Raw genomic sequence first — 61,265 nt, 5'->3', positions numbered from 1 at the left:
GTGCCACCTGCACTCTGTGACGCTGCCAGGGATACTGGCAGCCTCAGCAAGTTTGTGGATTTGATGCATCAGGCAGTGAGCTGCCATTGACCCACATGGAAAGGACAAACCTGAAAGGAGGCATTATGACTGACACAGGCAACTTGGATTAAACCTGTATGAAGGGTAAAAAATAAAAAATAAAAAAATCAAGCTCGGATTTTTGCTTATACTTCCTCCACCCTCCCCAGCAGAGCTCTCATTATTAAAGAGTTGAGAACAGTGTCAGATCTCACGCAGAGAGGAGAGCCAGCACAGCACAAGGAGGAGAGTCAGTGCTAAATCGATTTTATGGACATATGCTTTCAAATGAAGTCAAAACGTCCCCAGTGTTGCAGTCTTTCTGCAGCTCCCAAGGCTCTCACAGCTTCTGGGGGTTGTTGGCAGTTGTCTAAGGACATCTTTTAAAGGGTAACTTGAAAACTACTGCAGCCTGGATCTGTCACAAACAACCGGTCACTGTCAAACATGGGACACTGCTCTGCTGGGGGATGGAGCAACAGGAGGAGTTTTACAGTCCCCTTCCCTCCCATGCAGTCAGCTCCTGGCCACAGAAAGCATACAGTGGTGCATAAATTGGGCTGTGGGGTGGGGGAGTTACCACTAAGTGAAATCTCTACAGAGAGGCATCCTGCCCACCACCAGGTAACAGGTATCAAGAGTTATTTGTCCCTGGTCTCACCAGCAGAGCAGTTTGCCTACCAGCTGCTGAGGATGTCTGGGGGACACAGCAGAAACTGCGAGGCCTGCAGAGCAGGGCTGCTGCCCAGCGAGCCTCATGTGCTCCTCCCTGGCCTGCTCGGCCATCAATGGCAGCAGGGCTGGGGAGTGGCACTGGCGCACCTCAGCTTCTCAACAAGGCCTGCCCTGCACCTCAGCAGGGCCTGCCCTGCTCATCCTGGGTTACCATGATGCTCCTGTGAGGCAGGCTCTGCCCGAAGTTGTTCAGTAAGGGGGTTTTTGGTAATGGTTTCATGTTACAGGGCTTCTTTTTATATCCCCTGCTGCCTCTTTCAGGCCCTATCCACCCGCTCCTTGCAACTATTAATAAAGTGTCCCTTCCTCCAGCTGTGAGAGCAGGCTTTGCAGCCTGTTTTTAAGCTATTGTTGCACTTTTAACAATTAAGACTTCACAGCTTACACTTCATTATTTTCTTTCCTTGAATCTAAAGTGCATTTTTAAAGGAGCCATGTCAGCTGACATCTAGTCTTAAAAATAGGCATTCAAAAAGCTAAAACCTATAGGCATGCTTCCAGGACTTTTTTTTTTTTTTTTAATTCAACACCAGTACTTCTTTTAAATGCACTTTATTCTGCAACACAAACAGTACTGCTCTGTACTAGCAAGAAAGAATGTGAGGGAAAAAGGTAAGTCTAAGCCAGCTGTCCTGACAGCACCCATGCTCATGCTGCCCTTGTAAAAAACCTGTCCTCTTGTTACCCTGCAGTGGCCTGATTCACCTGCTCGATGGACAGAAAGATGGAATACATAGAGTATGTATTAGAATACATATTTTATATCTGTCATATCTATTCCCATGCAGCCAGCACTCGTCTTGCCACCATTGCAAGACCACACAAAACTTAGATAAAGCCATGGAACCAGGGGGAGGTAACAGCAAAGAAGTCACTTTGCTGCTGCCCACAGCCTGCTCCACAGCAGGGTACGTGCTCAGGGCTCCCACATCGCCATGCCCAAATCTGCTGGCCTCAGTTCTGCAAAACGAAGGCCAGGCATTGAAATTATGGAGAGTGAATGAGGATTTTCATTGCCTCCTTTTTTTCCTTCAATTTTTTCCTTCCCATATTGACACACCACAGACAGCCAAGTTTTAGAAACACATGCTCTGTGCTCCTTTAAAGCCACCCTTCTCTAAAATTTCTTAGTTTTAAAAAAATGGAGGCACTCAAAATAAACAATCATTTTGAAAATCTTGGCCTATATCCCAGTAGGGAGTGAATCTAGTCACGTACACAACCACCTTCAAGCTACACAAAAATGAAGCATTAAAACAGTAAAACCACGACAGACAATATGGAAACAAAAAGTTCAGTATGATGAAGTAGCTAAGATCATGTAGCTCTCGCTTATCTACTTCAATCATAATTGTTCATTACTTGGTTTGTTAGTCCCTGTTACAAACCAGAACCCCAGCAACTTGAACAGCAAACCAAAACACAGTTCCTATGCCACTGAGTTTAAAATATGTGCAGTCAGAGGCAATATTCTGTGTTACATTTTACCTGAGCTGCTTCCTTGTCCTTACTGAATCCCTGGAGCGTAGAAATCCCAGATTTCTTTCACTGACTGCTGCCATTTCTGTCTTTCTCAAGTGACTTCACCTTCCGGAGGAGTTGTTACCTTTGCAGTTCTGGCATCATTTTTGTTCTAATGCGAATGTAAAGCTGTACACAAAAGATATATACTCAATTAGTATTCTTCTTTTCTTTAAGTGTACTTGTTCACAAAACCAAAAAGCATGGCCAGAAGTAGCAGGAAGCATCAGTCCTTGAACAATAAAACTGCTGAAAGAAAAAGTTTTACAAGCAAGCTCTGGTCCACAGAACACAATGTAAAAGCTGTTAGATTAATCTATTCTCATTGTCTAGGGTGGAAAAAGGAAGGAGAAAAAAAAAGAAAAAAATTCCTTGGATGCTATTATCGTAAGAGATGGTGAAAAAAGATGGGAATTTAATCCTACATAATACTTTGGTATTCAAACATTTTTTTCATAAACTGGAAATAAGTAAATTTTTCAGATTTAAAAAAGTAAAGCTTTGAGAGTATTTTGGGAAGAAAATGCATTTTTTACTATCCATTAATTGAAAAATTTTGTTTCTATTTACTGGGTTCTTTCTGTATTGCAGGCCAGTTCTCATGAGGGACTGTCTGCATTCCTCATCCTCTTCTAGGGGATAATGACAGCCATAATGTAACAAGATGCTCAAAGAGAACTAAGGCTCTGCTACTTAGTGGCAAAATACCAGTTGGCAAGCAAGCTCAGACCAGCAAGGAGACTGGGAGCAGCAAGCACAAACTATACATTGTCTAAGAAAATACACCACAAACTGGAAATGCAGAATTGACACAAAAACTAAACAGCCCCAAAACAGAAGGCTCCGTTTTCTTTTCTCAAAACAACAAAAACAAAAGCCCACAATGTTGAAAAATTAAGACAACTTTTTCCTTCTTTTTCATAACATATTAATTTTTCCAGAAGTTGCATTATAACGTCATTTTGATGGCAGATTCCTGTCCTGACTAGAGCTCTTTGATTTATATACTATAAAAGACAATACTATTATCAAAATCACCCTTTAATATGAGGCATAAAGAAGGTTAGGGCACCGTAGCGGAAAAGATCTAGTAATACTTTCTTCAGATAACTGAATACCTTATTCAGGAGACTCTGCAGTAGGGAAAAATATGGAGCTTGGGCTCCTGAACACAGTTATCACAATGCTGCTGCAATGCAGGGAAACAGAGGAGTTTGCTAATTAATGTACAGAACTGGCCAACAGGTCTCCTAACTTCTTCGCCAAACTCTGTCACTGACTCACTGCAGCTTTGCAGAAGTCATTTTGACTGTCTTTGAAAGGTGTAATAGGATATCTGCTCCCTTGAACAAGATGTGTAACTTATGTCTGCATAATACTTCAGATCCTTGTTAGAGTCAGAAATGGCCAAGGGAAATGGAAAGTGGAAGCATATATAACAAACGCATATTTGATCCCATTCTTTAACCCTCTGTTTTATTAAATAGCATGCCCTTCCTCCTGCAACTGTATTGAGTGACTCTTGCTGCACACTGTAGCAGTTCCATCACATTTGACTTGCTATTCTCCAGCATATTTTAACATTATTTCAGTTGTAAAGCGATGTTTTTAAATACAAAGACAAAACAAACTCATTAGGGAAGCTTTCAAAATAAATATTCCTCTTGGGTTTTCTTGTTGTTTTTCTTCAGAGGGACCAGATTGCTGCACGCCCCCACTCAGCACAGGAACTGAAGTGATGGACATGAGAGGAGCCAGCTTACACCACTGAAATGCCCACAGTTGTTTCAAACAATCTGCAGGCCTGTTGAGGCTCAGGGCTGCTCTGTTTTTCAGTCAGATGAAAATGCTGCATGAAGCTGGGCAGGAAACAAGCTAGATGTGCTCCAGCTTTGCATTTTGTATTAGGGAAAACTAAGTGAGCAGGCATGAATGGGTATAACTAGCATCCTGTTCCCTAGCATCACCCCAAAAATCATGGTTATGGCGGTGGAACAGCCCTTCCTTTCACTCAACACTTCCCCACAGCATTTGCAGGCAGCATGCTCCTCTGTCACAAACAGCAGAAAAAGGAAAATTTCATTCAACTTGCCAATGGCATATGCACCATGCAAACTTGTTCCCTTATGTACTTGCTCCTCCTAACAAACGGAAATTTTTAATTTTCCTGTATGACAGGCAGGGAGCTTCATGAGCCCAAAGCACAGATGGCATGCTTGTCTTCATGATACGGTTGAAATCTGGGAGAGCCCAGTTGGAAGAGCCAACAGTGTCCCTTCTGAAGCACAAACTGTGTTGTCCGTGGGCAAAAGGCAGGCAGACAGGGTCTCTGATTGCCAGTGTACAAAAGGAGCCTGCATGCATGAGAGCCCTTATCACTGGCAGACTCCAGGACTTGCAAAGTCAGAGCAACGAAGCCCAAAATACATATATGCAGAAGGAGCAACAAACTTTCCATCCTGATGAAAGCACAATGAGGAAAATCTTTCCGACAGATTCACAGCTGGTTTCAATCCACAGCCTAAGCATATCTAATGGGCTGCGTTTATCAGAGAAGCTCTCATAGGGTTCTGGCTGCTACCGAGGGCAGTTTGCCACCGTGCAGACCCCTCAACAAAAGTCAGAGAGGACACTGTGTACTCGCAACATTAACTGAGGCATGGGGTAATAGAGACCATCTGCTACAAATTCTGGCCCCTCTTGCACCTTTATTAATCCACCCCAACTCCTAAGATCTTGCTGAAGTTAATGTAACTGCCCTGTTAGAGTACCAGGAAAACGCAAAACATACCTTTCAAGAATCTTATGTCTTTTTGCATCACTCTCAGAGGTAAATTCTACTCATGTGAACATAGAGTATCACATGGTCCCAAAAGCTCTGGGGTGAAGCCCTGGCTTCTCTGGAGACAGACAAGTTTTTTAGCTAGGAGAGGTTAAGCGAAGCTACCAGTGTTCAGCTAAACCAAGACCTTTACAGCACATACTATTTATGAAAAGAAAAAAGTTCAAAACCCCACACCCATTTATGAAAATCTGCACATTAGGGACTTGCTGAGCAGTTATGGTGTGCATGTCATGTAGTAAGTAAAAAGTACTTCAAATATACAAAGCTTTATTTTTCACCCCAGTGGCTTACAGATTTGTCCCAGGACAATAGAAGTTTACAGGGAAGGGAGAGATGTCTGTGATTAAGGTTTTCAGCTCTTCTTCCTACAGATACCCCGTGGATATTGCTGTATTCTCCAGAATCTGAGCTTCCACTTAAAAAACAATGAAGTTTCTAGCCCATCTGGGTTTGCGGAAGCAGAATGTAAACAGATGTACTGTTGTCTTATTTTAGAAGCTGTAGCAAGCCAGACTGAAACAATAGCACTAAGAAATGTCAACTGCTCCCATTCATCTCAGTTGGGTGGGGTGTTAACTTTGAAGCCTAATTGTGACCACTTTAAAGCCAACCTTTTAACTAGTTCACTGCTGTTGCCACACCAGAAACTCTGAAGTAATAAACTTACCAGCCTCTGGATTTGTATGCATCACTCCAAGCTCTCCCACTCACTTGAAAAGGACACCGCATTACAATCGAGCTAGCTTGAATATTCTTGCACTTAAGAAGGTAGCTGAATTGTTTGCTACTGTCTTTCAAAATTAGGGTTAAAAGAAAGTCAAGGGTGAAAGGTTGGCTTCATTGTTGATGCTCTCAAAAGTGCAACACATGGGATTTCATGTTTTTTGCTTTGAACAGGGTGCATGGATGGCCCTTCATTTCAATAAACTGACAAACCACTACCTACAAAACTCCTGAGAATAATTACTATTGAAATTACACAGCTTTATCAATCATGATTAAAAATAAACTAATGACAGTGGTAACATGTATTTGTAACAACAGAAGGGGGGGGGGGGGAGAGAGGAGGCGAGGGAGGATCTTCATTTCTAAGAACCTGTAGCTGACATTACCTTAAATCTAAGGTGCATCAGGCCTGATTCTGAGCACACAGAGAAACTGCCCTTCTGAAGATGTTTTACACCCAATTTCCAGGAAAAAAGTTGAAGCATTCTGTGTCAATAGTCACTTTTAAGCCAGCACATGAATTTTCCTCTGGGACTAACAACTGAAGACTAGCAGCTCTCCAGGCACATTTCTGCAAACTTGATTTCAGGTGCTCATAGGATCTCATAGTTGAAAATAATCAGGGTGAGTTACTCCAGCTCATGTTTCTGAGCATCCAAAAGCCCAGCGGCACGAAGCTGGACTCCAGGTCCCAGAAGCAGTGGCTCTCTAGTTGGCCAAGCCTGGTGAGGTCCCCTGCAGCTACATGCCAGCTCTGCTCAGCTAGCCCTCGCGCCCACCTCTGCTACAGAACCTTTCACAGTGACCCATGTCTGCCAGAGCTCGTGGGCTGCACAAGCAATACATGGTCCCTGTAAAGGCTTAGCAACTCTTCCCAACTCCTCCTTCTTCAGTTACATCTACATGGGGCACTGAGGAACATGGTTTAGTGATGGGACTGGGTAGGCCAGGTTGATGGTTGGACTTGATGACCTCAAAGGCCTTTCCAACCTAGAATATTCTATGACTCTACATTGATGATCCAGCCACAAGCCTCTTTTTGTCATTTTCTTCCTGACATCACACATGTTAAGGTTGAGAAGTCAACACTAACATCACAGCTGCACTACTCTGGCCATCATTAGTGCACCCGCACTAGGTACCTTAACCAAATAATGCTGGGATGTCACAAGAAGCCCTGAACATGGTTATAGCCACCAGCTCACCGGGACTTAAACAGGAAGGGGAATATCTCCCAAGTTAGCTACATGGCAGAGATAAGGGAATAGTATCACCCAACAGTTTAAATGAATAGTATCATCAGCAAAAGACCTTAAACAAGCACCTAGGATGGGAGTAACACCTCTAGTTCAGGAAGTGGCAAATAGAAGAAAGCAAACTAGAAGGATCAGCTATATTTGCATATATAGCATATATTTACATATAGCATATACCCATGCTATATTCACAGAAGACAAATCCTTGATCATACAATTCTCATGCCTGAATAAAGCTGTCTTTATTGAGGAAGGTCTTGAATTGGTATAAGAATGCCTACGTGTGGTAGAGAATAGGGTTATTCTGGTAGAAAGGGGAAACTTTCCTGTCTACACAATGCCTAGGTGTTTGTGAAAACAAAGCCCTAATTCATGCCATTCAGGTTCTTTTGCCTGCTACAACAGACAATGCTCTGATACTGTTATTAGCAAGTTATGAATGCACAATCCTTCCATGTGTAACTTCTACTGCAAGCTGGGCGTTTAGGGTGCTTGGAGTTTGTCCTGACTAATAAAAACACCAAATGCAAAATTCTCTGTTATCAAACATTAACATTTCCTGAATCTCAGTCTTTAAACCACAACAGAATATTTGTAAAATACTCATGATAGAAAAAATGAAAGAAACCTAAAAGCCTGCAGACACTGACTTCATATGAGAAAGGCCTGGTAAGAGAGAGAGACATTCATTTTCATTGACTTCAATCAACTGCAGCAGGATGATCAGTTCTCTGTAGAGGTGTTGAATATGATCGCATGTACTTTCACAGAAGTGTCTGAGTGCTGTTGAACACATTTTTTGCAAACGCTTAGAGGTACAGAACAAAGGTGGCTGAAAACAGACTTGGTAAGTTTACAGTTTTACTTTATCACTGCATTAAATTCCCATTCAACATCAGTCAGGCACCACACACTTGTTACAGAAAGAATAAACAGCCTCATAAAAATTAGACTCTCCACACTTTGCTTTGCTTCACACCCCTCCTCAGCTGCTGGCACAGGAAACACCCGCAGCTGGCTGTGCAGAAGCCCATGCCGGCAGTGCCCCGCTCCAGAGCTACGCTGCCGGCACGAGCAGGCGGCGGGCAGGAATGCTGACACTGGCATGGCTGCCACCGCGTTTACTTAGCACTCATTTCTCTCAGTCTGCTTCAGACCAGAAATGCAGGCAATGAAAACCTATTCAACCTCGGAGAACCTCGGCCACTGCAGGGAGCGGAGTGGGGTCTCTGCAGGTACATGAAAGAGGCATTGAGAAGACGCTCCCATTCAAAGGAGGCAGAGAGCAAGCCCCCAGCTGTCTCTGGTTACCTTTTATTGGCATGAAAGGGGGAAGGCAGGAGGGGAAGGTTTCAGGACAAGCGAAAAACAAGCTTTCTAAGATTCACTGTTCAGCCTCGAAACAAAAGCTCATCGAGTTTAAGCTAACGGAGCTTAGATCCATTTCTTTCCATTTAGTAATTTATTATAGTGAAGAGAATGAAAAAGCTGTTTCAGGTAATGGATTAAACATTACCCTGAAACAGAAGCAGAGTGGAAAAAATATGCTTTATGAATCCAGCAAGTTTCTCAGGCAAATAAACAGCAATCATCAAACATGAGAAAGTGTAGTATATTAGTAGGTATCCAAGGATCATTGCATGAAAACATTTACATCGGGATGATAGCTGGACAAAACAGCTGTCACAGAAGCCTTATTAAGTAGAGGGTATAATCTGTAAACACTCGCCAAACAAATTAAACTGAGGCCTATTGAGACAGGACAGAAATGCCTGGCTGCTGGGCAAGGCAGGTGCGAGAGTGGCCCTGGTGGGAGCATCACTCCCTGAAAAGCCCCCAGCAGTCAGGGAGGAGGCACATGGCCAGCAGACACCCCAGGCCCTCTCAGCCCATGCGAGCAGGCAGCCCTCAACATCCCAACTTTGCTACCAGCCCAAACAAAACCAAGTTTTGTAAGCCTTGTTTAACCTGGCAGACTCTCCCCCAGGCTTGGTGGATGCCCGGTGGGGTCAGTCCATGCCATACTTCAGGAGAGAAGATCAAAGCTTCTCCACAAGCATTAGAAAACCCAGTGCCCCTGTGCAACCTTGGGCAATTCACCTTCAGCCAGCCCTGTAGGAGACCAGGGTGCAGCACAGGGACCCCAGGGCAGCTCCGGGCACCTGATGCAAAGCATAAAACAGCAGCACTAATGCTGGGTTAGCATGCACACTGAGTCCCAGCTCTTCCCCTTAAACAGGGACCATACCGTGTTCCAGCTTTGAAGGATCTCTAAAGCAACGTGAAAACCTCAGATGCTGCAGAGGAGCAGACCCACAAGTATAGATCTAGAGTGCCTGCTAAATACATTCAACAGTAAATTTAACAATTTAACAGATTACTTTGGTCAGGAAAAGATAATAACCATAAAACTTAATATTTACATACTTCTCTATGCAAACTCATTTTTTCTGTAGAGGTGTACAAATATAACTAATCAGTCATCTGAGGACACATGGCCAAAGCTTTGGCTTCTTGATGAACTGCAGAAGTCTTTTAAACTATGACCATACGCTCCAAGGTTTGTTGCACTGAATCTAGGCAACACAAGTTTAAGGGCACTTGGGTAAATATCTTGAGTCAACTCAGAGCCCTTTATAATTTTAGGTGGCCTTGATGCCACCTAAATTCAGGTGGGTACGGATACACGTACAGATACAGACACACGCACAGATGCTGACTGAGTTATTAGCATCTTTCATAATTTTTTGAAGAGCAGTATTTTGCATCTAGGTTATCAGGTTTTGATGCAATTTTAATTTCATGCCAGCTTATCTCTTAGAGGTAAACGAGCCAGAGAGCAAACTATGCATCACTGTATGCTAGCTACCATCTTAACACACAATGAAGTATGGAAAAACAGGAAGGATTTATTTGGAATTCATTTACCGTAGAATTTGCTGTAAGGGAAAATACCCAGGAGTTTATGTAATTCCTTAAATCTTTGAAGATATTAAATGGATAATTTAGACAAAGTTCTTAGAAACTTCAGAAGAAAAACTATTTTACTCATTACAGTGAGTTGTGATTTTTGTTTTTTATATCATTCTCTTAATATATCTTCAAGCAAACATGGCCTGCCAAATATTTTAATCAGACTACTTCTGATCTGTAACCTCTCCAGTGTGGAACATATCTTAGTAAATCATTCCACAGACTAGAAGAACCATTAAGAACAAACTACAGCACTTGCAGATGGGGCATGCAGTAGTCACTCAGCATTATTTTAGGTGACATGAAAGGATAGAAACAATGACCAAAATTCAGGTTGATATATGAATGTTTAAAAGTTGGTGGGTAATGTCCTGATTCCTATCAGGTGCAAGGCACACTCCTATGGAAACTTCAATCAAGTCAACAGAAGTCACCCCCACTGACATGAACAGGATTTGGTCAAGTCCTGGTGTTCAGCGATGTAACATGCATGTTGAAGAGCTAGAAAAGGTCAGAAGAAACAGCATTTTAATCTTTTAGGCTTAAAAGCTGCATTTATTCTTTTGTCTTGTATCATCTTGCAAGACACACAATACATTTTGGAAACTACATTAAATAGATGTAAATAACTCAGTCTTACTTTCCTGAAAAGATCACTTACTGACACCATCCTTTCATCTCTTCTCAGATTTTACATCGGTGGCAAACTTGCAGGTGGTAGGATAAATACTATAGCAGGCATCTGCTAAACACAATGCAGTTGTGTTGTACCATCAACACTGCAGTCTTTCTTGTGCGCTTGGTGGTGTTCACTGTTTTATGCAGCGTTCTGGTTTATTCACATCCCACTACTTACGTCCTAATCAACAACCAGCTCATTTTTCATTCAGGTCCTCCTTGCCCACCTGACTCTTTGATTGCAGAGTTATTTTAGCACTAGCATGGGCAAACTACACTTCCATTTCTACTTCAACTGTTACAGGAGGTGTATTCTAGCCCCCTGTACAGAAAGGACACTGCTCCTGTACCTGAGCTCCTACACATGTAAACAACATTGACAGAGTGTTTAGGAGAGTCCTGGTTCACATTTCTGTTTCTGGGCCAAGTTCAGTTCTGTTACGTGCTACTTGACTCCTCCTGCTTTGTCTTTGATCCCATGCCCTTTCCTTCTCCTCCTTGCCTCCCATGCAGAAAAAGGAGCTGGTTTCACTAGCACCAGCAGGATTCTGTCCAGAGTCTACTCTGAATCCAGCCTCACATTATCACAATAACCCTACCATTACCTTGGAAGCGCTACCATTTCTGGAGAAAGCCTACCACTTTGGTAACACATTGGCTAGGCAGAGAAGTAGCAGTCTTTGAGGAGAATTTTTTTTTATTATTAAAAATTAAACTTTCTTTTTTCCCATTTAAACATATGAGCAGTTGCGCCCCGGTTTTAGCATCCCTGCTAGCCAGGGCAGTACAAACAGAAAGCTTTCCAGGAATGGCCTTCAATGAAGAAAATGAAAAGGACTTAAGAGGCTTAAAGCCACACAGAAGGACTCCCCATCCAAGAACTGGAATAATGAAAAAGAGCAATCCTTGCAGCAACATCATTGGATCCAGAACCAAGCTCATGACACACGGCAGTAAATGCAGAAATGACAGTGTCTTACTTGCAGGAAAAAGCAGCTTAAAAATCTAGTAATAAATAATATCATGAAATACTAAAGTATTTGAAAGTTTTGCTTCAAGTATCATGACCATTACTTTCTGATATCACCGGGAACTTACATATGGATCTTGCTAGGAAGGCTTCATAATCTGACTCCCAAAGAATGCAATGAAAAGACAAGAAAAAGTTTGAAACAGTGAAATAAAACAAGTTATCATCAGTAACATTGCATGGACATTGAGCAATGGTATTTACACACCATGAGATGATAGCTGTTTAGGGGTGTTTTGGTAAATACTTTACTGACTCACTTCTTAAGGGCATTTCTGAAGAAGTAGCTCTTGAAAAGGAGACAGTGGACATATTTTAGAAGAGCATGCAGAGGTATTTGCATCAGAGGTACAGAAACATATTAATGAACACGGTTAATGAAGCTTCAGATATCATCAGTTGTTTATCCAAATATCTGCAGTTTCCTTCGGCTTAGAAATTAGGCTTACAAGAACATATTGTATCTGTCAAGCCAGACATAAGCACTGAGCTTTCTCACCTTATCTAGGCTCCTCCACCTCTTTTTCTGTATTTGAGTGCTAGGCTGTACATGAATGGAAAACTTTTTTTTTTAATCTTGTGAAGAAAAAAACACCACCTAGTTTGAGTAAATCCTTCTCTATCTAGACACATTTACACAGAGTCTCTGAAATCCGGTATGAATACTCTAGTAATACTGTGTGCCGCTGCCACAGTCTCATAGAGCACACTGAGACTTTACACACAGCCGTAACTCCTGTGAAGAAAGCATGAGTTATACAAAAAATTTCCTTCCCACCATGGAGACAGAATGCCCTACCAATTAATTGCACAGCACACAAAAACAGCACTTTGGAAGAGGAAGCGAGGGTTACAGCATAACTCTTTGATACTGCAGGGGGCAGAAGGCATAATTTCACTTGTTCAAAGCACCTAGGCTGGACACACTATTCTTATCTTTTATTCCATGTAACAACTCAGCCAGCTGATCTTTATTTGGATAAAGAACTTTGATGACCTCCAGGTCAATAAAGCTACCCCCCTTCTATTGATCATTATGCAGACTGAGAACTGCAGAATTTTATGAAGTCCTTGGGAAGAGCTTTTCCTCACGAGTTTTAAATGACCTTTCATGAGAGACTTTCCCCCCTCCCCGCTTTCAGGTGTTGTGGCTTTTTTCTCCTGCAAGGTGACACTAGCAGAATCAGTTTCAGGAAAAAAAAAAAAAAAAAAAAAAAAAAAACTTGAAAATATTGTGAAAACACAATGTAAAGTAGATAATATGGAGGAACTCAGATTCAGCTGCACACAGGTTTTGCACCCCTTTACAGCCTTTGCTAGGTTGCAGCTAGCAAGCAGAGATGGAGGTCTGTATGCTTTCTATTTATGGTTGTCCAAAACCACATAGAAAGATAAAAAGATGCAGCTGTGATGTACAGTGGGATGGGGTTTCAGAAAAATAACTCCACTCTCATATCTGAGTTGGGTCACGCTTATACAACAGGAATGAATGGTTTGTAATTGAATCAGCTGAACTGGCCTTGTGTAAACAAGACATGATGAAATTTAAGTTTTGTAATATAACTTCCAATATTCAGCTGCATCTTTTTCTAAGAAATTCCAGTTCCTGGGAATCATGAATCTTCCATGAGGCTTCTGAGGAACTGTGAGCACACAGTGAGAGAATAGGTGATCAAAATTAATTCCTTTGTCCAGTCTGGCAATTAACTAGCTCAGTATCAAACACTAAAGTTTCAGCTGGCCATTAAATCTGCTAAAGGTAAGCTATTCTAAACACTAATTAAACTATTTGTAAATTGTTCTAGGATGTTTTAATGTGTTTATATGCTTTGTTCACAAACATTTCCAGGATTTTAAGTAGTTTAATATCCCCAGTAAAGACTGAGCCTAAAGGCAATACATGTTGATGTGATAAAAAGGCTCTCTTCCTGAATGAATATACAAGTCAGTGCTATATAACTAACACAATGAAATCAACTCTGTCAAGCGGTGTAAGCCAACAAATCACAAACCCAAGAGAAGGTCCACAGGTAGAAAACCCAGCTGTTCTTCCCAATATCATCCCACACTTCTGACCATAATTTCCCAAACTAAAAAATAATCCCCAGCCCCTCGTTTGTCCAAAAGCCAAAAAAAAAGTCAAAAACCATTATAAAAGTATAACATGAATATAATCATCTACCATTAATTCACCTACCAGACCACATAAGCAGAATCCCACTTCATATTAGGTCTGTTTCTTTGTTTTTCATTTTTTTCTTGTCTGCAGTAGCATTATTAGCATCATTATTACGGATGGATCTTCTAGAAATAAAAACATTCACCAGAAAGCATCAAAGAAAAGTATTTCAGTATTTAAATTAAGCTCTCTTGCTACCAGTTTTAATACTATCTAGGCTATATTCTTTCAGGTTTCTCTGGAAAAAAGAAATGTATTTCTAAATTTCTGGGACCAGGGGGTATGAACAACTGTTGGAAACAGAAACAGAGACTTTGCCATAAACGTAAGAAAAGGAAGAGTATGGATGCATCCCAGAGGCTCTTCCATTTCCTGCCACCACTTTAGGAAAGGACAAGAAGTAAGACAGCTCCTGTCTGCTGCTGGCTTACTTTGTGCATTCACTGATGTTTCATTACTTCAGCGTAGGGCTCAGTAAGAGCTTTCCTGCTCAGGACTCCATATTGGTTATTATCAGTTAACACCACAAAGAGATAAATCACCAGCAGCAAGGCAGTTCTTTCAGCAGGGGAGAAAAGGAAAAGGAACGGGTGCCAGAAAATCTCAAGACACCTACCCACACACAGCGAAAAAATCAGCGTGAGGGGCCAGTGGCCATTTCCCCCTAACAGAATATGTAGGGCATTGACTAGATTAAAATACTTCTGACCAAATCATTGCTTCAACACAGCAATATTAACTATGAGACCAGCTGTTAGACTACATCTGTATCGGTGAATGAAATCTGTCAGTGGACATTTCTGAGAACTGTGGCCAACTGTCCTCCAAATGGTCCATGCCTACATCAGTAACCTCTCAGCCTGTGAAACTGGGTGGCTGTGCGCAACCTGTCTCTTGGAGATAGTCTGCAGGATGCCCTACCTCCAGGGAGTGCTCTAATGGGCCACGGTCAGAGATGACAACATCCCACCACATGGGAACATTCCCAGGCAATGGGAATTAACTCATCGTACATATGCAGCACTGTCTTTTTAAACTACTATACAAATACCTTACTCTCTGGGGCATATTCTACTTTACATCCACACATGGAGCCTTACAAGGCAGTCACAAGTGACTAGCAATCCTTTGCTGTTAGCAAGTGATATCTACAAGGAAAACGATAGGAGTCCTCTCTGCTGAGCCCAGAGAGAGACTGCAGTTTTAGGAGTGAGGTACCTGAGAAGTAGGTACACTTCCACATCATCAAAACAGACAGACACCCTGGAACGGACTCTCTGCAGAGCATCTTAAGATTTTGTCTTACAAGGCTTTCTGATACCAATCCTTAAAAAGTTTCAGGCTTTAGCGCTTGCATTACAAACAGTCTCTCGCCAGCTATATTTGCATTCATTGTTGCTCCTTAACCTGAAACCTCAGGTTTAAGTAACTGCTAACTGATACTATCAATGTTTGGTTTATGAATCATCCAGCCAGCACATGGGCCAAGGAAGAAAACAGCACCTTTACAAACATGTCCTAATTTTTCTGGGCCATGGGGAGCAGGAGCAGTGGGAGAGGGGACAGGAAGGATTTAGTGTCTGAACCAAAACACATGTCCCAGGCCTGGGCTATACCTGTTAGGCACATGTAAATTCACAAATCGGGTCACAAAGAGAACAGCAAGACAACAGCTCTGGGACATTAGACCTAATGTTTCAGTATAGTTTCAAGTTTCAGCAAGAAACTTTCTGCTAACCTGTTTCCTATTTAAATTTGCTCCATCACATAAGCCCCAGATTTCTTTAAGTATTACTTTTTCCCCCATGGGGCACCAGACATTAGAAAAGAGAGAAGGGATAGAGAAATCACTGCTCTGGATGTGGCTTTATACAAAGTAGAGTGATTTAAAGAGGAACTGCCTGCCCTCCCACGCACACCTGCTAAGGACAGTTTTGCTAAAATCAGCATAGCAATCCCCTGATGGAAAAGCACAGAACCAAGTCACTCTCGTGTGTTTTTGTTTTGGTTTGTCTGTTTTTCAAATTTCAGCCAAATTCTGCACCGCCCCAGAGCCCAGCAGACTCTGTCTCATGGGGTGCTGAGCACCTCAGCTGGCCACTGGCTCTGACAAAAGAAGCAGAGAACTTGCAGTGGAGAGCAAGATGCAGCTGCCAGCCTCACTCAGATTATAGAGATACACAATACGCCCAGACAAGAATCATCTGGGATACATTAGACTGGGAAAGCTCTCATCCCTGCTAGCATACCTGCTTTTATTCAGGGCAAGCATCACTGCAACAAAAGTTATACATTAGGCTAGGCTGATAAAATTGTCTGTCAGAATCTGGGCTGGCCGCTCTTATCTTGATACTAAAATTAAATATTTCTGCAAAAATTAGCCTTGACTTTGCAAAGTAAATCAAAAGCAATTTGTTTTGTTTAAACTAGTGGATTGCAAATATCTGAATAGAACATAAGGAGGGGAGGGGAAAACTTCATATTACGGTACGAGGCAATTCGTTATATTTATCTATGCTGCAAAATCACTTTCAAGGGTATCACAGCCTCTGTAAATTATTACAGCTTCTAAAACCTGATCACAACTTGCACCAGAACAAAATCAGCATGCAATTACTGACTTCATTTTTTGAGTTCAGCCCCTGCTAGCAATCATTCTGGTACAAGCACATGTAAGTTTCAAGTATTTCTCTTTATACCTGCATCCTTCATTCAAAGGTATGGACCCTTACTTACACTTTTGCAATACCTGATTAATGTTCAGGGCTTCAGCCTGAGAAAAACAAGGCATCAGCTTCTTTCATGTTTTTTCCAGTACTTCCTTGTTTCAGCCTAATCAAAAGCATAGGCAGCACTACATTACTCAGACTTCTCCCATGGACAAAAAGCAGCCCCAGAAAGTTGCCTGGACTCCCTGTGTGGTCAGCAGCAGCAGGCAGGTCCGTCTGAGGGGCACTTATTTCCACCACCTCCACCCCCCACCTCCCCCAGATTAGCACAGGTGGGATGAACTGCCCTCCAGACACGCTTATTTATCCTCGCTGACTATAAACAGGGCTTAGGTGGCTAGATGCATTGCTCAAGATAGGCAAGATACATCTGTTACTGGAACCAAGCCTCAGTAAAAAAAACTCCTTCAGTCAGAATGCATGTGCCTTTAACACCAGTAGCCCTACCCTGCTCTTCTCTCAGACTGGGGTCATCCAGCAACAGAAAGCTCTGCAACTTCCCTAGCTTCCAGCTATTGCTGGTGCAGGTCGTGAAGTTGGTTTTTGACCTTTCTGTGTAAGGTAACACTGCTTGCCCTCCCCCTCCCCGAAATGTACAGGAGGTTGAGTAAAGCAGCAGGGTGAAAGCAATAGCAGCACTCTGTCAGGCAGGAAAAGAGTTAAAGATACAAGGATTGGGAATGCTGACTTTCTTTAGGAACTCCTACATTTTCAGTCATTTATTAGAAAAGGACTTATATTTCTGAAGTAAGGTCTATAGTTCCTCTCTCTTCTGAGGCTACAGGTTTCTCTGCCAGACTATGATGAAAAGGGCCCTCCCTTGCCCATCACAAGCCAATTCTGAAGTCATCCTGTTATTCTTTTTCACCTTTCACACATGTTGAGGCTTCTCTGTGGAAGCCTTGCTGAGATGTACATCTCTCATTGTCCCTTGTTCCTCTTTGCTCTTGATGACTTTTTTAATCCCCAATTTCTTTTGTACGTAGTTCAAGCAACAATGGTTCTTGGATTTCAATGAAGGAGGATTCACACATGCAAATAATGCTGTTTTCGTGCTGCACGTGATCACGTATCAAAACCAGAAATCTTTTGTCTGAAGCAGGTATTGTAAAGACCTCTAAGTAGGAGGTCTTACCTCTTGTTTGAGAGCTCGCCTACTGTGCCTAACTATAAATAGTCAAAGCAGGAAGGTAGGAAGACAGGCCCCTTTCACACCACAGCATGGTTTGGTAGGTTGCTGCTTTCAGCAGGTGGATGTGGAACCAGCCACAAGGTGACTTGGTTACAAGAGCCCCTGTCCTGCCTGCAGCACTCAAGAAATGCTGCAAAGGCTCAGCATTGCTCACAGTACCCTTACTTCCAACAGGGAAAAGCAGCAGAAGCTACCTCTGCTCTCTGTTTTAGGTAGCATTCATACTTGAGCCTGCAATTAAGGATGTATTCAGGGACTGCGTAGATTTTATTTTACCTGCTGGTAAGCATTCTGGACTGGCTCTGGGCTGACCTGTGCATGTCAGGGCACTGCAGAGCATACATACCTGCAGAGGGACTCCCTCTAGCAGCCATGGCCTCCCATCACCTGGTGTGTTCATTTCCACGTATCCCATCTGTCGTCACAGCAAAGGAAGGGTCTTTCATAAACTGTTATCACCATCACTTGCAGGAGGAGGTAGAACTCACGGGCAACCTGAACTCAGTGCAGCAAAGCCACGATGAGCACTGCAGGCTTCAGACCGCTCCCAAGATCAGTTCAGATATGATGCAGGTGTAGCCACAGGCTTTCCTTGTGGGAAGGAGAGAAAATTGAATAGCTGCATGTTATGTATCTGTGGGGTTGTTAGCACGATGAGAATAAAGTGAAGCAAGATTAAGAGGTGTATCAGGACATTTTGGACGGATCTTTTCCACTCAGCGGGAAGACTTTCCCACTGAGCTGCTGGGAATTCCATGCTGAGGCTGGTATTTGCTGCCACAAATGGTGCTGTGTTTTTGTGCAAGGCTGAGCTATCAGGGAAGGTATCGGTGCAGCCTGTTGCTACTGATACCGTAAAAGAAGACAGAAACAGTGGATCTTTTGTTTATCAGCTCCCCGCAGTGTACAGCCCCTTTGTGAATAATAAGCCACCTTTCTGCAGCTCTTGTATAGTGCAGTGCAACATTTTCAGCTCAGCTCAGCTAAACCAAACCTGCAATCACCTGATATCAGTAAGTTAAAACAGTGCTGATAAGAAAATGTCAGTACAAGAAGATTCTAAGGAGCACAGTGCAAGAATAAGTTAAACCACAGAGGACATGTTTCTTCTAATAAATGCAACTGACTTTTGGCAGGTCTTTGCATCTCAGATTTACCACTCGTACTATGGGAACCGCTGTATTGCCTCATCACAGGGCTCATGTGGAGCTGTGCTTACTCATGCTTGCAAAGCGCTTCAAGATCAGAGACAGCAGAGTCTGTAAAATCATAAAGGATGATTCGTTACCATTATTATTTGACCACAGCAATGGGAAAATATCCTTTTAAAATGCTTCAGTTCATGACTACCTTTTAGCAGCTACAAATTTAGCTGAGAACCTTAAAGTAAAAACCAGCAAGATGCAAGGAAGCAGGTTCAGACTTCATACACCTCAATACAGGCCTATTTTTTTCTCTCGCTGTAGCTGCTGCTTACTTTTAATACCATCTTTAATCCAAAGGTAACAAGAAGATGCAGAGGTAAAGTAAATGCAAATGAATTCTGGACTCACCCTAAAACATCTGTCTCTCGAAATGTTACCCTCTGGCCCATATCCCAAGTTGTTATCCTTCTCCCTGCATAAACTTTTGGGGTCTCATTAACACACCGGGCAAGTCTACACAGCAAAGGGCTGTTAGAGATCCTGAGGTAGCTTTGAGGAAACTGGCTTTTCTACACGGCACATTGCAATGCCATGCACTGATGCTAGCTTAGATCCCAGAGGCAATATAGCTGTGTCTGTATAGCAAAGCACCCACGCTAATTAGCCCGGCCCCTGAGGATGCTGCAGAAATGGGGCTAATTAGGTATGCTGAGAGGCACCCCTGTTAATTAGCCCAGGGAGAACACAACAATGTTTACAGAGCTTCCGATCAGATCGCGGTGTTAGCTCTATAGCATGCATGGCTGTGTAGCATAGCTGAGCCCACAGGTCTTTTTTGAAAGTTGTCCTAAGAACTTAAATATTTCCTTTCAGTCCAGTCTCACAATCTTACCCTGCTATTGTGAGTATTCATATTCTTCTTGGTAGGAAAAATGCGTAAATAAATAGATTCAAAAGAATGAAGAAAAAAGCCAGCGTAAACCACACTGCAATAATCTCGTAATATACGTATTATTAAATACAGCTACAGGTAGCAACACGCCTGTAGGGAAGCACTGGATATTCCTAACCCATCTTGATAAAAGGCATGCTTTGGCTAGTGGGGAGCATTTTGCAAGCAGTGTATCTCTACAGGTACTGTTAACTCAAGCCAACTCAGCCATAAATACAGACCGTGGTATATTAAGTTGTAATCTTGCAAGATTTTCCATTACGAGCTCAGGGCTGAATGAAATCACTTAAGCACAGGCTGGCACCTAGGAAGGATGGAGCTCCCGAGACAGCAGCATTGTCCCATTCCTTCTCCCCTAGTTGTTCCACGGAGGAGAGCGGGGACACTCTGAACAATCCTTCTGCCCCCGCAAAGGTCCCTGCCCATACCTTTGCACAGAATACGGGAGGCTCTCCCCACCGCTGCCATTATCTGGCCTGGAGAAGCTGCTAATGCAAAGCAATGTAGGCAGTTGTGCCTCTAACTTCCCTGGTTGCTTCAGGACAACACGTGGGCAAATAGCAGCCTGCCTCCACTGCAGCAGGCACAAGCACGAGGACAGCGATGGGCCTGCTGCTGAGCAGCGTGTCCAAATTCCATCCCAACCACCACAGCGTAGACACACGTAAAAACATTGCACTAATGCCTTTCAAAGGGAAAATGTGCATGCTTCGTGTCATTCCAGGAGTTTTTTGTTTTTGTTTTTACGGCACTTGCTTATGAAAAATGGATCACAGTGATTTCCAATTATCTTCCAGGCATGTGCCAAAGAGCACCCAGTTCTTTCCCATATGTTTCAGAAAAACGTTTTTGCACGTGGGTAACCTCTGAATAGGACCTAAGCCCTTAAGTCCTGGCTTCAGTTCTCTGCAAAAATACACAGCGAAATTTTAAATCAGCCGTAAGAGTTTATAATGTGGAACTGCTGGAACACTTGAGACGATCAGCATTTTTAGAGGGGATATATGAAATGATAAATATTACAGGAGACAGAGATTTCTTCTGGAATTAATGTAGTTCCAGCAGATATAACACTTAGACTTCTGTTCAAGATGTCTACATTTTAGGTGTATAAAAGCAAAAATAAAATCAGGTTCCATTATCTTTTAGGTACCCAAGAATTTACTGTGTAGAGTATGGAGGTTGGGGAAGGGGAAAGAGGTAATATATCTGAAAAATTTAAGTACACTATTTAATCTTTACTTCATATCTTTTAGGAAAAAAAATCTTAAAAGTATGGTTTCTGTTTATGTAGCTTTATGATACTTGCCAAAATAAAATACTGTGCTATAGCATTTACTAATGCAAACTGGGATATCTCACACAACTTTGACTTTACAACAGGGGTTCTGGATGTATACCAGATGCACAAAATAGTCATTAACCTGATATGATATGAGAAAGGTGTTGAAGTGAATAACTTATATAGTAGTAATAGTGGTTCTGTCTATGGATGTTTTATCTTGCTCTTGAACTGGAAAAAGAAAAAATAAATAAAAAAAAAAACCCTTTAACATGCCTTGTCTTCAAGCAAGTTTAGAGTGACCTAGAGACTTTTCAGTTTCAGTTTGATATCTGCCCCTTCAGCTATACTTAGCCAGTGCTCAGACCAAATCTGTAATACATCACATCGTCTCACAGAGACCTAAAAAATAGGAGACAAATTCTAAGCAGGAGCATCTCCTGGCTCTATAATTGTCAATACTGTGTGCCAAAATAACGAAAATACCCCAACTCTCTTTCCAACTGTATAAATAGCTCAGATTTTCAGCTTTACTGCCTGAGCTTGGCTAACACTCTTTACTTTGTCCATCTACTTTCACATCTACCAACAACTCTTTTCCCCTCTTCTATCTATACAGAACGAAACCTGACGCACAAAGGTTATCAACTTCCAGAACCTCTTCAGCACAGGCCGGCCCATAACGTCCCCGTCAGTGAACAGCAGCTCATCATTTATTCTCATTATACTGGCACACAAATCTTCTGAGTGACCAGGGAAACAGGAAGCTTGCTACCCTCATAACATTCCTTGCGTGCGTGCTGAAGGCGCAGTGTCTATACATTGCCCACGATTCCCAGAAACAGAGTTAAGAATAATTCAAGATATGGAACAAGGAACAGGAGGGAAAGATGAGCTGGATGTAAACCCCAGTAAAAAGTCCTCAGAACCAAGTGCTTGAGGTGGCTAGGAAGATAAGACTGACAACCATGGCAATATTTTTCCCAATTCTCAAAGACCAATTGGGCTTAGAAAAGTTTTGCACACCTTCTGGGGAAAAAATGTGGTTAACAGTAGAACAGAGGCTTACAGCGTGTTTCAATTTGGAAGCCCTTAAAATATTTCTGTGGAGGTGCTACATGGAAAACTGAAGTCTATGGACAACAGCTTTACATTTCTTGAGTCACCCTGGACGGACCTCTTCCAAGAGCCCACAGAAAATAGCAGTTCAGCATGCAACAGGCTGAGTACCATGAAGCTACAAAGTCATTTGTGGGACAAGGAGGCTAATGGGGCAAGCAGCAGTGCAGCTAGGGTGAAAATATGGCATTTTTGAAAACAGAGTCCTTAAAATCTGCCTGGCACATCCATAAATATATATCTTTTTTTTTTTTTTTTTTTTTTTTTTGTACACAGGAAGAGCTGGTATTTCATATAAAAAAATAAACATATGTCTGCTCTCCAAACTCATAGAATTATAAATAGTTTGAGTGACAAATATTTCTGTCACAGTACTCAGGATACCTTCAGAAGATATCCCTAGCACTGTATGTGATTAACCATAGCACGGCAGAGTTCACTCTTATAAATAAATTCTAGATAAGCTTGCTGATTTGAACACAAATTTTTGTGTGTGTTTGTCTCTCTCTGCAGCAGGCAGGTAGGTTCTGGCAGCCACTTGTACACTTTTCAAGCTGATTGTTATAGTTTGATATCTATGCTTTGACACTAGTAAGAGCATTAAATTCCTAAACGCTGTGTACTACGTTGCTCAACAGGTTTTATCACAGAAAAACTGAGTAGTCTTGATGAATGAAGTTTCACATAGGAAAATGTTAAAAAAAACTTAGACATTATTTGCATAGATTGCACTGAGTCGCTTGTTTCCCACCCCTCCCAAGCATCTGAGTACCTCAGAAATAAATTATAGTCAGAGGGTTATTAAAATCTAAAAAAAAAAAAAAAAAAAAAAAGTCAATCTCAAACCACAAAACAAAGCAAACATTGTTGTAGTCATTTTTTCAGAGCTCCCCAAAGGTATTCATACTCCAGTTGTCAGACAAACTACCATATACCTCCCAGCCATCTTCTACCTTGAAATATCGCTATGGTGTGTTCCACAGACAGATTATTTTCTCTTCAATATGTTCAGAAAAAAGTCAAATGTGTTTCCCTTTAAGAAACGGTTCAAATAAATAAGGAGAATATTCCTTTGTTAACAAAGTCATGCTGCAATTTCAAAACTACCTACCTTGAGAAAGCAGTAGTATTGGTAGCAATGTTGTTGTTACAGAAGGTAGAAATAGTATTTCTAAACATTTTTTAAGCCCAGACTTCCTGGGACAGTGTTTCAACCTACATAAAGCAGATTTTTTGCTAAATTCATAACTGCATTCAGAAACACGTCACTTCAGGGAAGCACAAATAAAGCTGTGCAAAACACTAATGTTCAAATGCTCCTTCAAAAAATATTTATTGTCATTCTGTCCCAACTGGAGGAAAAAGAGAGATGAAAAGTTTGCAACAGCAGCTTGCCTCAGTTGGTAGAGGCTGAATGTGGGATTTTGCCTGGTTTATTTTAAGTCTGAGCAGCTAGCAGCTGGAGTATGTCCCACATGCTAACACTTGGAATTCCCCCGGGAGAAGGTTTGTTTCAAATGCAATGTCGGCCCTCCAAATCTGGTCCTCTTTCAGCTTCGTTAAATTTACATTCTCCATCAAGTTTGGATGATAATGCACCTATTCTGAGCAATCGAACCTCCTCACCTACTCAACATGAATTGGCTTTTGATTTGAACACTATCTGTTAACAATATCTGCTTGCACACACATACACACCCCAGCCAGATACTGAGCAGACGCAGACTTGCAGACTTGCACAGCAGCTGTGACAACAACTGATGTCACCTCCTTTGCAGAAATTTCCACAAACATCTTCCAAAGGCCAAGTTAAACGAGATAGAGCTTATCAGTCTCTTTAAAGTGCTCTGGATGAGCCCCGACCACGTGAGCCCCGGCGCAGCCGTGGGGGTGTGGTATGTCACAGCTCCCATATCAGCTGGCACATGTCGCGGGAGATATGAGACAGCAGAAAAGTCGTAGTAACAACATCACCCCGACCGCCAAAGACTAAACGAATACGCTGAGTAACTTCAGGCTGCGCGCACGCACTTTCCAAAAACAGGTGGAGGGCTTTTCAGCCCTGGCTTCTGCCTGCACATCCCACTCGGCACAGATGGGTGCTAGTGCTGCCAGCTACTCCTTAGAAAGGCCACGGCTCAGTAGCATCATGTTTACGCCTTTACAGGGAGACACAGTTCTGTTGTTTGTTTCCACACATTCACACAGAGTTTCCTCTCTTTTGGGTGTCCCTTGAATGAAAGAGGAAATGAGTAGCAAAGATGTTTTTTCCAAAAGTAATTTCTTAAAATAAAAGTCCTTGCCTCTCTTCTTGCATCAGAAAGAGAGTTTCAGTAGATAGCTTCTTCAGCTTTTCAGGTGAAACTACCAAACGTTTCAGGTTTCCTTTGCTGCCTTTTAATTACGATTAAATTATCGGTTGCAAAGAGTTAAGTTTTACAGCTTTCACAATGATTAATTTTATTCAAAATATTAACTGGCCAATAATACATTAAAAAAAGCCTACATTTAAACATTTGCAAAGCATCTCATTTAATGCTTTATCCTTGCTAGGACAAAAAGGCATCTTTCTTATAGTACTTTAAAAACACAGCCATAGTATTAAGCACCGCATTCAGACAGCTTGCAATTTCACCCCAGGGCTCTCCCAGTTTCCCCACATGGGCCTGTTAGCACAGAGGACAGCCTTAAACTCTTACCTCCAACTCGTTACCATACTCTAGTTAACAGATGTTGGTAATGCACCTTTCTTCCTAGTGAATATGCCTGTTCAATTCCTGAATTTATATGCACTTACCCCTCCTGTCACCATTCCACTGGGCTTCATTAATAGTTTCCCATAGTAAACATTCCTGATTTTAAAATGCTGGAAAAATGTCGGGGAACTGAAAAAAAATAAAAATACTCTGAGCAAAGACAGGCACCTTTCAGACCTTGTTATATTTCAGAAGCTAGTGGATTGCCTTCCTTACTGCAGAACAGCCATTTGCTTTTTGCCTTGCTGTACCACTGGATGTATTACCTTAAGTTATTCTTTTTTTTTTTCCTTCTCTTCAGGTTGTGATGACAATCTGCTCCAAAGATCCATATTCTGCATGACTCAGAACTCATCTTACACGGGAACTTCTTGCACCAGCACCGTACAGTCACTCTATTACCATTGGGCTTGTCCCTTGTCAATTGTGCTACCACTGCAAGATTAACGGATTCTGGCACGCAGCAGCACGACGTGTAAATTCTGGCTCTAACACAGCAGTGAAAGGTTTTATATATCGGTACACAAGAGTTTGGTGGCAAAGATAGCAAGAAAAACTGAAATTCAGTCTTACCCTTTGTTCCTGAGGTCCTTCTCTTAGCCCAGCTACTGAGTGTGGATTAACAACACTTTTTTTTTTAATCATATTTTCCTGTTTAATGACATTTTCCTGTAGCTCTGCTGGACTGCTCCAATCTTACTGCAATCTCACACCTGTTAAGAATATCACTCGTCTAGCCAGGTCATACAGGATGAAAAATGCTAGATTACCTTTACCCATTTCCTCTTTCAAAGTTAAGTGTCTGCAGACAGAAAAAAAGCTTTCTAGGATATGGGCTCTCACATCTCCACTGTAGTGTGCCCTGCACAAAACTGTGGCTGGAGCCTAGCTGCTAATGGCATCTTAAATAATATTTCTTCAGGTGCTGCACGGTGTTTTAAGAGATAGTTCCAGCAATGAACGTATTGGAGTAGCCACGACACAGCTGGTCAAACCAGTGACATGCAGCAGTTACATAAGCAATGAAAAAAATATACCTCCCGCAGGAAGGCTACTGAGGATGGCTGCAGACCAGTCCTCCTCAGGGTTCATTAGCTTTTTTTCATCTTTCTGCAAGCCAACCCTGGCTAAATCTTTAGAAAATTATTAGACCAAAGATCTGTGTGTCACTATACCCTCTCCAGCTCCAGCTGCAACTTTTTATCCATGAAAGCACCAGGATTCATAATCCAGGATAGAAGCCTTCCTATCTCTGATATTTCTTTGGCATGCTGGTTACAACCACTTCTCCCACCATCGCCTATTTCTGAACCACCTTAGGGTTCATAATCCTTGCTGGAACAGAATAAACAGCAGCATGGATCACCAGACACCTAAAATCACTTGTGAGCCCTAGGCTACGGCACACAAAAAGCCTTTCAATATTCTTGCCAACAAGTCTTCCTCTCTTCCACAGAGGCATAATGACTTTTGTGCCCAAGTTCACTTTACCTTTATGCTCTAGTGATGCTCTAAATGGTCCTGTTATGTACAGGTCATCTATACTTACATGTAATCCTTCCCTTAGAGGCAGCGAGATGCCAGCTATGAATCAACAGAATTTGTAACGCTTTGCCAAAGGTATGCATAGCTGTGAGTTGCGCACATGGGTGCTTTAAATACTAAAAAGGGCTCTGCTTTCTTCACACCTGAAATACAGGCTCCTGTAGCCCCTGCACCTACAAAATCCACAGGCCAGTGCTTGATATCCCACGCAAAGTGAATTTAAAATGCAGACACATGACCTCAGACTCTGCTCATAAAGGGCAATCTGTACTGCAATGTTTGAGACTTACAAGTGCAAACACAGCAGAGGCACTACAGGGCTTATGTGAAAAAATAATTATTCCATGTAGAAAGGAAGTTGGCTTGCTTTGAGCAGAAGTGTTAATAGACTAACCTTTTTTCCCAACACCAGCCAGCTTACCTGAAAATATGAAAACATCTCCTGATGCAGTATTGAATGTATTTGAGATGGGTATCATATCCCACACATGTTAAATGTCTTGCTGCATTTCAGACTAAGATGGTAGTTAATCTGAATGCTAGTTATACGAGTCATTTACTGAAAAATAAACCTCAGACAACTGTGCTGCAATTTTAGTAATTTGGGGGCAGAGAGACGTGCACATTATAGCATACAAATAGGGCTGAATTTTAAAAAGAGCAACTTCAGAATAGATACCTTCCCCCTTCCACCAGGTTCAGGATAGTTAATAAGAGCTGGATCCTGAATGACAGCAACAAGACGGGGTAGGCAGAGAGCAGAGCTGCTACGCCACAAAGATCCACCAGAGTGAGGCTAAAACCAGCAGCAACTGGAGCAAGGCAAAAGGAAGAAAGACCACAAAGACCTACAGCAGAAAAGGTATTCAAGTCCCTCTCAAAGGCAGCATATCTTTTTCCCTGAACAAGCTTTGGTCTCCTCCTGCTGTCTGCAATATATTTCAATTGCACTCTATGGTAATTCTATGGTATGCAGTGGCAAAAGTGAGAGCAGTTGTGTAGACACAGCGTTAGCAATTTAAGCACTGGGCCATCCGCTGATCTGGCTGTACCTGAGCAATGTCCCTCTATCCTCATCTTCCTCTGTCAGCAGCAAATTAATTTCTTCTGCCAGCATAAGCACACATGAAGTAGGCCTCTAAGCCTATCAAAATGAGTCAGGCCTGAAAATGAGGAATAAAAAAACCTATGGAAAGTATTTAGTCTAAGCCCTACTGAGAGATTCAAGCACTTGTGCAGCCATGCCTGCAGGCTGGGTGGGATCCCAGTGACATGAGGGCATGGGACAACCTCTCCACCTGGTTTCTTTCCAGCCAGAACTGCAATAGGTGGGAGCCAGAGCACAGTAGAAAAGTAGACATAAGCTGCTAGGCCATTCAGTGGAAACTGAAAGATGCTGCTGGTCAGCTGCTGATCTGTGAGGCAAGGGTTCCTTGGGCATCCACACCTCAGAGGAAGTCCTCCCATAACTGCTTCCTCTATAGCCCTTCGTGTCAGCATCTCTGCAATAACTCTGTGACACAAGATCTAGAAGAGAAAAGCAGAAAAATAAAGGGAGGGCTTACATCACATACCCCTGTCTAAATAACTCTTACATCTGCTTTGATGAATTGGTCCGTCTCCTCTGTTCCTCCCAGAACTGAAACTGTCCACATTTGAGGGAGACTTTGCTTTTGCTCTGGTTGTGGAAATAGGTGTGGGTATTTGGGTGTTTGTTTTTTTATCATTGGTTTTACACACTCTAAAATAAGCAAGTTGCAAGTCTGCTTGCTTTATGGAAATATATAACATAAAGAAATAATTTCTCATCAACAGCCCAAGGCAGATCATGCGAGGCTATTTACTAAGATGTTAGACTGCTAATATAAAGTATGCATGGGCACCTTTTACATGTATCACACACACCTGCTTGCCTGGAAGCAAATCAATAACTCCCTACACCAAAGCTTGCATTTGTCTGCTCTTATTAGACATGGGATGGTGCCCTGGGGAGGGCCACAGGCATTCCATTACCGAGGATCAGTGCCTGAGCAAAATGGAAAGGCTGCTAAAAATAAGCAACATTTGCTCATTGGTATAAATAACAAAAGTGAGAGAGAAAGAAAAACAGAAAGAGGACAAGACGAAAATGAAAACTGGCCCCAGACCAGGGCTCACAGAATGACTAGTCACCTCCTCATTGCCAATTCTGTCACCATCTCCAGTATGGGCAAGGTACTTTCCACTGCCAAGTGCCCCCAGCTTCTCTATCGGGAGGACCATTACTTGCAGATTTGCAGTGAGCCTGAGCACAGGATGGAGCTCCCACAGCACACGTGTTTGTCCCTAGGAGTTTCAGAGCTTGGGCACATTGAAACAAGGATGCAGCATTTCACATGTCCACACATGACGCCAATGGGATCCCTGCAGTAGCTTTTGAAGCGAGTATTTGGTTTATCTCTGTTTTGTTTATAAAGAGACCTATGGGGGAAGAGGGAGGAAGGGAAGGGTCTCCACTTCCATAAAGCTATCATCATTAAAAACTTTATCCTCTCTTTATTAAAGTAGAAGTGTCTTCTGAATTCCCATTTTTCTAACAGACTTCCCCAGCAAATAGCTTCCAGGGCACACTTGGCTGCCTCTTCTCAAGTACTAAAGCTGAGAAGTGCCTATCTATATTTGGAGGAAAATAAGAAGACTAAGCGAACAAAAAACTCACCCTTGCCCTGTATTACTAAAAGCACTGTGCACCCCAGTGGCACCAGACCTTTCAGGGTGGGCTGCCTTGTTACACAACTGCAAAATTTGAAGCCAGATATGCTTCTGGTTACTTTTCATTTTAGGGCCTGGTTAACAAAGAGGAATAATAATTGAGAACCGGATCCCAAGTAGCACACTCAATTTTACCTCTGTTTTTACTTCATGCATTTTATTGTAATAAAACACACAAAAATTCTATCAGCCCTACAATTAAACAAATAGTGGTATTAACAACTCCCACTCACCGCCTTAAGCAGGTTTAGCTGGGAGAGCTGAAGCAGCTGTCTCTGTCCTGTGTCTCTGCCAGAGGTCACCATCCTGTAGCGGGATCAGCTGATCCTGCTGGATAAACTCCTGAGCAAGTGCAGTCTGCAGGCTGCAGCATTAACATAAACCACCTCCAATTTCAGTTTACTCTGGCAGTAACCTCCTAGAAAAATAAAAGGGAGGAAACCTAAGGCTGGTAACTGTTTCATCTCCTAGTATCAGATAAATCCACCTCTGATTACATTTCAAAGCCCTAAAAAACAGAACAGTCAAGAGGTTTATAATAATGTTCTGGCTTGCCATGAATTAACATGAATTCTTGTAATGGAAAAGGTCACTAGCATAACCATTGAAACACACAGCTCAAATAAGGGCTAAAAAAGGTCCTTTAAAGTTTATCCAGGTACATGCAGACTTTAAACATTTTCAAAAATAGCTACAGCTGCTAAGTCTATGAAATTAAGCCCCTTCCAGACCTAGAACTAGGACAAATTTGGGTATCTATCTCTACCAACAACGGTGTGATTTACAGACTGTCATAGCTACAATATGAATTCTTGATACAGTAGAAAGACAAGAGGGCAGGGTTCCTACATCAATGCGGCTTTTTTCATGCTAGAATAACAGAGGATTGGCTCAGAAAGGCTCAATGTCTCCTTGGCACCCAAAGCAGAGACACAAATACTTGTAATGGGTTTGCTTACATGTAACTATGGAGAAAACGGCAGGTGGTTACAGTTAGGTTTCTGGGGCACACGTTTCACACTTGGTCGAATTCATGAGAAATAGAGAAAGATGCAGTTTTCGAGTAACTATGTGAATGAGGGGAGCGCTAAACAGTGGCCATACCTTGAAAGCAGGAAAATGGTACAACAGGAGTGCCGCAGCCTCCATAGCGTGGGACGTGCGTGCAATAAGAGTAAAAATGGGGGCAAGATTTGTCGTGCTTAGTCTTGAGCGTGATGCTGAGGAGTTTGAGGCTGGGAGGTGGGGGAGGACTGAAACGATGAGGAACTTTCAAAAGGAGGATGATCTGTGATATCTGAAAGGGTTTTGCTTCATGGTGCTTGAACCACACTTACGTAGCTGCAATACCACAAAGCCCTGGTAGAGGTGCCTCGTGCTGAGATGAGAGGGATCCTCTGTTGTGGCTTTCACCACACTTGTCCTAGCCTCCTACACGCAGCTTGCGTTGACACGGCTCCAGCAAGCCCAAAGAGAACAAACCCTGACACAGCCACCTCCTGCGCCCTTCTCATTCACCCATCCCACCAGCACGGGCGAGTCCTTTGGGAGAGCAGGACCTGGTACCTGACCGTGCCACATTTTCAGGACTATCCCACCTAAATGACTCAGAACTACTGCAAGCACAGGCGAGGAGGAGCACCAGCTCCATGCATGCTGCAGCCCTGCTGGGCCAGCAACTTTCTCAGGCCAGCACCGCATGCTTAGAGATGACTGTGAAGGGGCAGGTAGAGCATTTGTCTCATTTTCCCTTTTTCAGTCTTTAAAGCGAGGTGGAGTGCACAATGATGACGGGAGAACTGCCTTTTTCTGCTCTTGAAAAGCAATCCAGGGACAGGGCGTCCACTGGTTTGTTACCATGCGACCATGTTTCTACCACAAAATACTCTGTGGGTGACCAAAGAGCAAATACAATGACATCACCACAAGAATCAAGAAAGAAAAAAAAAAAAAAAAAAAAAGGATTTTTCTTCATCTTGCCTAAAATAAGTCATTCAATCAAATGAAGGGGGAAAAAAAAATCTTGATGATTGTATTCTGCTAAGAACAGAGGCAGATCTGAAAACACATTCAGAAATGAAGGTTGCCAAATGTGACCTTCTGTATTGTTCAGCCAGAGAAACTCCCTCCACTTACACTTTTGTGTATGGCTCTCACTTGCTGTAACATTTTTATTAAATATTTCAGCCAACAAAAGGAAATAGCAAAACCAGAAGGGAGACAAGACATTCTTTTTCAGGGAAGCTGGAAACTGATTCAGCAAAGTGGGACAAAGGAAATGCTGGGAAGTACGAATCCATCCTGAAGTTTAACTTAAGCCAGTAAGTACTAGTTTTCACACAGTTTAAAGTACTTAATAGATGGCTCAAATTTGGTTTAGAAATCAATAGACAGAAAGCAGAACAGTCACCTAATGTGGATTAATAAGCCAGCATTTAGGACTAAAGAAAAAGCTACGCTAATAAAATAATATAGTGACAAACACTTCTATTTACCAAAGATCATAATAGGTCCATTTCCAGCAAGACCTGTTTTGAGAAATGCAGGAGCCCCTTTTCTGTTTGTCCACTAAAGGTGCAGGTTAAAGAGAGGTGACTGACAGTGTGCAGGGCCAGATCAGGCTGGAGACTAGGAGAAGCTCTGATGACGAGCCACCTCCTTCCTTCAGATGATGCTGATGGTGGCTTTAGTTGCAGTACAAGGAAGGAAAGAAGAAGTCCTCACACACAGCTGGATTAACAGATTGTAAGCAAGATGCAATCATGCATCTGTTTAGTGCTCAGACAGGAGGGAATAGCTAACCCAGGAGAAAATTAGAATAAAAGAGAGGTACCTGAAGCAAGTAGGGGAAGGGTGTCTGCTGGCTATGGCAGCCCCACCACCCTGCAGCACAGCTTTTCAGAGCCAGGCTCCCTCGGGGAGCACTGTGAGCAGCTGCAGGTGCATTAGACAGGTGGGGAGCTTTCATCACAGGACATTTCGTCAGATTTTGTGATGCTCCACGGCCACATCTTATGCCAGGTTTCTCCCTCACAGCAAATTTCAAGAAGTTTACAGTAAGTAAAATCTTTGAAGGGAGTGCACAAGTATTAATAAGGATTGTTTGCAGCCATCAGACTTGTGTCCTATTTTATGCCTGCAAATGTAATGTGAGGTGATTTGGCAATGGTATGAAGAGGCTGTCTCTCTGAAACTCCAACCTTTCCCTCAGTTTCAGGCCATGCCATGCCTCCTATTTTACTTTCGAACAGCTAACTGGCTGAGAAACCCATGATGTAAGCTAGTAACTACACAAAATTAGCCCCTGCCAACTGTGAATTCATTTGTTCTTTTCTATTTGCAGTCTCTCCTTTGCTGAAACATAAAACTTTGTAGAGTCAGCATATTTCATCACATTTAAAATTATAACAACAAGGGTAAAAGCACAAAGAAAAGTATTGCTAATGCAAAAGACGAACAAAAATCCAGCCTAGGGACAATCATGGCAGCAGAGCAATCTATTATGCCTGAACTACTTTACTGCCACCTTTCATTTTCTAGTTCCAGTCTAGCCTTTTTCCAAAAAGAAAATTAAAATAATTAAATAAATGTAACCTCTTCTAATGGATGATAACAACAACAACAAAAAAAGTAACCATGCTCATTTGCAGAATAAGACTTTTTTTTTTGTAAGCTTTAAGTACCTCTACATGATTAATAGCAAAATGAATAGCACTTTCTAAATAAATCTGCCCTAATCTAATCTAACAACACCTAACCACTCTGTTTCCCTATTGTTATACCCCTACTGAATGATTTTCCTAGCCCTCCCTTAAACCCATCGCTTCCTGTACCTCCTGCATCTCAAAGGCATGCAAATGCATGCTTGACAGCTTTTCTCCCTTCTTTGACACACACTTTTTTTTTTTTTTTTTTTAAGCAGGCTAGAAACAAACACACATGTATTTATTTACATTGTGATAGTCTCCAAAGGCTTCATTCAGCGCTGTGGTTAAAGCAAACAACCAATGAGAAAGGCAAGTCCAGAGTTCAAGCGGCAGCAATCAATGCGCCGAGTTCATACGCCGGCGAACGTCGGTGTGTGGGTACCCACAAAACAGAGAAGTGCTCCGGACTCAGCAGCACTGCGAGGTATAATTGCTTCCTTTGTTAAATTGCTTGGTATTTGACATATGGAAACATATTTCCTCTTGAATAGGGTTTCTACCCTTTACATTGTCATTAAAACTTGTTTCTGTCACCTTTGTCAATGCATGTGAGTTATTGCGATGACTAGGCACAACCCTTATACCCAGTCAGTTAAATTACGTGGGCAGGTCAAGCATTATTAGAACAAAGACGGAAAACGCACAGCCAAATGTAAGTATGGTTTCTGGACTTGGATAAGATAAAAAAGTAAAAGGCATCATTTTCAAACAAAAGGGCAAACAATAGGCCCCTAAATCTGTATTTGGACACGCTAATTAAAGACCAGTCCCTCATTAGGAATCTATTTCAGTTAAAGAGGATCATTTTGGTTTCAGAAGATCTATTTTGCTTAAATCCCAGGAACACAACTATGAAGCAGTCTGCTAACCTCCAAGAGCAGAGCACAGCACATGGTTCCACCAGGACTGCACACTGCAGTAAGTGACAGGGCTCTCACTGTTGGCTGAGCTATAGCTGGGTCCCTTTGCAACACAATCACCCTGTGAAAAGGGTTCATTCTTTGCCACTCTTGCCAGGGCTGCCTCTGGCAAATCTTACTGCAATAATCAGCCTACACTGCCTACTTTGCTGTGTAAAGTGGATCTCTACATCTGTCTGAATAACCATGGAGTCACTTTTTCTTCCCATTTGTGTGATACAGCTTCTGAAAATATATCACTTCAGGACAGGAACAAAAAACAAAACAGAACAAAACAAAAATAAATAAATAAATAAATAAAATAATTTAAACCAAAAAAAAAGGCAGCAAGGCTGTCTCCAGCACAAACAAAAGAACTACCCCTCCTAGTCTCCACACCATCACACTTTGCTGTAAAAGGTGATGGCCAAACAGCAATAGCTGTCCAGGGTTGGTTTTTCCGTGGGGTTTACCTAGTGGGAGTCTTTAAGAAAACAAATCCAGGCTTCACGTCAGGATGCCGAACTGTGTCAGTGGTGTTAGGCATAGGTCACTGAGATGCTCCTTCCATACTCAGAAGAATTTAAGTTTGTATTTGCACTGGAGGAAGAAGAAGGCTCTCAGAAGGTAGGAATATTACAGCTGAAAACAGATTGTTCCTGAATTTTGAGGCCAGGAGATATCTACCAGCTGAAAAGGAAAGACTTCTCCCCCGCCTTCCTTAAACAATCAAAACAGGCATTCCAGGAAAAGTGGGCACCTCCAGATGTTCTCCTGAACAACCTGCAAATATCCAAGCATGTTTAGGCCGAGCTTTAACCACATGGCTGGCAGAATCACCCTGCAAGCAATTCACTGTGTGGCCTTAAATAAATCACTTACATGTGATCAGCACTAGAGGGGAAAAGGGTTTTCTGTTCCTTTTCTTTTCATGTATAGAGGCATTATATGAAAACAGGCAGAAATATTGGCTGCTATCCAGGAGGAAGGAAAAAAAAGTTGGTTATTTATAGAGAATCTTCATTTTCCTAGTTTTGAAAGAAAGAGTTTTAAATAAGATCACTGTATCACAAAAGGTCACTACAAGTAAATGAGAAAGGAGAATTTTCACTTGGACCTATAGTGACAGGTATTAGGGTGTTACACCAAAATAACACAAATAAAAAGAAAAAGCATTCATTACAGAATATAAGCGATTGTCATAGCCCAGAAAGAAGAGAAGCAGCCATCCAAGGGTTAGACAGAAAATATAATGTTCCTCCCTTCCTTTTGAAGGTCACCTCTCTATTTGGTGAGGTTCTCCCTCTGCAGAAGGCACAAACAACGAAAAACACATCACATACACCTGTTGAACACCTGTATGGAACTAACTCTTCCATAAGGTTTCCCAGTTTTCCTCCCACCTATCAAACAGCTATTGGTACTTTTCTACATGTCTAAAAGCCAAGTGATTTGTATCAGTAGAGCAGGTCCATGTCTGTAACCTGGTCTAACTAGTAAAAGAGGACTCTGTAAATCTGCTTTTAGGAAGTGCAGTTCAGTTTGCCAGCACCAAGGATGGATGGATAAAAAAAAAAAAAAAAAAAAAAAAAAAAAAAAAGACCTGGGTGAAGCACAAAGATAGCTGGATGGCTGGATGAAGTGAAATTGGATTTTGTGTGGCCCCTTTCCCCTTACGCCCAGGGCTGTGCCCCACAGTAGCATCTGTAGCTCATGCCCTACAGATCCTCTGAAGCTGCAGCACAAAGCACAGCTGGCAGCTAATTTGGACTTAACCATTTCACACTTGCAAGCCAGGGATTCAAAGACAAAACCCGGGCCCCCTCCTACTTTCCAACACAGAAACAATTTAAAACAGATCTAACACCTATGTAGTACTGATTTGGTTATCTTCAAAATCCCCATTGTTCTGTTTAAAGAGCATATCCTCCTAGAATAGCCTCCTTTTGATAAACAACTCCTTCTGCATGTCAGCCAAACAACAGTTTTGGTCTTTATCACAAGTGGACCAGCAGCAGAAACAGCGTGTGGTGAAGCAGGGGAGGAGGGGATTTTAGCTGAAAATAGAGTTCATTGTCAGCTGGACTTTGGGCTCAGGTTTTTAAATAGGTTTAGGAATGTGGATACGAAGCAGTTAAAAGAACCTCACCTCCAGCCCTTAAAGAAGAAATGTCTATTCATGCTTTTAACAGCATAGTAGTACCTCAGGTAGTGGGGCCGTTTGTGTGGTTTACACAAAAGTTCCTTGTATGGGAAGGGCAAAATACATAGGAACTGAAATATGAATTCCTCAGAAAATGAAAACTTTCTTAAAAAGAAATACAGAACTCCAAAATTGTGGTTTAAAAAAAAAAATAAAGTTTCAAAAAAAAAAAAAAGATCATGAAGTTTAATTGCATATTAAAAAAAAAAAAAAAAGAAGCACTTATACAATTTTTAAAAGTTGTCTAGGCCAGAAATTTCTGTACCTTTTACACAGTTTGTGGGAAATGAACGGCGGTGCTACAGATGTGTGCTTGGTGGAACGTGATCACTTTTGAAGTGTTTATTTTATGAAAAATAGTATTTCTTTTCACTAACATATCTTGGACATGATTCTATAATGACACTACAGAGTTTGATTGTATATGTTATCTCAAATATTCCCTAAGCACGGCTGAAAATAGTTTTACTTCTTCAATTCTTTGGATCAGTGGCTATGGGAGTATACCATAGGCACTAAAAAAGATGTCACAAGAAAATGTTACTTTGCGTGTTCCTCAAGAGCAAGCTACCCTAGGAAAGCTATGTACATTTCTCAGAAATTGACATACCCTCAAAAAGCTGACATGAGGGGTTTTAATAATCGTCAGCTTGTGTGTCAAACATTAAAAAGGAAAAAAATGTATGCCAACACACTAAGTGATGACCAAAGTAAAATACAGGCAAAATACCATTGATATTCCAGCTCCTGGAAACCATGCAGCTCTTGCAATATCCATACGGTTTGCTGGTAACTGCATAAAACATTGCTGTAGTTTGAGGCAGTAGTCCTATCACATTCTTACATTAAAAAATTCTCTTAGGTATACAAGCCACCAGCAAAACCACATCACTTTGCTCTAAAACACTTGCTGAAAAGCTGTAAGTGGCCTAAACAAGAGGAACATCACCATCTCCAGCAGTGCTATCTGCCGTCAGGCTAACTGGCAGCACAGCCGGGCTGTGGGGTGACCCCAGCCTGCACAAGCAGGCTAGGCCTCGGATAAGACGGTTGAATTTGGAAAACACGGGCAGTCACTGATGCCTGGTCTCCGGGTTTCCCACAGATAGAGCATCTGGGCAACGTTAACTGTGGCATTCTGTAAACACTGGCTGGATGATAACAGAGTGTAACGCCAGCTACAAAGTGGCGGTGGAAGGCTGTTTTCCTCTGTTTTGGTGGTAATCAGATGGCATGGCCAAATGTTGTGCCTGTGGAAGCAAGCTCTGGAAGTAGTTAAAGAAGTGTTTACAGTGCAGTCTGCCACAGATAAGGAGACAAGATGCTCTTCAAAAGTCAGAAAAATCCATCCAAGCGTAACTTTTCTCTCCTGTTCAACACCAAGAGCCACAGATACCTCAAACGCAACTTCAGCCAGGAAACAAGGCTGTCTTTTTGGAAGATTTGCAGTGCTAGGGGCTCGCGACACAAGACGAAGTCTCGGTATACTAGCACCAATGGCAAAGCTCCCCACTGCTCAAAGAGATAACAGCATTTCTCCAAAAATCTGACACATTGTGCCATCAACTCTTCAGGTCTCGCCATTAATACTTACGTAGGTGAAGCAGACTATATGCATGTGCATATATTCAAATCATCAAATGAGATGGCAAAAACTTCAATATAATTGTTTCGCAATTGATAGGAAGGAACCAATGCTGATTTTCTTTTTACTAACAAGTTTTGCTGCATCTTGGTGGCAAATGTAAAATATTGCCCCATACTTCTTTTCTAAAGAAATTCAAGTTAATTCCATTCATGCAAGGCTCCACACTGAGAAATGATTGACAGCAAAGATTCTCAGTTGCTGAACTTATCTTTTCCCCATTTGTGGCCATATAACTTTCTTTGTAACAACTTCAGCAATTGCTCCTGCAGAGAAAAACCGTTTTGCATCCATTTTGGCTAACTTTTGCCACAGTTCAGTGGCTGAATGGAGGAGGATGACTTCTTCATGTTACCAGACTCCAGACATCCTACCCGGTCTGCCACTGAGCACTCACCCACAATATGACAGGCTGGTCTGTGCAGCTCATTAAATATTTCACAAATCAAAAAAAAAAATGCATTAAAGGAAAAATAAGTAACTCATATAAATAAAGCAATTGTTCATGCCTGTAAAAACCTAGAAGTCTGCTATTATAATAAGGACAGTTGGTATTTTATGCTCATCTTAGGTTGAACTGTATAAAAAGATACAAAATACTCTTGTGGAGACTTTGTTTTCCTAAGTTTGGGTTTTGGGAAAGCTTTTTGTTCGTTTTTACCGAAATAAGCTACATACAAATTGATCACGATTGTTTTCCATGTAAAGAAAGAGCAATGCTTTCCATCTCTTAAAGTCAGCTAGAACTGAAAAGAGCTTAGAGACCAAAAAAGGAGAAAAGCAATGGATTTCTTTTTAAGGAAAAATAATGGCTTTACCTAGTAAATGAATGATTAAAATCTAAGGACTTTGAGCAATTATTTCCAGAAAATAAACTATTCACCTATTCATTCCATTATACTGCAGATAAACATCATACATTTAGCAGTTCTGTGCAGATATGTCACTGAGAAAAACTGTTATAGAATTAAATAGAGAAATGAAAATTAGCCACCAACTAAAGGTGGGGAGGAACTGAAGCCAATTTTGTATGTAGGGCTCTGACAGCATGCTTTCAAATCTCAGAATACAAGCTCAGGATCATCAAGATTGCCGTGAAGGGAATCTAGGATTGCTTCAATGGCACAGAACAGCTCTGTTAAGGAAATGAAATCATATTGAAGAAATGTGGAGGCCCTTCAGATAGCAGTGAGAGTTACAGAAAAAACAGGGTCCCCTGTTCTAAATGCAGCTTCTACAAAATAAACATTTTCCTCCCACTTTCCTTTTCTTTTCTTTTAAACAAATTTTCAAATGTTTATGAAAGAAAACGGAGACGAGATTGCATCTGGCTTGCCTATGGCGCCATTTGTTGCTATAGGGAGACTACTTGGAAAAGGTGATGAGTGGTAAGTTGGTGAATGATATTAATAGAGAAACAATAGACAAATTGCTCTCAGTGTTGTGGTTAACCCTTCAGAGTTCATATTTTGTTTTCTCCCTCTTCTTTGTGAGCCCCAAGCAGAGGATAATGATTAATTACATTTCCCTCCCTGCACAAGCAGCCAATTGCTTTCCCTCCAAAATGTTAGTATTTTTCTCCATTTCATTTCCACAAGCACAGTAGAAGTATTTTTAGAAACAGGGGGGAAGCGATCCACTGAAATGTATTTTTTTCCTGATTCAGGTCCTCAGGCAGAACTGATCAATGTTTCAGACTTCAGTAAGGATGATTTATACCTAGAGCACAAGCCAAACACCACCTAATGCTGTATTTTTCCTGAAAGTATGGAGAATGCAGAGAATTAAGAGTAAAGCTCCACCATTGATACCACTGAGCAGAAAGCTGAAGCATTCATATCACTAAGTACTTACTGTAAAGATACAACTTTGTTGAATGCAAAGAACATCCCTTCAAGAGCCTTAATAAAGAAAAAAGGCCGCATAAAAATGATTTGCAGTTTCCCAATGGGCACATCAATTTACTTAGTTAAATATTACTTTCAAAGTTTCAGTCACAATAGCTCTTGTTCCTTGCCAGTTGCAGTGAGAAAGATACATTGAACAAGGATGTCAGCTGAATACTAGCATTGATGTTAAAGCCAACTGTCCCCAGCCTTGCCAAGTCACTGACGTTTAGAGTGAGGACTCCCTCTTTTTAAGCCTTTTTAAGGCTTTTTCAAAGTACTGAAATTCTGTGAGTCCATTTTTGTGCATTTTGCAGAGGCATATAAAAGCTTACCCTTTCAAACAAGAGAAGATCCATCTACCATGCTTAGGTCTTTCAACAGAGAGTACTTGTGCCATAAATTGTTGCTCTTTCTATTGTTTACCACCAGATTTTGGTCCCATATTTTGTTTCATTACATTTAAGATTACTTTGCAAGTGTGCTCATATTTTAATTCAGGTTAATATTAATATTCAGGTTAATAATATAAAAACCCATCTTCCTTCCCCCAAATGCCAGTCATTCTTTGGAATCAATTTCCTATATTCTAATCACTATAGTTTGACACCCACTTTTTTGTTTTGTTTGTTTTTGGTTTTTTGTTTGGTTGGTTTTCATTTCTGAACAGGACATAGAAACCCAGATACATTCCATTAAGTAGTTTTCTGTCGTTTTGCCTGCATCATCAATTAACTCCATCCTACTAACTTTTAGTGGAAGTTGTTTTCTTCTACATCTGAAAGCTGTTTCCAAGTAGGGTAAGAATCCAAGAACAAAACCAGCTTGAGCAATGGTGTTTTGGTGTCTTTCTGCAGCTTCCTGAGCATCAGGATTGAAAGGTAATGTAGTACAAAGAGTAGTGAGACACATAAGTTTTTTTTCCTGTTTTCTTTTTCACTTTCAGTGCTAGAGGCATTAAAAGGAGTAAAGAGGTGCCTCCAGTGATACTACTGTTCAGTTAGCACCAGACTCACCTTCAATTCCTCTGAAAAAGAAATTGCATTCATGACATTTCTTGTAAGAGGGTGCCTCAGACCAGACTCTTGGTGGGGCTATCTTGCTCCTTATAGACTTTTAAGGTGAGATGCATAAAGAATTGGTCACTGATACTGCCTAATTGCTCTCTTTGTTGTCAACTTCATTCCAGAGCCAATTGCATTCTAATTTTAAAATACCGAAGACACGTAACTAAGACTTGCGCATTCTCAAAATTAAGTGAACAGAATTTTGACATTTTCCTCTGAACATTCTCAAAATCTGCTCTTGCACTGTCACTCATCTAAAGTCCAATCTATAGAAAGCATACACAAAGTATAAAACCTTGTCCCTCTGAAGTTATATTCAAGAACTCCTTTTTCTATTTTTTTCCTTTTTTTAAAGGCACCTTAAGTTAATCCTACTTTAATTCCTAATATTAGGCAACTGAACTTCTTACTTGCTTGAGCAAAAAACAAATTATTTTATAACATAAAGTCTAATCCATACTTGGGAATTTATATTTTAGGACACATCATTTGTAACTTACTGAATAATGTTTTTCTTTAAAGAGGAGTGACCTCCTAAAAAGAACGATGTGTCAAAATTCATTTATAGTCCATTATACATAAGTGTAACACAAACACAGACCATGCCCAATAGACCCAGCAATAGTAAAACTAGGGTTAAAAAAGCTCCAAATCTAGTCCTGATTCCCTGAGACACACATAAAGGTCTTTAAAACAACATTTCCACTCATTTGAAGCAGCAACTTATCCTCATATCCTTATTATCTTTACTGGAGTTAGTCTTTTAAGAAGAGTTTGAGTCTTAGATCCCAAAAGTTTAATCTAAATGCAACCTCAGGCTTGGAACAAACGTCACTGTGGTGTAAAGTCATGGGAGGGGAGGAAAAAAAATCTGAACTGCCATTCTTCAGACCTACTGCTGTCAGAAGGAGAAGAGGGTGGTGAACACCTCGTAAGCCTCAGTTCAGCAGTTTAACTTAATTACAATCGTATTTTTACTGAGAAAACAAAAAACAATAACTGAATGTCTTCTTCATGATTCCCTAGTGCATAAGTTGCATGTTGCATTTTCTCTCCATTGCTTTGTCCAGGCCTAAAGCCATAGAGAGGCTATTGCACCATTTCTTGGGGCATTTGTCCCAAAGTTTCAATGGCAAACCAAATGAGAGGCAGAGAATTAAAGGCACTATAACAGCAGAGGGTGATTCTCTCTGTTGTGAAACATCACAGCTTGAAATTATAATGAAGTTGTCATACAGAAAAAAGCAAACTTATAAATCATATTACATGCAAAAATGTTTCGTATTCTTAACAAACTCCTGATATCCTAATGAATTCATGAGGCAGTTTTAAGTGACTACCACCACGAAACTTTGCCCACAGAACCAAAGAGGCTGTATGAACAGTGTGGGAAAGAAGGACCAAGTGTTAGGCCCTTGAATTTACAGGTGTGAGTATGGTGCCTTTCATGTTTTAAGCATCACCTGGTAGGTAGACTGGGGTCTCCTGTCTTCCCTACCACATTCTTGCCACTATCCTGCAGTGCTGGCTAACATCTGAGCGACTTCTGTTTCTGCTTGTAAAATAATATAACATTTTCAACCTGATGGCCCAGCTAACATACACAGCGTTCAAATCATCCTACAGTTCCTTCTATTTGTTCTGCCAAAAACTGAGACTATAAAACCACTTCTGTTTTTCTTTTTATGAGCAAAAGTATTCACATAAATCAGAAAATCTGCTATTTCCTGAGATCTACCTACAACCCAAACAGATCCTAAAGTCTGGCATTTCAGGAATTGATTAAATGGAGCAAACTGTCCTTTATTGAACCCTGAAACAGAGAAAGCCTAACAGCACTTATGCAATATAGTGCCAATGGTCACTGTTACTTAAAGAGTCTTTCATGTGCTCCGAACACTGTTCATATGCAGTGCAACTGTGCTGTGTAATGTGCTGGAAGGCAGCAGCTAACTGCACAATTGTGGAGAAGGAAAAATGTAGTGACCCAGTGTAAAAACCCAGCTCATCCAGAAAATGCTATATGATCCTGAGTGTTTACATAGAGAGCAGGCAGACCTTTTCTATTTTTTCTGTTCTCAAGGACTCATCAGAATGCCCCATGCCACAGCAGAACTCAGAACTTTGTTTCTCTTTTTCCAAAAAATAAAGGGTTGAGTCAACCATTGCTACACAAGACCTGCAATCCCAAAGAGGCTTTCAAGTAGCAGCAGTGTCTTTCCCCCTCAACACACTTTAAAAAAAAAAAAAAAAAAAAAAAGGTCTAAAGGTCTTCCAATATAAGCTGCTCTTGAGAGCACTACATTGTGCTATGCTTTTTCATTCATACTTCTTGTTTTTATCAGGCAAGGATGACTAATGTCCTATTGTAATGCACTTTTCGCAAAAATGTGACCAACTGAGGCTGCTTCCACCGTAGTTGCATGGGTGTTTAACATTAAAAAAGAGCCCTCAGCTGGGCAATGGGAGACTCATTACCCTGTGCTTTAAAACAACAGGCATCATACATAAACCATGCTCTCATGCAAATTTGACCTACAAAATGTTGAAATCTTCCAATGACAGGAAAATTTCACAAGTAATCCCATGTGTCCCATAGCTGTAAAAGTGGTGTTACTTTAGCACCACAGGAAGCACCACATTTGCCACAAAGAGCTTACCATGGCGTGTTTCTTGCAGTTTGGCCAGGAAACCTAGATGGCACTTCATCCCATGCCAAGAAATGCTTTTCTGGCTCAGTTTATAGACATTTTAACCACCTTGGAAAGAGTGTAGAAATACTTTATGCCACCAATACATATGGATTGTATATATGACATATAACTTTTGACTTCAGCTTGGCCGGGATTTTGCTCCTTACCCCTACAGAACCACTGAATATTCATTTTAGGTCCTATCATACATTTGGTGATACTGATAGGCAAAACCAAATGGCATCCCCAGAGCACAAGTGATAAGAAAGAGACTGATGTTTTGTTATGAGAATATTTCAAATGATTCAAATGAAACCTGGACTCTTAAGCATAACTATAACACATTGCTGACCTCATACACAGTGGCCAGAGAATTTTAGAGTGACTCTGCTTCAAAAACTTTTACTGAATTTAAATGCTTCAGTCTGAATGAGGCCTTGATTTCTCTAGATCAAAGCCTGCCTTGACAGAAAATTGTAACAGGTTTTGCTAGTACTAGCACTTAGTAAATTCAATCTAATTTCACATTTTTATTTCACTTTTTAAACCATTTTTCATCCCAGAACAATGACTTTTCTGGAATACAAGGACATGAAAGTATACATTCTTAAGATGGGCATCTATCCCAAATCCATTCAGACTTATCAACTGAGCATGTAGGTCAGTAAATTTTGTTGTAGCACAAGCCTTTAATTCACATTTCACATTTAAAGAACTACACTTTTTCACTTCTCTGCCAAACAAACCCTTGTCTTCCCTTTCTTTTGCAGAAGACTTGCAGTTTCAAACCTGGTTCTAACACTGGGCACTTCTATGCAGAAAAGGTCTCCTTACTTTTGACTGTGATATTCACATGGGTCTCAGGTCACCTGCACAAAAAGCTTATTAAAAGATCACTTTTGAATAGCAGTACTAGATATTAATAAATACAATGTTTAGCCACAGTAAATACAATCACTTATTCATTTCATCATGGAAAGCTTACACTTACTCATGCCTCATTAACCTAAAAATCCTACCAGCATACTTATCATCATACACTGCCTTTGTGCTTTAAAGGAAAGTTTTCTTACCCTAATCAAAGTGATGAAATGCTCCTCTGAATCATTTTATTACATGATACATGCCTCCACCTTATAAGGATGCCTTAAAAGTCTTCTTCCTTATTAGAAGCAGAAAAAAAAAAGAATAAAACTTTTAAGTTGGATTGACTAGTCTGTTGGGCACAAATCAGCCTTATCTAAGACTTTAAAATGTTACTACTCTGTCACAAGATAAATGCCTTAGAGGTTGACAGTCTTCAAAACATTTGGCAACTAGGCACATTGCTCTGAAAATTACTATTGCTCTTGAAGCACCTTTTAAACTAAAACAGAAGCTTAGACTCAATTCCAAACTCAGAATTAATTATTTCATCCATATTAGGGATTTCCATACAATATTTCACACTTGCCCTAAACAATACCTTTTATGACCTCAGTGAAAATTCCTTGAATTGGTAAAAAGATTGTGAATAACAAAATCCACAGGACACATCAATGGAGAAACTTTTACAGCAGAGAGAGCTTCATATCAACTATCCAGGCTTGAGGAGAACAAATTTAATTAAGATTCTTCTTACTAGTATGCAACCATGTAATGCATGCCCCTGACATACATTCTGTACTAACTGTTGCAAATAAATATACCCAGAAATACTCAGATTTTCTTTTTTCTTGCTCAGACTTTCACCTAACAATCTCAATATGAAACATAAAATATGCTGAGGCAAAGAGAAACTAGATACTTACCTGGTTCTAAATTTGACTACATTTCACTGACACATAAATAATCATCTTAGCCAATGGGACTACAAAGGTTTGAAAAAGTTCTTACCCTGCTTACTGAGCCAATATACAACTGCTCCCTTCATTGGCTTACACTGATCTGAAAGAGAATGTCATTGCTGAAAGAAAAAAAAAAAAAGAATCTAAACTTGTTTGCTTTATTTCACCATATAATTTCATTGAAGATAATGAAATGACCCTTCTCATGAAGATTATTTGACATAATTCATACCACAAATAATCCTATTTACAGCAGGTGAAAAGGTACATATTGCATTCATCTGTGAAAAAAAATGCAAATTGTCCCACTTTTTCTCCTTCATGACTGACTTGCTGCACAGCAATTTTCTAATGTTCTTGCTAACAATAGCAGACAGGAAGAATGCAGTTCAACCTAGTTTATGTTTAGGAAGAGGAGCACTGATTTCCTACAATTACTCCTTGAATACAGCATCAAGCCAAAGGAGCAGCAGGGGAAACAATGGAAGTCTTCCATGTGCGTAAGAATATTGTTTCTCTCCTTTGAAGAGCTTGTCATTAGACAATCCCACAACATAAAGGAGACTTCAGGAGACAATAAAAACAGTGATCTGTATCTAGTGAAAAACAGCAAAATTACAGAACATTTGTTCCACGTTTATCACCGTGGAATGATTTCTCACAAATTGTTCCTTGTTGTTTCCAGAGACAAATTAAGACAGCAAAACAGAAAAGTGGATCAGAAAGGAAATTCCCTAGGCTTGTCTTGGCACTTGTAGACCCCATCACCTTAATGGTTTGGTTCAGTAATCTGCCAAAAAAGGACTCATCTTCTGCCATACCAATCAACTGAATGACTGTAAGACAGTGTCCTGTGTACACCACAGCCAACAGCAGGGAAAGGGAGGGATAGGACCAATTTCTCAAAGCTAAGCCACTAGATCCACTCAGTTACACTCCTGAGCCAAAGCACCCAGCAGCTTTTGCCCCTCTGTCACCATATAGACTGCTGGCAGAACAATAACAACAACAACGGAGTTTACATTTTCTCACCAGATATTCCATATATTAACTTGATGCCATGAATTTCTGGGGGGACTATCACTATAAAGTGTATATCCGAGATGAGGAAGAGCAAGAGGGATGGAAGAACAGACAGAAGATGCGCTTTGATTAAAGTACTGATTGGTATTTGGGAGATCTGAGCTATTCTCTGTGTTTCTTTCTTGCATCCTGTATGACTGCAGATCACATGCGATCTAATATTTTTTTCTTTTCTACATATTTGGCTTGTCTAGAGAGAATACGATCTCCTGTACATTAACATAAGCTTTTCAGGGCAGAGTTTGCTTATTGGTAGATTTATATGGGGAGGGGGCTCATCTGTAGTGCATAAAAGTAGTTGGGTTCATCTGTAGTGGGCTCATCTATAATGCAAAAAATAGCTGGACTGGGAGGAAACATCAGAATGGGAAGAGGAAAGTATGTTTTAACTCCATTGCTTTATGTGGAGACATACTTTTAAAATAGTTCTCACATGTTTTACACATGCAATCAAATCATATTTTAGCAAACACAAAAAAGGCATGCAGTCCAATATACACCTATGTTAAATTATACCTATGCATAAAATAAGAACATTGTCCCTCTAAAGCAACACATCTGTTCTTTTGATATATTTCCCATCCAATGAAAGAATTAACTTCACGGAACCACAGCACTGACAAAAACCAACATATTGACTTGTAAGACGCAAGCCCAAATAAATTGCACAACACACATATTGGAGTTAAGCAGTGATGACGCACAGACTGTACTACACAAAAGGGAAGGGTCATAGCATACAAATACACAAAGGGTCTAGAAATTAATTGTCAGACATTTAGATATTTGTTCCTTCTTTACATTCTTGGACCTTGGACCTAAGCACTTTGATGTTTATTAGTTTATTGTTTTTATCAGCTATAAAATTAACTAATCTGTCTGCAACAGTTAGCATCTGTTATTTTAAGAAATCCTCATGAGAAGTGCAGAACAGAAAATTCAAACTCCACAGTCGGAGTATAATGACATGCATATAATAAACATAGAGACTCATCCATGCCACAAAACACAATGTTCATACCAAAGAATGCCAGTAGGCCAAGTTGTCCATCTTTACAGCATGTAACAACTGGGGACTACTGAGATTCCTCCCAGCTTCATAATTCTCCAGCAGCATGACTGAGTGAACACATTTGAAGGAGAAGGGATCCTGATGGAGAGACAGGCACATGTAAGTTGATCAATGGTGAATGACCAATATGGTTGATACACTCCAGACTCTCTGGCCTTTTGATGTTGATTGTAAGAACGAAGGCATCTATTTGTGTGTTTAAAATTGCAATAAAAGCCCTAATTTAGAGTTGCTTCTTTCAACACTTTTAATAGCAGGAGGCTGAAAGGTTCAAAGTAACAAGCTTCTCTCCCAGAGATCCAAGGTTAAGCAAATAAAGTTCCTTAAGTCTCAATAAGCTATTATCAGCAATAAAAAAACAACCATATAATGATAGATATGGCCACATAAAAGCAACCAGACTGAAGAAACTGGAAAAGCTTATCAAAGTGAAGGGAGAAAAGCAATTCCTGGTCAATATCAGCCCTCATCCAGGACAGAAACCTTCATCTGTTGCTTTTATTTGTTGTTCTTCAGCCTATGAGAGGCACAAATAACCAGTAGGTAGGTGTACTGGTTTACAGAGAGACCCAATGATAATATTAGAAGTGATTCCACTTCTGAGCTGCAGAAAACTTAAAAAGCTTCTGTTTAGATGATGGAAGATTCAGACATGATTATAATATCACACTACCACCACCAACAGCATTTTACTTTCTAAAGACACTCTCCCCCAAGTACCTCAAAATCTGTTGTGAACACCAACACATGAACCAGTGAGGGAGCCACATGTTATCATTCCTCTTTATACTTTACTTCAGTGTGGAAGTAAGCCTAGAAAAAAAAAAATACTCAGGTCTTCTGAATCCCAAAGCCTTTGCTGTCCTTCCCCAGTAACGTAGATCTGAATCCGAGAGGAAAAGTGTTGAGACCTACCCATAATAGGCTGTGCTGAGGGAAGCGGCTGAAGCAGAATGGGAAAACTGCCCAGGAGATGCCAGCGTAAACAGAGCTGGCAAAGCCCCTGCCTTACGTGATGGAGAGGAAGAGCTGCACGACGCTTCAGACCCACGACTCTCCTGGCAGAGCCATGCCAGCTGGGCAGCTCAACAGACCTGAGCCACTTCTGCAGAGATGCACACTCTGCCCAAAACGCTCAGCTCATCTGTGTAAGCGTGGGTACTGACTGCCTCAGATGACCCTGCTGCAGCCAGGGAAGGAAAAGAAACCAAAAAACACAAAACTCATCTTTCTTGTATATAGAAGACTTTGCAAGTAATGCAGGGCTTCAGCAAAGTGAGGTTCATACTCAGGCCTAATCTCACCATATTTTGGAGACCACTCACATAGATGATTTTATCCTTTTAAGTTATTACTTAATTTGGAGAATAATCATTTTTAGGTATCTCTAAAACCATATCTGTAATTTACTTAGTCTTGCAGACATTGCCTGGGGGGACTTGCATGCAGACCTCTGTCCACTGAGGATTTTAGGATTCTCTAACTGCCAAGGGGGTTGCAAACAGCAAAGAAGAGTCTACAACCCTTAATATTGACTGAAACATGAAAAACGAATCACATTATCCAGTTACAAAACATGTCATTCTGCAAACTTCTAGAGGCGTCTTTCTTTCAGGAGCTGGCAGAATTCAGTATATTGGGGTGATGGCATACACTTGCTTCCCCATTGCTCCAAGAGTTAATCATTAGACCACTACCAGTAATGGTCAAAATACCAAGAAGAGAGCTAGTATTTTCTGTCAAAGGTCTGGGAAAATAACATAGATGCAAAGTCCAAGCCCCATTAACTCCGGGAGATGAAAAATGCTAGTTCATTCCCACTGAGATGGCCTGGAAACATATAAAGCAGTTTCTAATTTGTTTGAGAATGCACTTTAGGCTTCATTTTAATAGGTGCTAAGTACATGCAAACAGACATACCATAATTAAGGTGATCAATCTGCAAGAAGGAAAGCACATAAAAAGAACATCATACTTAAAAGAGTTAAGTAATCATAACAGTAATTATTAATTGCATTATAATTAATAATTATAATGTAATAGATCCCTGGCTGTTCTTTTGCAAGGAGCTTAAAATCATTTCCAGGTACTACATTAAGTTGTGCAACTGAAAGGCATTCTTGAAACAGCTTTTCAGCAGCAAATCCCATTTCAGCAAAACTTTTTTTTTTCACATAATAGCAAAACCCCAAATGAAGCATTTTACATAATACATAAGATGTGTTATGACTGAACTTTAAAAGATCTGTAGAAGAGGAAATATTCTGTAATGAAAATTTTAATTATTTGAGTTTTCATTATGATTAAATTGGAGGCTAAAATTACATATTTACATACATCTATAGTTACATTCTCTATTAAATAATTATATTCACATATGTATAACATTCTAATCTCTACAGGTTTTCTGGGACAAAAATCGTTTTTCCCACCAGTTCTATTCTCAGACACTCCCAGAGACAAGCACTGCAGTTGTTAACTTACAGACGGGTAAACTGAGACCCAGATTTAAGAACTTGTCTGAGAGTCAGTGGCAGCACAGAGAGCAAAGCCTGACTGGCTCTCCAACTTGCTTTGCTTCAACAGGGCAGGAACTCATAACAAGGTCTGCTGCGAAGTGTCAGAGGTGGTGCATTCATGTCATGCTGACCTGGCATTGTGCAGAGCCACCTGCGTGCACAGGCTGTTTGAGCAAACACTGCTGCTTCGTCCCCCGTAGCTGGCGGACGTGGGTTTGTGCAGGGGTAGTAAGAAGGGGGGAGACGTGCAGTCTGGCTCTCACAGACAGCACCCTAACATGGATTTTATAAGATGAATGCAAGTATAAGATGAAAGCAAGTACCTTATCATGCTTATTTGTCCAAATTAAAATCTATCATGCCAGAAAGTTGTGCATCTATTCTTTTTAAATGACCAAACAAAACATGATTTTGGAAAGTACAAAAGAAAAAAGTAACTTTACTAGCATGGGCCTCGTATTATGCATTTATCCACTTCCAAACAGCGAAACCACTCTGTACATTTTGTTTAATTAGCATTTGAATCTGCTCATGTTTGAATCCACTATAAAATTGCATCAGTAGCTCAAGGACATGGGCAGCTTCTTTGCTGGGACCCTGGAGCAGTCCCATGAGAACACACCAACTACACCCAGGAGAAGCAGCATCAGAAGTATTTTCTCCATCTCGTGTATTAGAGAAATAAAAAGGAAAATGACACTTTTACATATTCATCTGCAACTCCTTTTTTTTTCCTCTCATGAAGTCATACAACCACATAACACACTTACATCACTGCCAAAATTCAAAACCTATAAATAGGGCTATATCCTTTTGGTTCAAATTGAAATATGGGATTCCTTTGAAAAGACAGAGAGGAAAATGGAAAATTTATTACTCAGAAAAATAAACAATGTCCCTTCTATACAGGCATTGTAGCACATATGTTTAACAGTAACCAAATGTGATGTCAAAAACAAAACAAAAAAAAAAGACAGAAAGAAATGAAACAAGAGAATTATGATTTTTGGGTGAGGATATAAACGGCAGGAACAGACGAGCAGTTAAAAATAAAGAGCCTATTATATTCAAATGAAACAAAGAATGAGGAGAGAAAATAATAGGCTATAAAAATATATCTGTCAGCGAAGCTGTTTTCGGACTGAATGTTTCCCCCGTGAGATTCTCAGGAAGCACCAGGCACCCTCCAGGTTTAAAGCTTTCATCCCTGGGCTCCCAGCTATATTGGTTTCCTGTATAAAAGGAATTGAGACAAGAAGAAAACATTTGAGCGACTGCCCCAGCAATCATACAATGTTTTATAATTTGTGGAGCCCTGCCTAACACAACAAAACTGAGTATTGTTGCAGAGGACTCAAAGAGCCCAACCAATTATGTCCCTTCATGGGTTCGGCTATACTAGCCTTTGATCACCAGCTCTAACTACCAGCAGTAAAGCAAACACAAATCTGCAGACAGCATCAATAAACCTTGCACTGGGAGGGAACAGAGATACTCTGTGCCCTGTTGGCTTTTTTTTTTTTTTTCTAAATCCCCAACAAAAATATCTACCATTTGTCTTTTCTAATTCACAGGCGGATTCAAAGTGAGGGAAGGATAACTTTGCTCACTTTTTAAAGTCAATCATGTGGCAACAAGCAGAAAATTTAGCACACGTCTTCATAAGAATTCTCTAACCCAGGCAAAATCTGGTCTGCTAATTACCTAGAATTCATCTTTGCCCTTATTAAACTCTGGTTTTACACACATACATACACACACATACATATATATATGCATATGTAATACATACATGTATTCATGATGAAACAGTTCGTAGAAACACTTCTCTCTTTACTTCAGTGCTTGTTTAATGTGTCAGTCCTTTCCTGAAGATCTTCCTGCTAAACACCACCTGAAAATGCCACGTTTGCTGGCTATTTGTGCTATTTACACAGTGATCCCACAGCACAGTATTTAGGCAGTGAAGTGGTTTGGGGTGGCTGTGTGCTGAATATTGCTCACCTAGCACTGTAACTCGGGCTTCATGTTCCCACAAGGCAGAAGTTCAACAAGGCAGACCTCCCATACCCAAGGAGCACTGAGTCTTTTCAAGCTTGGAGGCACTGCTTCAGTGTAAAATCACAGTGGTTTTCATCCTGCAGAACAGACAGGTTGGAAGCAGAGATCTGAACAAAAGATTAGGAAAGGCAGCCTGGTCCAGCGGTCAAGCCACCAGCCAGGGACCAGCAATCCCTGCACTGCCTGTGACAGTCTACGCGGCCTGTGTCAATGCACAGACTCACCTCGGCCTCAAGCCGCAGAAATATGCTGGGCCTGCCTGACCCTGAAACCATTTAGAATCGGGCATCAAAGTACCTTGGAGGCTCTGGCGCTTGTTTACTCTGTGCTGCAATAACTGTCTATAAAATGCAAGATAATAACATTTGCCTATCTCACCAAGTGCACCAAACACCCACTGTGACAAGGACACCCCACACACCTGCTAAAGATAGGTGCTGTACTGCTCTGGAGAGGCACGAAAACAGAGCTGAGGCTTCACATCAGCCTCATGTCACACATCTAGCCTGAGTGGGCCATGGTCTAAGTAAGAGCAGGCGGCTGCAACCTCACAGACCTGTGAAGAATGAAAGAAAAACCAACTCTGCCACCTTCGTATCTGTGGGCAGACATTTCTTAATAACTGGTGGGTGCTAACTGCGCTCTGCGCCTGCTATCTGCTTTGCCTGGCCCATGATTCAAGTCCCACCACAGTGCAAAGCACTCGGTTTATTTAGCTGCCTCTCCCTGACTGGCAGAGCCAGTCCTCCCTGCCTTCTCTCCCAGCTCTGCTGCTTTACAGACCTCACGGGGCACTGCACTTGCGAGAAGCGCTGCTCCCATGGCTGGCTGGCAGGAGCCCTGTCTCCCATGCGTAAATAAAGGAGAGACAATGCTTTTCTAACCACATTGCCCAGAAAAAAAGGATCTATTTAAAATTTTCCATGATCTCTTCAGGTAAAAATTTACATGCTATTATTTAAAGTAGTCTGCGGCAACCCTGCCAGTACAAAATGGAGGGTGGGGGAATCTGAAGGAATATACCTGCCATGGCAATGGGAGGTAATTCTGACTTGTAATGTGCTGAACCAGGAACGAGGTGACTTGGGTTCAATTTCCAACTCACTATAAACTTTGCACATATTATCACCTCATCTTCCCAATACCCATGCTCCCCTTGCACACGATCCAGATCATCTTTACTCTCATCATTTGTCTTATCTACTCTGAATATAATCTGGAAAATAATAGTTTCTTTTTGCTGAGAGGATCTACAGCCCCTACCACAAGAATTTAGCGAGTGAACACCTGAAGCATTACTATTAATACACAGCCACAGCCTATTCACTTCAGTAGTGCTGCTTACATCTGAATAAAAAAGTAGTGCATGTCAAACAGGTAGTAAAAGCCAAAACACATGGGTGATAGCCAAAAAGGCAACTCAAGCTTTGTAATTTACAATCTGTTAAATTCATGTCTTTACATTGTTTAAGAGTCTGCATAACTTCTAAGCAAACCCCCACGAGAAAAGAAGAAACAAAGCACTAAGGAGAGAAAAGTCAAAGAAAAATCAAGCATAGAATAAAGACGGAGCAGAAATGAAAACCAAACCAAACCCTTATGTAGAAATGGGATAGGTAATACAGTATCTATAGCAAGCAAAGATGTATTTAAATAATTACAGCCCTATAATAAATTGGAAACACAGTAGATTCATGAGTGAGACACAAGGTGAAATTACATCTAATCTGGTGATTCATACTAACTCAGAAAACCTGGTTGTTACTATACAAGTTGATGCCAGGCTGCATTTTATTCAAACCAATAAAATCTTTTGTGTGGTCTCTTGACCTCACTAATTATCTAATTTACATTTAAGACAATAATGCTGCGTAGTAATTTAAAAAGGAAGTGTTCCCACCCCAGTATGTTATCCCTGAATCTCCTCTGAAGAAACTTTAGACTGGAGAATACTGCAAGTGAATAGGAGTTCACTACAACCCAGTTCGTAATTATCACTCTTAATTGGTTGAGCTCCAGAGTGTTTAAGGTTTTACATATCAATTCTAACCGTCATGCTCAGAAGAGACAAAATCTGGAGTTATCCTGAGTTACGTGATCCTGTGGAGTTTAGAGGAAAAGTAAAAGTCTCTCCCAAGCAGGCCCAGGGTACCAGGATGCAATCCAGCAATGTGCAGACACTTAGCATCTTTTCACGGTCTTGCATTTAAAACCCCAAACCCACCTCGACAGTCTGGTGGTCAAATGTCGGCACAGAATTCAAAGTAACAGAGGCTGGGACCAGTGTGCAGTGTTACAGCTTCTCATCTTCAGCCAAACCTTACTGTACTAGAGACAGGAACTACACAGCCTGGGAGAAAAAGCATTACAGCTTTAAGATCATTCCATCTTTCCTATTCCAGTAAGCAAAGGGCAGGAAAATGCTTCAGAAGAATCTGCCTCTACCTATCTTGTAATAGTATTCCATATTATGTGGAGTCTTTTACCTGCAGAGCCTATAGTCCTTTCCAAAATCTAAGCTGGCATTACTACCATGGCACAAATGGAGAATTCAGTCAACTAAATACAAAGAAATGGAGCTGAAGGCTACTGCCTGTTTTCAACTTCACATTTCCCTTCCAGTCATTGTAAAGAGTTGCATTGCATTTGGTTTTATATATATAATACAGTTGCTTCCATTTAAAAAGTGAGAGAGACCACAAATGCTTTCTTGCTAAATATAAAGCAGGTATAAAAACATCTCAAAAGGAGGTTGATCTCCTAAATGCCATGTTTGGTGAGCATTACCATACCAACAGGTAGTCGTCCAACAGCTAAGGCCACTTCCATCTGGAGTCACTGTGGGTGTATGTGAACTGAAAGCAGAAGCTGGCTCAGGCCACAGAGCGCATCAGGAATTACCAGTGTCACTGGTTAACACACTTTTCTTCAGTCTGCTGTTCTGTCACTCCGTTTCCCCAGGTGCAAGGCCACCCACCTCTACTCCATGGCACGGTCAGTGCTGCCTCACTTGTATCAGTGCGTCTTCATGTGTATCAATAAAACAGATTGGATTTGCAGATTTCAGCTGATAAGAAAACAAAGTTTTTGCTGCTGGATTTTCTGTGCTTGATGTTTAACCTGGATCATTCCAGCACAGCCCCGCAAATGGCTGCATCAGCACAACCAGAGTAGTGCAGGAACAGCAACAAGCATCAGGAGTGGAAAGTGGGAACTTCTTAGAATTTGTCTCACGTCGAATCCAGTTTATTTAATGTCTCATCACATCCTCAAAGTTACCAAAGAATGAGGGAAGGAAATAATAATTAGTCTTCAAGAAAAGATCTAAGGTAAATTATTCTATATTGCTCGTACTTACCCACGGAACATGACTTGGACATACATAAACTTTCAAATTCTGCTCTGTACAGAAATAAAGGAATTGTTCCTTAAATGATTCCTGGGAGCCAACTGATCATAACTGATTAAACCTTCTCAAACTTGCCAGTTCCTGAAACACTTCCTGTTTTTTTTCCCACGTGATTCTGCATTCCTCCACAGTCATAGAGCTAAACCCGCAGCACCGTGCAGAGGAATGCTTCCTTCAGCTTGCAGCATACAACTGCAAACATATCTCAATTCTCAGAGGTGCCAAAAGCAGCTCATACCACTGGAGTGAAGAGGACTCAGCCCTTTTATAAAGGAGTGTACACAGTTTCCACCCCTACAGCTGCAGTCTTCCCCTACTAACAGCCCAGGCTGGGTCCTCTCTCACTTGAAAAATTTAATATGGCTCAGCACTGGTTCACAAACTTATAAAGGCTACAGAGAAGATGAATGAGAAGCAACCGTTCACTTTATCTTGCATACAAGAAATAAGGTACACCTAATTAATTTTTAAAAGAGCACATTTAAAATAACACCGGATAAGACCGAAACCCTCTGCAATGGGTTGTTGCAGAGACATTCAAGATGGGACTTTGTCAATCCCCTTGTAGGATAAGTCCCCTGGTAACCACTACCATCTGGATGCAACCCACAGCACCGAAGTCCTGTTTTCCTGCAGCTGTGAGGGTGTACCGCATAAGAGCAGCACTGTGCACACCACTTCTGCACCCTCATCAAAGCTGTTGCCCCCATAAGACAAAATAAAGGTTAGGAGGGGTAAGATGGACTTTTGGTCAGGAATAACATGGCTTTTCTGACTGAAGCGCATTTGTATTGTCATTGGTTGTGTTTGGCTGTCACATCTATGGAGACTGCAAACACTGGGCAATTTTCCTCTGGTGCGTACACAGAGCTAGGCACAGCAGTGCTCCTATCATGATTGCAGCCTCATGATATTACTGCAGGGCAAACATGGTAATATTAACAATTAGTCAGTGACTCAGATAAGGCTCTCACAGATATAAATTCCCCATCCAAATCACTGAGGTTGCGTGGTAGTATAAACTCTTCTGACAAAAAACTATAGCATTCTTCCTCACCCTGGCATGTGTGTTCTCACCCTCTCCCACAATCACTTACATGATCCTAGGGAGCAGGTTCACAGAGCTCAGCACTTCTTTTTCAGGTTACTTTTTGGCTGGATCATCTCCCTGAAGCAGTGCAATAGGCACATGAGCATTGGTGCTGGTGCAAAAGAAGTGATAATCGTGAATTACTGCAGAGGGGAAGTAAAGAAAGGATGAGACCTGACACAGAGCGTGTCCTAAAGCTTGATCAAAAGAGAAGGCTGTGGTCATTGTGAACCAAAGAGGGTTTTCTAAAGCACAGAATTGCACAGCCCCAGCCTCAGAGACGCTCATACTGAATTCCTCTGCAAAAAAAATTGCAGAAAAAAATTGCAGAACCAGGCTGTGGAGAGACAAGCAGATCAGATACCTCCAGTGGGCATATACTTGGCAGACTGTGACAATCCCAGGCAATTACAAAGCAACAAAACTGCCAGAAATTAACTGCTATGCACAAGAGGAGTCCTTCCAAACACCTATGTTTGGCCCCTAAAAACAAATTATAGTTGAGAGATCTCTGACAACCCCCCCATCTTCAGAGGTTCCCATTGCATACAAAACTGATCAGCAAGAAACCAAGGGAAATAGATTGATCTCAGACATCTTCAGCAACTCATTTTGCTGCTACTCCAGGCTCCAAGTACAACTCTCTTGTCTGCAAAGCCTTCACATGGCCCAAGCATACCAGCTGCCCAAAAAGAAAATTGCTTATAATTTTACTGATAGGCTTCTCTGCTCAGAGAAGCTTTTCATTTTTCAGATATACATAAAACTCTTTCATTCTCAAAATGTACCTCTCAACAGAAATGGCCATCAAGAGTAGACAGTAATGAAAAGCTGTAAGTAATACCGGGCTACAATTTATATTCACCAAAACACTTGGAGCTATTTAAGGAAAAGCTCAAGTACAAGTAATTCCTTCTCTACACAGAGCTGGCCCTAACCAACACTTCAAGGGGTTAGAAAATCTGCCCAAAACATTTCCAAAGTCCCACAACCAGAACAAGAGGGAATAAATAAGTCTCTACAGACAAGTGGCTTGTCTCCTTGCTCCAGGTAGCCTGAGCACTTTCCATCAATGCAAGGCAGAAAGCCCAAGGTTCAGCAGGAATGCTCTGGAGACAGGGAACCAACTCAGGTCAGTGCCAAAGGACTGTGATGGCTTTCTCCTGGGTGCCTCTGGAACTACCTTAAACCTTAACCTAGCTTTCTATTTAAACTGATTTACATTTGTTCTACTTGATAATGAACTTAGCCAAAGCTGTTTATAAACCCTGGGAGGATTCCCCAGCTGGCTTTGGCTCAGATCCTTTTCTGATCACGGGGACATGAGGCCCAGAGTTTGGCCGCCAGTCATATTTCAACAGCTATCGATCACACGATTTTTGTATTACAGAGATCATTCCAAATAGTTAAAAAAATCCCCCTCTAACCCCTCAAGTTTAATTTCTCCCATAGAAAAAAAAAAAATAGAATCAAAGAAACACTGACATGTTTCTTCAAATCAAAACATTGTCAGATCAGACACTGGCACAAGTTCAGACCTCACATTTGTGGGGCTGGATCAAAGCGGAGCCCCAAACCCAAGGAATGAACAAGTCTGGATCTCTGTGCTGTGTTTTTTTGGATACCAACGTCATTCCTACCATGTACATTTCTTGAAGGTAAGGGCTTAGGCGTTTCCTAGCATAGCAGGATGATACAGCAGCGCAGCGCTGATACAGAACAACAGCCAGCAGGACTTGGGGGAACCGGGAAGGCAAAGAAAGAAGCAGCCAAGAGAAACAGCGAGGGCAGATAGCTGGAGGGAAAACTGCCTATATGGGGATTGCAATGCATCAAAGAGGTGTTGGGAGCCTTCGGCAGGTGGCTACTGCATTGGCCAGTAAACAACACCCTCTTTAACCACTTAAAATTATGATCTGAAGGGAGCTCCTACTCCTGTGGCCCCAAGGCCCTGCTCGATACCTGCTCTGAAAGTCGCCCTTCTCCCCACTCTGCCTCCTGTGTATAACACCAGTAAAGCACTGAGAAATACGGCACAGGGACAGCACTTGTGGAGACCTGCCCAAGCATTTTTAATCACAGCGCTGTCTGAAGCTGCTCCGAGCAGATTACGTATGCAGATGCAAAAGTGCCCGGGGTGAAATCCCAGCCCTGTCACATTAACGGCACCCATGCTCAAAGGCCTGCCAGGGCTTTTCACAAAAACAGGACTGTGCACACAATTTTGGCTGTATGCAGAGAAGCAGGGAAAACTATTTCAGCCTGACCTAGACTAACATAAATAATACCCAGTAAAATGCCACGAGGCTCAGACAGTTAGGTCTATAGGCTCTGCAAAGGCCTGCACCTCGTCCAAAGCCCTTGTAGGACTCTGCAAAAGGCTGACAACTGATGATACTGTTGACACTTAGCTCTTTTCAAGAATTTATTTCTTGTATCAGGAAAAACAGTGAAAGTTCTCTTATTCTTTGTGAACTGTTAACATACACACACACACACATATATATATATAAGGTTTTCTTTCTTGTACTTCAGTCAGTCACAATTTGCTCTCCTATAGAAACCCAAGGGTGACAGCCTAGACAGTGTCACTGAAAGCATGCAGGACCAGGGGAAGGTGACTCTAAGTAACTACAATGCTCTCTATTTAGTTTCCCTTAGCCCAAGTGAAACAAAAAAAATGGGAAGAAATGTGTAAAACAGAAAAGGAGAACAGATCATTTTGGCATCTGCAAAGAGGGAAATGCTAAAGGGTCCCCATTTAGACTGTCACTCTGAAGTCCACTCTAGCAAAGCTGAGGAAAAACATCATCAGGGGATTTGGAAAAGATTATCAGCCTACATCATATATTTTATAGCAATTCTTGGTTAAAACTGATCAGCTAGACTTAGTCCCATTGGGCTCTAAGTTCAGATTTTGTGGATACTTCCAATTTCATACAGATTTACCCAATTTCCAGCTTTAGAGCACACCCATCTTTTGGGAGGGCTTAATTGTGGAGACCAGGTGGCCTATGCCTGTGTATTTTATCTAGGCTAGTCATCAATCCCTTTGCAAAGATGCAAACATACCACAATTCTGCAGCACGTTTGCCTTACCTTGTAACGTTAGCAAACAAGGATGACCACAGAAAGCATGCCAGGCATTTCCATTCAGCTGCTAAATCTGAAACATTTTGCTTATAGAAAGTCTGCCAGTTATAAAAATAACTTCATTCCAGGTGGTTAGCGGTGGGTTGGGGGCGGTCAACAGGACATCGGTAGTGCTGTCCACACACTAACATCATGTTTTCGCCAAGAACATTTAAAAAAAATCTGGATGACATATGAGGAACACCTACAATTTTCTGTGCATGACCCACTAAATGTATTGCTCCAGCTGATCTGAATTATATCCTACATTTGCAGATTTATTTCAAAGGGCATTTATAACTAAAAGAGGAAAAAACTGAAATCAGAGTCTTATAATTTCCATAGAGTCCTCTTTTCTGTGAGGAAAAGCTATTGCTTCTTTTGAAGACAGGAGAGATCAAAATGCTAATACCAACAACATGTGAAAACTAACTTCCAGCTCAGGTCAGAGCAGAATACTTTCTAAGGCTTCATGAACTTTTCAAATGCTTGGCAAAGCCTTCCAACTTTGGCAAAGCCAAAGGTTTCCTAAAGCCACAGCAGTATCTGATGAGACACTTAAATCCTGAAGTTGCCACAAATTGCTATATCAGGACAACCCTATGGTATCTGGCTCTTTCTGATGTCTTTACCCTAATTGCTCCGGTTATTCAGTCTAACAATAAAAGTTACAACCAAATTGAAAGAGTAATGAAGATGGGCTGGGTTATTACAATGAACAAAAGTGCACATTTAATTTTTGAAGTGTAAGGGCTATCCCTTGACATGTGACCAATGCAAAGATGTGGGGTTCATACCTTCCCTGATCCATCCCAGGCTGAGAGACCTTTGTGTGATGTCCCTTTCAGCTGCTTGAAGTGTGACACTGAAACTTGTATTGCCTTCAACTGCCATTTCACAGTCTTAGATGGCAAGTTCATGCAAACAGGCACAGTTTATCTAGCTAAAGCGTTCCCCAGCCCACAGACTATCCCATCATATTCATGTTGTGTGGTACCAGAACCTTTTCAGGGCAGGGTAGCACGATTACCGTGCTTCTCTGTGCAGTGAGCCCAGCATTAAAGCACTTGTATCTGGTCTGCCAAAGACCAGAGTTGTAAATGAAGCATCTGAATTTCCACAATTCACAATCTACAGAGTTTACTACTTGGAAAATAGTTTACTACTTTACGTTGCAATCAAAGAAAACCTTCTAACTATCATTCTCTGTTAATTTTACCTATATCTTTTGAACAAAAGAGAACATCAAGAAAAAAGCATGCATGATGGGGATGAAAAGACAAGAGAAAAAGACGCAGAAAGGTCAGAAAAATTAATGGTGAAAACCTCTGACGTTTTTTTCTTTCCTTTACTACTGATATTAATCACAGATTGTTCATACTCACTGAAGCTGTGAACACACCATGAAATGCAAACTTCCCCCTTCACACTTTAAAGAAATTAGAACTGAATTCTCTGCCCAGATTCCTGGGACACACCGAGGCAAAGGTCTCAGTCCT

At 41.2% G+C, this 61,265-nt stretch overlaps 3 long non-coding RNA genes across 3 annotated transcripts; all 3 read right to left on the bottom strand.

The window, feature by feature from the left end:
- Nucleotides 1-1,912: 1,912 nt before the first annotated feature.
- Nucleotides 1,913-18,762, bottom strand: LOC121068189. The gene is made up of 3 exons (XR_005818686.1): nt 18,271-18,762; nt 16,740-16,835; nt 1,913-2,445 (listed from the first exon to the last, which is right to left on the bottom strand). It is a non-coding gene; the product is annotated as an uncharacterized LOC121068189 (long non-coding RNA).
- An 8,843-nt stretch (nt 18,763-27,605) lies between these two features.
- LOC121068188 lies at nt 27,606-45,502 on the bottom strand. Its single transcript, XR_005818685.1, has 3 exons — nt 45,450-45,502; nt 44,648-44,736; nt 27,606-28,250 (listed from the first exon to the last, which is right to left on the bottom strand). It is a non-coding gene; the product is annotated as an uncharacterized LOC121068188 (long non-coding RNA).
- Nucleotides 45,503-49,870: 4,368 nt separating this feature from the next.
- LOC121068187 lies at nt 49,871-52,198 on the bottom strand. The gene is made up of 3 exons (XR_005818684.1): nt 52,079-52,198; nt 51,867-51,968; nt 49,871-51,306 (listed from the first exon to the last, which is right to left on the bottom strand). It is a non-coding gene; the product is annotated as an uncharacterized LOC121068187 (long non-coding RNA).
- Between the last annotated feature and the right edge of the window lie 9,067 nt (nt 52,199-61,265).

The sequence above is a fragment of the Cygnus olor genome, chromosome 3, assembly GCF_009769625.2.
Source record: "Cygnus olor isolate bCygOlo1 chromosome 3, bCygOlo1.pri.v2, whole genome shotgun sequence".
NCBI lineage: Eukaryota > Metazoa > Chordata > Aves > Anseriformes > Anatidae > Cygnus > Cygnus olor.
This window is presented reverse-complemented; position numbering and strand designations above follow the sequence as displayed.